We start from the raw sequence: 72,089 nt of genomic DNA on the forward strand, positions 1-72,089 counted from the left end.
GTCGTCCACTAATCCGAAGATCGGCGGTTCGATCCTTGGCGCCTCCAGGCCGCATGTCGAAGTATCCTTGGGCGAGACACTGAACCCCAAATGACTTCCGAAGGCTGTGCTATCGGTGTGTGAGCGATTAGATTGGGGTCTGATGAGCAGGTTTGTCAGAGTTAGGGTTAGATACAGTTTACTTCATGAATGAGTGTGTGAAAGGGGTGAATGTTGACGTGTAGCGTAAAGCGCTATATAACAGCAGCGTTTTCCATAAATGATATGGAAAACACTGCTGTCGTTCACATTCATTCGATAATAGCTACACTATTTAGATACTCGGAACTACTTAAGTGTTATTGTATTCAGTGATATGCAGGTGGCTATGGAGTTTTTCTTTCAGAGTACTCATGACAAACTGCTGGTAAGTCGTCCAAATATCATCTAAATTGATGGTGTTGACAGCTCTCTGTTTCCCCTTTGGAAGTCTTTTTGAAGCCTAAGTATAAAAACTTTACGGACTGGCATTTCTCTCTCCAATAAACCGTCTTTGGCAGAGTGTACAGACATCACAGGGTGATTCATGTTTGCTGCCAAAAGATTAATTTAGTATTTTGGCTAATGTTAACTCACAACAATAGCATCGATTGACTACAGCTGAAAAGTTGGGCTCAGGGAGTTTGTAGTGGCGTTTGATGACGGCTAAAACTGTCCTGTATATATATCCGCACAGATTGTGTTTTACCGAATTAGAAAATGACATTGTAGGGTAGCTATGCCAGACTTGGGGCACATACGTACCATTTACATAGAACTCTGTTTTTTTTGTGTGACGGTAGTGAAAGCAGTCAAGCCAGGATGTACTGAGGAAACGCTGCAGTCTGAGCTTTTCCTCCTCTGCGCCTCATTGACTTTGAGTGTGTAAACAAACTGCTCTTTGAACACATTTTCTCGTTCTTTGTACTGTGTTCACACCTGCTGCTGAGTTCCTGTAACAGATGCATCCATACTTTAGGGTCACCGTGCACAGCGCTGTTAGCATGCAGCCGCATATTCACAGGCATACTGTGCAGACGCACGAAGACACCGCTCACAATTAACAATGTATTCACACATGATTATTATGTACATGTACACAAAGGAAAAACACAGACGTACACAAATACACACTGGCAGAAACACACCCATGCGCCCACACACCTGCTGCTCGTCCTCCTCCACAGCCTCTTGTGTTAATGGATGGGAGTCTAATTACTACTCTCACACTGGGACTACTTTTTCCACACGTGTCTCCCAGGACATGTGTGCATGCTAGTGTGTGTGTGTGTGTGTGTGTGTGTGTCTGGGAGTGGTGGGGGTTAGCTACTGTCAGCACGGAGCTCACACACACTGCTCATTAGCAGACTTTCTCTCTTCCACTTCCTTTTAGCTTGCTGCTTGCTCGACGCGTTCGCACATGGAACACACTCGGCTTCGCATAAAGCCCTGTTAAACACGACGCGGTGTTCAGATGAACATCAAAACGGGTAGTAGCAGCTTAGCTTTGCGTATACAATTTTATTCTAAGATATAGTTTATTTCCTCTCTCTCTCTCTCTCTCTCTCTCTCTCTCTTTCTCTTTTTTTCTCTCACAGAGGTAGCTGGAGAAAAAGAGATGATTGGTGCGCCTAAAGCAAGACACAAAACCAGACAGACTCACTTCCCCATTCAACCACCACAGTTCTGGTTAAAAATAACGACAAGGAACTGTGAGCTACTGACTCCATCTCTCACAGCACCGAAGCACACATCTGCATGCACACACACACACACACACAGACACACACATTGTCACACAAACAGCGCTGGTGGTGGCTGAGGTATTCCGAGTGTGTTTTGACACAGCCTCGCCTGTGACGCAGTCTGTGTTGTACCATAACTGTCTCTGTACTAGAGTGACCTCCCCCACCACTTCCTCTGTTGTCTGCGTGTGTTTCATCTCCCCTGTGGCTTTCAGACTCGAGGTCTAAGTGGATCACAGAGGAGCAGACAGGTCTTCAGAGGAAAGATTGCTGTTGAGAAACGTCTGCAGCTCACAAACAAAGGCCACCTGGCTCCTAGCAGCGGGGATGGAAATGTGCTCTCCTCGGTGCTACAGTGACAAGTGTGCGCTAATAACGGCGTCCACACTCTTGAGGCCTAATTAGCCCTTCAACTAATGTGGTGCTAATCATTCATAAATGTTGAAAAAAAACAAAAAAAAACCTTGATGTTTTTGTTAATTGAGCCTGTTCTCATTTGTTCTGACCCGTGTTGTTTTTGATCCGGCATACATCAGGGTACAGGATGGAGTGGACATCTGTGTGTGTTAATTTAGTTTCTGCCCTGTTTAATGCTTTATTAATGTGGTATTGACTATGTTCTAATAGCGTGCTAATAACAAAGCTTGATTCTAAATGATCCAGTTAAATATGTTTGTTTGTATTCTTGCTGTACAGGAAAAACAACAGCAGCACTATATCTCACCTTTTTGAAGCTTGCTGACTCAGTGGCCATTTCACAGGATGATTGTCTGTCTTCACTGATCTGATGGTTTTCTGTGAAATCATCTTTTGCACTTTACTTCAAATGGACAATTTAGTTTAGCCTCCTCTGTCGTTACCTTTTCAGCCTGCAACTTTTTTTTGCTTTTGGCCCAATAATTATTATTTCTGTCCCTAAATTGTAGAAGAAAAATGGAAATCGATCAAGTTTCAATTGACAATTCTGAAAATGTGTAAAGCATTACTAATGTTCCTATCTATAAATTCAGCTTAAGTCCTGGTACTGAAAATCTATCAATTCATTCAATGATGCTAGTGTCATCAGTGGATGGAGGTTTGGTGGTGGCTCCACACTTTTGTTTGTGACTGTGCCTTTAAATGCTTCACATCCATGCCTTCTTTGTATCACTCTTTGCTTTCTATTCACTGCACTGTGGCTAGAGCTACAGCCTCAGCACGCAACCGTGTCCTCAGAAAGCCCCACGTCACCTCCTAAGTATCCATCAAGTGAACACCAGCAACATCGGCTGCCAAAGTCACAACCTCTCGACACGATTGTTGCACAAAGCAACAGTGTTTGCTCCGCGGATGAAGAATGGAAAAAACAGGAATTGGGTCTTACAGGCGGCCGTGCCAGCAGAGTATGGATTCATCTCCGTCTGGCTGACCTCATCGGCTGCTCGCTGTTGACCAGCGATGCAGAAGGAGGGGCAGACGGAGGGTGGGCAGAGACCAGCACCCGAGTGGACCTCCGGGCTGCTCGATTGCTCAGCCAAGTCGAAAATGTGTTCTCAGATCTTTGCCTGACATGACGTCCTGCGGGGTTAGGCCTCTGCGCGTGTGTTTGGTTGTGCGTGTGTGTCCGTCAGGGAGGAGAGGAAGCAGAGATCCACACTGATCAGCCTTGACTGGTGTGTGTGTGTGTGTGTGTGTGTGTGTGTGTGTGTGTGTGTGTGTGTGTGTGTGTGTGTGTGTGTGTGTGTGTGTGTGTGTGTGGGGGTTTTAAAGGGCACGGCGGAGGTGTGTTTAAAGAAGGCGATCTGATGTGTGACAGTTGTACACAGGTCTGCTACAAATATGAGATATCAGATCACAGGGCCATGTGTGAGCAACATTTGTCATCCGTTAGCAGGTGATGTGTGTTCGTTCGTGTTGTACGGACGTTATTGGTTACTGATGCGACGTGTGAAGAATTTAACGTGCGCTTGAACCCCTGTTTGCTTGTGAAAATTTGACCAAACCAAGAGCGCTTCAAATGTGAATTACAGAAAGAATAGTGTGTCTGAATTTGTGTATTCGAAAAATAGATTTCAGGTGTGTGTGTGTGTGTGTGTGTGTGTGTGTGTGTGTGTGTGTGTTTCATGTCGTAGCGGAGGCAGTGAAGCCGTGATTCCTCCCTGGGCCTGTTTCCAACTGGAACACTTTGTCAGATTGAGCGACCTTCGGCTGACAGGCCGAGGAGTTCACTGAACCGTGTGTGTGTGTGTGTGTGTGTGTGTGTGAGAGCATGCAGCACAGTCTGTGATTGTATGGTTAAATGCATTTGTGCGATTGTGTGTATGAATATGGGTGAATGCACGGATGTGTGAATGTGTCTGTTCGTTTATGTGTCACACATCCATTGTGTGTGTGTGTGTGTGTGTGTGTGTGTGTGTGTGTGTGTGTGTGTGTGTGTGTGTGTGTGTGTGTGTGTGTGTGTGTGTGTGTGTGTGTGTGTGTGTGTTTGCAAATCTCCCAGGGTAGCAATCCATCTTGACAGTCTGTGTAGCCCCCAAAACATCACTGTCACGCCACTCTCTCACTCGGACGAGTGATGGAAGGAGTCCAGAGGGAGGGAGGAAGAGAGAGGGAAGGAGAGAGAGAGAGAGAGAGAGTGAATGACAGAGAGAACGACAGATCACATCGGACTCATCGGGAAAAAGTGCTGTGGCACACACTCTTCTGCAAGGAGAGAGGAGGGCTGAGTGCTCCAGTCATTGCAAAACAAAACAAACCGAGTCTACTTCCCCCTGATCCGTGCATATTGGCTTAATTGGAGTTCTCCACTCGTTTGATTTCCTCCGAGGTAAACAGCTTGCGGCTTCAAATTCCACGCTTTTTCCAACGCTGTCACAAGATTAACTTGTGCAAGGAAGTGATGAGAACCACCCCTTTTTCTGCAGACACAAAACAAGTGTTAGAGACCACAGTCTTCTCAGCCTCAAAGGAAACGGTATATATACACAACGTTATCGCTCCTTCATGTTACATGTCATTCGGTATGGCGAGAAACTATCGATGCGACATTGCAATTAGGATTTTTACCGATAGCTCTGCTGACTGGAGAGTTAGCTTCATTTGAAATATTATGGATATGTATTGTAAGACACATAGAGTTTGGTGAAATGCTGTTCTGTCCATGGTGGAATATGTTTTGAAAACATATATACACCAACAATATGTCAATATCAGTCACTCAAAATGGGACTTGTAGTGTGTTAGAGCTATGCAGATATATCAATCTTTAGTGCAACTTCACCTTCATCTTGGACTAAACAAACATCTTGAATAGAACCCATATTGAAAGTCAGTTTAAAACAATTATTTTGTGATATGTAAGTAAGATTACCACGGTCTTCATTTAGTTATTTGGCTTGTTTGGGAATAGTAATATTTTGATACATGTTCTTAACGTGCTGTAGATGTATTGTCACTGATCAAATATGTTTTAGCAATGATAGTTCAAGAATTTTGACATCATTAGGTTTTTCCTGATGATCCGGTATATAAACGTATTCACTAGTGATGTCACGAGAAGCAATACTTCTGAAAACATGACGGTACTTGTTTTTCTACAGTATCGCAGGTACAATGGCTACAGCTCAGAATGGTTTCCACTGATTGTTGAATTGTAGTTTCGTTTGATATGTCCATCACTAGTATTAGGCAAAGATGAATTACAACGTTATCACCATGGGTTAGAATGTAGATAGATAGATAGATACTAACTTTATTGATCCCGCGAGGGGAAATTATTTTGTTACAAGCAGCAATAGGTTACAGAGCAGCAATAGGTCACAGGTAAAAAATCTTAATATTATATAAAAAGAAAAAGAAAAATACAAGAAAAATACACACGTCACAATATATACAGTTATAATATAGTAAAGATGTTATATAAAAAATGCACACTATATACACAGTGAATAGAACAGAATAATATTAAATCAACTCAATAAACAGTAGTGCAGAGGTTTAACGATTTGATTTGGCCCGAGGTGATTTATTGTACAGTCTTATAGCAGTAGGCAGGAATGTTCTCCTGTACCTGTCCTTATGACAGCGGAGCTGGATCATTCTGAGAAAGTGCTCCACTGTCCCTGCAGTAGGTGGTGGAGAGGGTGGTCCTGGTTATCCAATATGGATGATAGTTTCTTCAGTGTCCTCCTCTCCACCACCTGTTCCAGATGGCCTTTGCAGCCAATGATGGAGCCGGCCTTCTTAACCAGTTTAAGTCTGTCGGTGTCTCCGGCTCCAATGCTGCTCCCCCAGCAGACTACGGCGAAGTACAGTGCACTGGCCACAACAGACTGGTAGATCATCTCCAACATCTTGCTGCACACGTCGAAGGATCGAAGTTTCCTCAAGAAAAAGAGTCGACTCATCCCCTTCTTGTACACAGCGTTGATGTTGGCCTGATGTTGTAATCTTGCAGATATGCATCCAAACGGTAACAAAGGAGTGTAATTTGAAGTGCATGGGATTTATTGTTTTGTATCAAATTGGGTTTTGACAATCATGGAGTTTCACTTGTTTTGGTATCGACTACTACATTTCTGGTATTGTGACAGCCCTAGTGTTAGAATTTTGTCCTGTGTTTTTTAATTTTTTATTCTATCGTGTTTAATATATTAACACTTTACATTTGTCTCTGCTGTTAAATGTGGTCCTAATTCGAAGTAAAAAGTCAAAGCTGGAGACGGTAAAATGACAGACCATGAGAGATTTTATTAAAGTAAATATCAACAACTGACCTTGAGATTTAACGATAGGTTTATGCCCTGTACGCCAGAGGAATTTAAATCTAGTTGGCTCTTAAAGGATTCAGTCATGTGAAACACACAAAGAGCGCAGATTGGCATCGAGCTGAATACTCAATTTGTGGCAGCGATGAAGCTTATGGTTCTCAAATTGATGCCTTTTGCTCTCCTGCTGCATTTCATTTGTTATAGATAGGCTTCAGCTATTTACAAGGAGTGAATAGCTTGTCCTTTGAAATGGCATGAAATTGGTCTCAGACAATCGTCCTTGACGACTGTTCAAAAGTAATAGATACTTTCCTCTTAACGGGAGATTAATAAATATATAACTCCTGTGTCCAACAAAGCATCCCATCCCTTCTGTAAAGACTGCCTTTTGTTGTATATCTGCTTTATTGGATAGTTGACATTTTAAGATAGTTTAAGTTAGTAAAGATGAAGAGTGTTGGAATTTTCACATATTTCTCTCTTCTGTATTTTAATGCTTTTTAGCCACCTAGCAGCTGGGCTCTGGGGATGGAAATGTATGTTGGTTGGCTGGTCAAAACATCAATTACCGGATGGATTGCCATGACATTTTACACAGACATTCATGGTTCCCAACGGACGAAAGCCTAGTGATTTTGGTGAGCACCTAGCAACACCATGAGGTCGACTTTTCATCCTACACCATCATTAGGTCAAAACTTTATTTTGTGGCAAAATACCTGCAAAAATAATGACATCCCCATCAGCCCAGCTGTTGTTTGTGTTTACTGCTAATCATCCGATGTTAACATTACTACTAGTAAGACTTAAAACTGTCAGGAGAACCGATACTTCGATGCCAAAAAAATGTGAAAAAGTACCCTATAGGTAACCTGGGATCAAGGCTCCAAACTGGCATCCCTAGTCTATTGTGCGGTGAAACAATGTGCTGATATTATTTTCCACTTTTGTGCCTTGCCTTATGTACGAGCCTCCAGACAGCTGTGAAACTGTGGTGACACCTGTGCAGATCTCATTAAGATGTCCAGCGGGGAAGCTGCTCACTCAGCCTTGGCAACGGGGCTAAGTACTGCAGCGCTCAAAAGAAACCAAATTATAGTATTGGTGAGTTCATCTAAGGGGGAGTTAGCAACCTGCACTGCTTCAGCCCTCAGGAGCCTAGAGCCTAAGCATTTCTGCCATGCGGAGATTGTTTCTCATCATTGCTCGGGACCCTCTGTCTCATAGATTGTCCATAAACTGCACAATTATTTGACAAAATCCAGCCGCAGTCCCTAATATCAACTCCCTGTATTGTAGATTTAAGTTTATATTTCCCAAATGTGATGTTTGGCTTGGTCCACTCAGCGCGGAGCCAGCGAATGTGATCTTAGTCCTCGTTTCAGAGTAATGATTTACAAAATTGCACAGGCTAAACTTTCATGACTTCATTTCCTCTCCCGGTGCGTTGTCACTCGGCTGTAAATGTAATCAGTTGCTTGTCCAATTATTTTCAAACCCAGCCTGTCGGTGCTGTTTTGAAAAGCAGGACTGCGGTTAACTGAGACGGTGAAGACTCTTGGCTTGTTCGCCTTGTCAGCTGCTGCTTTTAATCAAACTATCTTCTGAATAATATGCACTTCTTCATCCAATCCTTTTATGTGTTGGCTGCTTGAGGCGCACTAGGAAAATCTCCTTGATACTCGTGGCTTTTTCAACCTTTGCTCGAAATGTGGAGCGCAGATGGTCAGCGTTGGCTGAGAACCAGGTTTGAAAGGTTCTTGTATTTATTTTATTTTTTTTATTTTTACAACACTGAGGATGGTCCAGACGTTTAATTGAAATGCAAGAAGTTGGGATGAATACAAGCGAACGTGTGGGAACACAGCGTGACATCTGCTGAGTGAATCTTCATATACAGCAAATTAATCTCATTAGTCAGAGGAATAAATCTGAGTTTTATTTCCAGCTTTCTTTTCATCGCATCCGCTGCTGTTTGTTTGGTGTGTGGCAGCGTCGTAGTGGGGTTGTTTTACAGAAATCTCGTGGCACGAGCACATAATTAAAGCATTGTAGGGAAAGCGTATTTGAGATCTTCATCAGCACAGACAAGCGAGAAAATTGCCATCACATGCAGTGATTTATTAGTTTCATTAATTTATGTTGATTTGCTTAATCACTCTCAGAGTGTCAGGCTCAGATCACATCAAGATGTTTACAGCCCTGGCACTCAGCAGAGAGAGGTGTTATAACACTGACGCCAGATAATTAAACTGGAGTGCTGGATGTGTAATGGGGTTAAATTGGAAGCAGAGACTGCAATCGATATTTTATCACTCAGGAATTGGTAGAGAATGTATCTCGCATTGATCCTAACGCCATGACATGCCGTCATTATCTTTTTGACTGGCTGATTATGTGGGTGTGAGCGAAGACTTGAGGAACGTTACCTCCTCCGCTGCTCTCCACAGAAACCCCACGTATTGATTAAAAGTAGTCGAAATGTATTTACTCGTTCTCTCCGCCCATCTGTTTACGCTTTCCACTCATAACTGTCAATGTAGCGGCTGAAAACGAGATGCCGCTCGTACAAGAAGCGAGGGTATTTTTAACAAGGCCCCCTGTGTCAGTTGCCAAGCATTGAAGGGCTCGTGTGAAGTCTTGTGCCCGGAGGGGCTCTCGGTTGTATCTCTGTGTGGCAATAACAAGAGGAGGAACAGTGGAGGAGCCAAAGGGGGGATGCATTTTTTTTATTTTATTTTTTTTATAGCAAGGTTGTGGAACTGACACTTAGAAATGTATCACAGGAGAGCCTCCAGAGACAGATAGCCTTTTGTTTTGTTTTTTGCACTATAGGCAGATGTGGACTGAATCGGCGTAGGAACACTGCTGCTGCTGTACCTTCACTCACAGGGGTGCCACCAGGAGTTTTGGGCCCCTTGACGACAGCTCAACAACAGCTCTGACATAATAAATAGCTGTGGTTCCTGGTATGTTCCAGCTCCAGGTTCCCTTCAACTTTTAAGGTTTTTTTCTGGCCGGCAGCACGCCTGAATTCGTATGAGACAATATAGCAAAGGATGGAAAGTCAGAAGGAGGTGATTTGTTTCAGATTTTCAATCTAAAGTCTGAAATCAATTTATTGGTTATTTGATGTCTGAAACTAGTGGACAAAGCATGTCACAATTTACCTGAGCCAAAGTGAATGCATTCAAACTTTCATTCAATTTCTTAATAACCAACAAAACCCCAAAAAGATTCAGTTTACTACCATAAAACAAAGAAAAAAAGTCCGAAAGAACATGATTTTCCTGACGATCAACTGTCATCTAAAGTAAAAATCCTTTCTAACTGACCTCCAAAACGACACACTATGATTACGTTTTGGTTATCTTTCAGTAAAACGATCGAGCACTTTGCCACAGGAGGCATTTGTGTCAAAGGATGGATTTTTAAAACCATGTCTTGTCTATAAAGCATTAAATGGTTTCAGGCCTGAATATGTTACGGAGCATCCAGACACCTCAGGTCATCTGGGACAGGTTTACTGAGACTTCACAGGGTCAAAATCAAACAAGGGGAAGCAGCTTTTAAGTTTCCATGCACCTGTTGAGCAGGCTTCCTGAATATCTGAGGTCTGCTGAAACTACTCAGCTCACTTAAATCACGGCTTAAAACATTCGGGTTTACTGTGGCTTTCCAATACATTTTTTATTTCTTCAATATATTTGCTTGTTCTTGCCTTTTGTTTTAGTTTTTATTGTCTTTTAAATGGAATTTGTATGTTTCCCCAAAGTCCCATGTTTGATATATTGATTATATTTCTATGTCTGAATTGTGTTCTATAGAAAGAATTGCCTCGCTTTGCCTTGAACATACCTTTTTTTTTTTGCGTTTGCATTTAGTGAAAAGACTGATTGGCCTGATTGGTTGTGTTTTCTTTGCAGGACAGTTAAACATTTTTGTCTGTGTTAAAGCGTTGTTTTACTTTGGGATCTCATCCCCTTTTTTTCTACCCTTTTTCTACCCTGATAAATATGAGCGTTCATGTCATCAAATCCATGTTTCCATGGACAGTAATATGTTTTTGAAAATATAAATCTAAACTGGATTCCATTTGAAAGACAACACAGCTATCCTCCTCATATATATGTACTTGATATCATAGATCCCCCCCCAATAAATGCATTGACAAATGTTTCATTATATCATATGACTAATTGTGACATTAGTCCTGGTTATCTCATTTGACAATAGCAGAGCGCTTACATTTGGAGGGATTGCCGGTATAGAAGCACCTCCCCTACGCTGCTGATTCTCTTCTCGGCCTGAGCCAGTGCAGCTCGTCTTCAGCTCGACCCGTTTACTTCAGCTATAGCTACTTACAGCTTGATCGCAGTTCTTTAATCTCATTAACTGCTATCTGTGTGAGCACATCTAAATGACTCTGAGGCAGCTGATGTGGTTTAGTGCAGATTTAATTGTTGACCCAGGCTATTGTAACTGCTATCTTGCTGTTTAAAACCGCTTGGCAGCGAAGCCAAATCTCCCCGCTCCAACTGCCACCTCTTAATTCAGTCTTAAACTGTGACCTTCGGTATGTGTCACTATATAAATATATATATATATGTGTTTTATGAGGGTCTTTATGAGTCACTTTTAGCCGCACCAGCTGCGTGGCTCTCTGGATGGCAATCTCAAGTCTGTCGGTCGGTCGGTCGACGCGCCGCTTTGGTCCAGATTGGAAAACCTCAACAACTGTTCAACGAATCTCTGTGAAATCGTGCGCAGACGTTCATGGTGCCCAGAGGATGAATCCGAAAGACTTTGACGATCTCCTGACTTCAAGCGCCATCAGCAGGTTGACATTTTTTTTTTTTTTTTTTAGCCTTGGTTAATAAATGTCCGGACAGCTATTGGATGTGTTGACATGAAGCATGTTACCGAGATTTATCTCCAGAACTTTTCATCCTGCGCTGCACCATCGACACAAATTTGTTCATTACTGAATGTTTATGACTACACCTTCAAGAAGATTAACATTGCTATCAGCCTCAGCTCTGCTTTGTGTTAGCCTGCCGCGCTAAACACACTAAACCGATGTGGTGAACATGATAGACTGCAAAACATCAGCATGCTAACACTGTCATCGTGAGCATGTTGCCAATGCTGCCGTTAACATTAAGCTCAAAGCCTTCTGCCCATAATACAGCCCCACAGAGCATGGCTCTTAGACTTGTTATTCAGTATTTATAAAGACACTTCTGCAGTACTTATCTTCTGCATATTATAAAGAAATCAGCTGCCAAAGCCACTTAGAAGCAGCCTGACCCTGCTGAGGTGTGTGAGGCTCTTTGAATGAGAAAAAAAAAAAAGTCTGTTGTTCGAGAGGCACTTCAGTCGGTTTCTAAAACACATTTGCGAGCGATGTTACAAAGAGCACGAAGTAAAGTACATACTCCTGTCGACGCCAAAGCTCTGCATCGTGACCCCTGAGAGGCTGTTGATCACGTTTCGTAACAATCTCATCTTCTCGGGGCCCCGAGGATGGAACTGGAGGAGTTGCTCTGTCGTTCACTAACAACCACTTGAACCTCGCTACCAAGGAGACCCAGGTACTCCCCAAATCCCAATTAATGAGAGAAAGGCTTAAAGAGGGTGTTCTTGACTCTGGCTGTGACAGCTTAATTGTAATTTTAGCGAGGCCCCTCTGGCAACAATGTTCTCTACTTGACAGCTCTGTGCTCCTGATTGAACTGAAAGCCCTCTTTTGCATATTCATGTAGCTTCAACTGAATACAGTGCAGTGGTGGAACATATGCCCGTCTGCAGTTGTGTGTTTGTAGGCAAGGAACCATTATGCATCTAATCAACATGCATCCACGGTGGATAATTAACATTAATGTGTTCATACAGACGACAGTGACATGAATGTGATGCTGCGTTTTAGTCAAATGTGATTAGTCCTCAGGAATACAACAATGCTTGATGTCTTGATGTCTTTTATTTGTCAGATAACGCGCTAATAATGCCACACTGAGACATAATCGCTTTAAAAAAAAAATAAGGGTCTATCATGTTAAAGTCACGGTGAAACGAAAATGGGTGTCTTTAGCGTCTGTAGTGTGATGTATTTCACAGTGAAGCGGAATATTTGAGCAGTTTACAGTTACAAGAGGGTTTTTAAATCAAATCCTTGGCATTCGATTGGATCTCTAAAAAGTGTGTGTGTGTGTGTGTGTGTGTGTGTGTGTGTGTGTGTGTGTGTGTGTGTGTGTGTGTGTGTGTGTGTGTGTGTGTGTGTGTGTGTTGGGGGGGGGGCTTAGAGTTTAGCTGCCTCTCCTCAAATGTAAAAACTATATACTGCGTGGAACTCGTTCTCTGCAGATAGCAGGAGTTAATCACTTGCACACAGATATGACCCATAGTTGTGGCTTGCACTTACTGCTAGCCAAATTATAACGACCACACTTGCCAACTAAACAGAGACAGCCTGCGTTCATCACAGCGACAGTTCTTTGTTCAGTTGGTGTTCAGTCCAATGCTTAGATTAATGACATACTACACCCAGCAACCTTATCATGCTCATAATTTATTAAATCCATTTAAATTCATGTCAGGTAAACATTGACTTCTTGTATGGAGCCTTGATTTAAAACCGGTTGAGCCTGTGCAGCCGTTGGCCACTATTAGAGTTTGCAAAACATCCCAACAGCCTCTGCTGCTGGGTATTGAAAGTGCATGAAAAGGTATAGTGTGTACATATATGTGGCATGAGTAGGAGCAGCTTATTCTACATCGTGGAAGACTGACTTTTACACTGTGTGATGAACGGTATTTATCTACAGGGAACTGACAGGACTACAATTTATTGAAAAAAAACCCACATTTCATTATTGGGTGCAGTCATGACATTGTCTTAAATCTTTTGTTAGACTGCAGACAGTACACTGTTTCGGTTTTATTGCATTAGCATAGCTGCTGTTGCTCAGACGAGCGTACCTCGGTGCAGCGTCCCTGACTTCAGATCAGCCTAGATGGACCATTGCCATCAAAAGATGCACACGGGAGCAAAAAGGCAGCGAGGTGCATTAACAGTAGTCTTTTTGATGTTTGTGGGCGCATAGTCGTCCTTTTATGAAGTGCACTATATATCTCGCATGATTCCTTCCCCTTATTAACATAATATTAGCTTTGAAAAGACCGGAGCTAAATGCATTTGTCTTCATGAATAATGCAAGTAAGAGACATGTCGTCTTCCGCGTTTTCTTTTCCACGCAGCGCGCATCGTCTCCTCTCTGAAGTAGAAGTCCCTAAAAGCCTTTCCTGGGAGAGTGCAGTGAGGTGGACAGCAAAGCAGAACAAAAGGTTATTTTGTTGAAAGAGGCAGAGTGGTGACAAATTATGAACAACTCATTACACTGAGGTGGCACTTTGCAGAGCAGCGAACACAATCAAACATTGAGGATGGATCTCTGGCGGAATGTTGGAAGGTGCTAATAGCTGTCTGACAGTGACAAAATGAATTACATTAAAATGTTCCCCAAGACCAAGAACTCATTTATACTTTAGTGCTTTTCATGTTTTAGGATAATTTTGTATGGCGTTTCTGCTCTGTTAGACACAGTACTTCAAAACTTTAATAAACTTCTTTTTAAAAATCAAGGAAACTGTTGTTTGTTTTTTAAAAATTGAACTAACCTTGTCACCTAAAATGTTACTTAATGGCTTTGTTTACTGGCCAAGTTTTTTCCAGTTCAGAAAGTATTACGTTCTTGTATGGAATCTCTTGGTATTTAAAAAAAACCACAATCTTTTTACAGTGGAGACCAGGGTTTGCGTCTTGTTGCCCCATGTTGAGGTTAAAATATTAAAAGTATGACCACGTCCTGTCTTGTGTCTGTCACCATTGACTTTGTTTTTAATCCAGGAGCCTTTAGTTCCTAAACATAACCACAAAGACTCTTTACCTTGAGTTGTGTTTTGTGGATATTGTAGGGAAAATAAAAATGAAGATCTCACTTCAATAAAAATGTTTCCGTATTAAGATAAAAGCTAAATTTGGGGAGGCGTTATGGTTCTTTAAAAAAACATTTACTGTTGCAAATTGGCCATAAATAAAAAAAGGATTTTAGTAGTTTTATTTTTGCATATCTTTGTTTTTTAATGCATTTATTGAATCTCAGAAGAAGCCAATGGATTTTAGTTGTATTGAAGGAATAGTTTGACATGTTGGCAATTGCTCTTATTTTCTTCCTCGGCGAGAGTTAAATGAGAAGTATGAAGGGTCGGAAAGGCTCAGTGGAAGTGTGTCAATTCACTGAGCGATTAGACACACAGTGTGATGCAAACAAATTAATTAGTGTGGTTTTAAGTGTTTCTTCCCTTGAACTTTGAAGAACTTGATTAGTTTTGGTTTGGCACTAGTCATGTGCTTGCATCCAAAGTGCCTCACTTTGCTGTGGTGGTTGTGGTGGTAGTAACACAGGAAAGATGGAAAAACAGCCAAGAAAACAATAAATAAAATTAAAAAAAAAAAATCATGGAAGAGCGTTATCAGTGTTGTCTGAGCTTCATCATTCAGTTTCCTCTTGCAGGGCGCTGGGGTGAAGCAGCGTAGCCCTGCTCCGGTCTCTCGTATAAAGTTATCAGCTGTTTGGATGCTATGGCGTTAAAGAGAGCTCCTGTGTGGGCCAGCGCATGTTTCCCCGGTGGCATCATCAAATCCCCCCGGCTAGACTCCCCACTTCGCTTAATATCCCTTGTCAACAACTGCTTTGGGTTCAGTTCTCGCCACTGGTATTTTAATCAGTCACTATTATGAGCTAAACGGCTGCAGCGGCCCTGAGGCCAGCTGTTGGGCATGTTTGGATGCGTTTGGATATCTGCCTGCATTGCGATGGCCTGCCAGCATGGAGGCAGCGCAATTTGATGAACCTGCGATGAACAAAACACTCACATTTACACAACACAGAGACATAATTCTTTCGAATCGCTTCATGCCTTTTTTATGTTAATGTTTTTCATTTTTTTTGTTGGCTTTGCTGAGGTTTGTTGCCGCATTTTGATCAGGCGACGGGTGCTGTGGTCGATCAGCCACAGGTCGTTATCAGCCGATAGTTTGAACAAAACTGTACTTTTTATTCGTTGACATCCCCAATTAATATTATTGGCTTTCGAGACATGACGAATGGTGACACCTTTGAGCTGCTGGCTTTACGAAGGTCCCCTCAAATATACACACAAACATTTATGCGTGCGAGCTCCTGCAAATCCGCACACTTTTGTTCCAGTTACAAGTTGCATTGCTTGACGACGTAGTAACAACCAATCACATCACAGGGATGAAGTTATTTCTGACCCAACAGACAGCCCCCTTCCCAAATTAGTCACAGCGAGGAGTCGAATAGATGAAAGAGACGAGTGCTCTCTCTAAATAAACCTTTGTATCGACGCACAAAGCTCAACATTCACAAAAAGGTTTAACTACACGTTGATGGAGCGGCAAGTCTGACACTGGACCAATAGCTGTTAACTAAACTGAAAAAAAAAAGCCTGATGGGAAAATGGAAACTATCACAAAGTGTTTCGCATGAAGCATCGGCATCGAATAAAAGAACGCAAAGTGCAAGAACACTCAAACACCACAAATTAGACCCATCCCCTGCAACAAGTAGCCCGCAGCAAACCACACCATCGCTGATCCCTGTTTATAGACATATTTAATGACAAACGACATGGTGCCAATAGGTCAAACATGCAGGTTTGAACTGATGAATGTCGCTGATCTGAGACGTGAGATGTCAACAATTAATGTTGTGTGATTCATAAGGATTTAGTCTGTCATTTCTATATATTACATTTATTTGATTGAGCTCTGTATGCAGCTCAAAAACGTTTTTCCGATTCTGAATCCACTAATGGGGAATGTTAAGCTTAAAGGAAAACGTATGTATATTGTGATATGAGAGAGCTGTTTTTTCCTCTGTCTGACAAGAGAGTGAAAGACAGAAAGTGATGGGTAGTGGGCAGAGTGCCCGCCTCAGTGATAAGTGGACCACTGCAGAGCTATGAGTGAGGAGAAACCTGATATCAGGATGGCAGCACTCAGCGTGTTGGAGGTGAGGGACGGACGGAGGGAGGGAGGGAGGGAGGGCAGAACACTCACAACAGCATTGCTTTTAAGTGGACAGCTTGAAGATATTAACACGAGATGCTGCTCGGCTGTGTGAGTGTGAGTTAATGACACGTCAAGCAGGAGTGGAACTGAGAGGAAATCTAACTAGACCCGCGAGCGAAGGTGTAACTCCCGTCACATATTTCTTTTTTGTGCCGTGTGAACCTAGTTCTTTGCAACTGACAGTCTGCATTTTTTTGTGAGCGGTGTGTTCATCTCACGGTTACTTTGTGTTCTAGGTCATAACCCACGCAACTTCTTCCAAACCACAATTTGTTTCGATTAACAAGAGTTTGGACACACCCTGCGGCGCGTCTTAAATAGGTGTGTTTAACTGTACGCTCCCATTCTCACGTTAGCAAAAACAGATTCTCAACCGTATTCCAGAGCTCTGAATCATCTCACACGTTTCATATGTTGACCATGGTGACTCAAAAGCCTGCTGTTCCCTTCATAATGCTAGAAGAAGCAAGTGAGCAGGATTGAAGTTGGCTGGCTGATACATGAGACGTGGACTCTTATTTTGCTTTGTGGTCATCGTTTAGTCATCCTTAACTATTATTTTCCTTTGTAAGGCGTCTATCTGCTTAAATAAGCAATGTCTATTTTCAGTATCAACTTTCATTTTTAAACTTGGGTTTTGCTGAAATGTTATGTTATGCTAACGGTACGCTAGCTGGTGCTATGTTGACTGCAATAGGAATCAGAAACCAGACTGGTTAAAGCAAAATCAACCTGACCAGAAACAGCTAACATTAAGCTAACATTAAGCTAACATTAAGCTAATGTTGATTGAATGATATGAAATGACCATTCTGTCTAAATATGATGCAAAATAATCTATACTCTAAAGGTCCCCTATTGTAAATAGGGAGATTTTCCCGTCTATTTTTATTATAAAGCAGGTTCAAGTGATAAATAAATACGGTGAAAGCATATCAAAGTCCATGGATAAATATATAACTATAAAATATATAGACTACTTCACAGGTTTGAATGTAAACACTGGAGTGTTTCTTCTTATTTCTGGAGTTACTCAAGTCATTTTTAAAGTAAATACTTTTTTACTTTCACTAAGGTAGTTGGTTTGATGACTACTTTTACTGTTTGTGTACTTTTTTTTTTTTTTTTTTACAAAGCAACAGTACTTTTACTTGAATACAAGTTTATTTCCCGTTGCAGTGTGTGTGTGTGTGTGTGTGTGTGACCTGACAGAAAGTAAGCATGGACCCAAACTGTTGCCTAGCAACTTAATTCCGTTGGAAAATGCTAAAACGAAGTGTTTCAGACAGAGGCTGAATACAGGTATGTGCAGCCAGACAGTATGAGAAATATGTAGCTTTTAGAACATGATTTAGTCAACAGCACTCTATCTTTGGTGCATCAGTAATACTGTACTTCCTCATTCCAGTTCCTTGAAGACAATCTGATTCTGAATGTATTGCAGTGGGAGGAGCGGGGTAATTAGAGCCATTGATCTGGCTAAATGATTGCCTTCGCGTCGTGCTGAAGGGCATGTGCTCAGCAAGCCCCGGTGTTATCTGATGACCCACAAAATCGATGGCCTGGCTGCAATCTCCCAGGTGATTTACCTCATTCCATTTATCTCGCAAGGCTGAGTGGGTCCACATGCACGGAAACAGCTCACAAGGCCACGCATACTCTCAATAAGCATACGTAAATGCTACACAATTCCCTCTGAAGTATTTATGAGTGCAAAAATCTCATCTTGCCCACAGTCCTGAGGCACTGCGTGTAGGGGGCTTGTTCCCTTGGAAACCATATTTTGCTCTGGTCCATAATGGATTCTGGTTGCCCCGCCGAGCGACTGATGAAAAAAAAGATCATTACATAGAGAAGACATTTGAAATGTCACCAAGATGTCAGGCTGCTCTCACATACTTGCAGACCCTTCTCCCCCTTGTTTCTAATAGAAATGTTACGCCGGGGACAAGTTGAGCGCAAACCCGCCAATAACGAACAAATTCAAAGCTTCCAAGAAAACTGATGATCAAACTGTGAAAGATTGTGGTCAAATTTACTCTGAACCACAATATCTCAATATAAGAACTTGGTCACAATATGATCAAACCTGTTTACATAATCTGTATGACTAATATGCAAATGTAAAGCCGGACGTATTACGTTTTCTATCAACATAGTGAGGAAATGTCCTTAATTAACATCCGGCAGTGATATTAACATATTTTTGCCAATATATCCAAACATGTGATATTATTCATAGTGACCAGTGCAACCGTAAGTCCTTTACCACAGAAAAAGTCCATATATATATATATATATATATATATATATATATATATATATATGTAACGTAATTTCTAGGAGACAGGGTTAGAGCAGGCACTTGTTTTTCACTGGTGGCATTATTAATAGTGGTGTTAGCATTTACTTGGTAAAGGCAAAGTGGGCGTCGCCGTCATCACCAGGCTCCCTGTCACTCTCCAGCTGAAGGACAGGATAAGGTCCCTTTGTTGACCTGCTTGCTTACAGCAGCCACTTGGACGGTAATCACAAAAAATAACACCGACCCACTAAAGAGCGTTACAGCAGGGCTGGCCCGTAGACCCGGTCACAATGAGTGCTGCCTAAATGAGCTCATTAATCACAGACAGCACCAGAGGCAGAGCCGTTCTTAATTCATTAATGCTCGGCAGAGCAGTCCGGGGGGGGGGGGGGGGACAATCGTCTTTTCGGTATCAACAACTGTGAACTCCAAAATGACGCTTTGTGTACAATGAATACTCAAAATGCATTAGTGCTTAATATTACGTTCCAGGGCGATAGGTCCATAGAATACAACAACAAGCTGGTTTTACAGCTACAAATCAAATGACTCAAATTGAAATGATATGATTGTTTTTAAAAAAACAAAACAACAACATTATTTTAAATAATTGAATTATCCTCTTTGTGTTAACCGCACCAGTTGTTGGTGGTCACTGAGGCATAGAGTGTGTGTAATAATACATCTGGACGTCTCTTACCTCTCGTGTACGAGCTGGGATAAGGCAGCCCTTCAGCTCCCAGTGTTTACATCTCCAAGCTTCGTAAAAAGACAGGAACAAAAGGGAAATTTGTCAAGGCACTTGGAGGAGCGTCCTGTCTTTTCTCACGTTTTCACTCTTGTTTACCTTTAGTACCTTAACCAATTGCCCTGATAGACAGCTGTGTGCTCAGAAAGCTTACTTGTCACAGGTTTTCTTTGCAGAGGATATAGGCCCTCTTTCAAGGAGGGATTACAGAAAACCACCAGAGAGGAATTGAAAACAAGAAATTCCTCGACATCCTCTCTGTCATTAATGAATAAAATGCAATTCGGAAGAAGTTTTGCACTCCTCGTTTTCTGCTGGTATACCTGTTAATCAGCCCCGCTGGCTGTGACAACACTACGTTCTGTGGGCGTGATGAAATGGATAACTTCAGAGAAAAGACTGCTTTGGTTCAGCTCCACTATTTCTTCTCCAAACATGCACGCGCATAGGCCTATGCACACACACACACACACACACACACACACACACACACACACACACACACACACACACACACACACACACACACACACACACATACTGTATGTGCACCAGCTGACAGGACAAACAAATGCATGGACTTTAGCCTTCACCTATTTTGTTCAGACACGGCTCATGTCTGCTTGTCTCTTTTGATGACGCCCTTTCATCTTGTTTGCATTGATTACAGGCTGACGAGTCACAGTGATACACTTCGGGGGCCCTATTCATGTCTGCAGCCCCCGCGACACACACTGGGTCCATTGTGGCGAGGAATGTCTCCTTTCATGGCCTGAACCCGCCCGTGAAAGCATGTCAATAATCCCCAGGCAGTGGGTGCTTCACAATGCCGCCGCGACCGTCCCACCAAACGGACCATGGTGGAAATAGGCCCCATTTTGCACAAAAAAAAAAAAAAAAAATGACTGGGATGGCTGAAAAGAGCGGACATTTGAATGGATGAAGTAATTAATCTGATGGATGCTGATAATCAAACAACTTCACAAAGGTGAGACTACTTACACAAGAAGAAAAGCGCTAATCAATGTTAAGCCTTGAAGCAGTATGCGATCCCCTCTTCATTTATAACCCTCTCTCACACACACACACACACACACACACACACACACACACACACACACACACACACACACACACACCACACCAAATATGTCGAGAACAGCTTTATTGCTCTGCACAGCCCCTCCTTGTTTTCACACTGCAGGCCTCCAAGAGGCGAGCGAACATGGTTTCTGTACTCAGGAAGTATCAAGATCCTTGTGTACAGCAGAAGCAGGAACAAGAATCAGTTCGCTACAGAAGCTGTGGTTTTGGTAGCGAGGAGCAGTTTTGAGCAGAGGATACGATACCATAAGCAGCATAAATGGGATTTGAGTCTTCAGTGGCCACTAAAGTCATTGAAAATATACATCAGGTGTATTTATTTTGGGGCTGGTGTGAGTTGGTGGTGTGGGGCTGAAAGAGGTTGAAAGAATCCATTGGCCAAGCCCTTGTAGAGATGGGAGTGAAAAGAGCCAATCATTGCTCTGTAAAGAATTAAAACCACCTCTGCAAATAGCTCCAATATTTGTGTAGTGCCTCAGAGTGGGAGATTCACAGCGTCTGGGTTTCCAGTGCAAATAAACAGTGCAGAGGTCTACTAGGGTGGACTGCCCCCCCCCTCCCCCCTTATCCCAGAGGTGAAGCCCCCTTCTTTGTTGCTGCCTAATCTGGGCCACTCTCTATTGAGTGGGATGAAAAGTGGATCTGTGTGTGTGTGTGTGTGTGTTTTGTGTGTTTTGTGTGTGTGTGTGAGAGAGAGAGAGAGAGAGAGAGAGAGAGAGAGAGACATAATCACAGTCCTCAATGTGTGAGATGAAGCTGTATGATAATGTGTGTTTGTATGTGGTTCTTGAATCAGAGTCTCGGGGCCTGTGGAGACCGCCGCTGTGTTTGCCAGTTCCCAGATAACCCACATCCTTACGCTGCACCTACACATACCAATCCCAGGATCCTCGGCGCAGAGCGAACTGACAAGTATCAGCGCAATTGACCAGCAATGCTGCATAAATCAACAGTACCCGCCCACTCGAGATACGATGAATAGAAGGTGATGTTGAAATGCCATGCGGTTCGATTTTGGACGGCATTGCTTGACGTACAAAGTAGAGGTCATCGCAGGTCTGACCCGCAGAGATCTGACCCAGGACCTGCGCTGAGAAGGGTCTAAATTGTATTCAGTGTGTATCAAAGTGAGCAAACTATCCGATCACGTGTTCTGTCGTTAACGTCGCTGGAGGACAATGTGTGTGGGTGAGCCTGTTGTTCTCCATGAGGGCCGCTTCCTGTCATTTTTGGGTCCCTTTCAGATCTGGTCTCTTTTTCTTATGCGACCCGGTTCGGGTACCTTTCCACAAGTTCATTTTTGGACTTTGGACATTTTCTGATTGGTGGATTGACTGAGCGGTTGTGTAAACAATGGCGGCTCGTTTGATGACATTAGAGGATATCCTACTATACTTTTTTTTTTTATATTGATTTATGTTAAAATGACAAGATAGACTTGCATGTTTTTTTTTTTTAGTGTTTCTATGCTAAATGTAATGAATCATTTTGCTTGTCGGAAAGCCAGATACCTGAAGAAAGCACAGAACAGTAAGAGCTACTGGGAGAAGTGCATCGTTTCTAAAACCATCTCAATGCCATTTCTGTGTACGGTGACATTATAATTAGTGGGTTGCCTTGGCAAGTGACTTACAAGTGATCGTAAAATACTTAGTAATTTACTCCCTCTTTAAACGTGGCAACGTCCCCATATTTGAGGTGGAGGAAGAGGTTTTTTAGCGTTGCCACTCTTCTCGTTGCACTTCAGTCTGGCAACAAAAAAAACCCAAAAAACTGTGATTCATTCTGTTTTTAAAACCCTAAAACTATTCATTACACGTAAGGTACACATAGGCATGTGATCACTTCGAGGGTCGCAGTCATACCAAGAAAGTAAGTGTGTAGAGAGCAGGTCGCCATATTCTGATAGAGACGCCGTAAACAATCATACCTTTGGGTGATTTCATCTCTAACAACACCTGGCTAGCATGTTGTGGGAGGAAACTGGAGCGAGCAGTGGAAATATTCTGTTCTTACAAACCACCGTCTCATACAAATTTTTTTTTTCCTATCAATGTTTTCTACGACTGTTTCTACGAGTGTGTGCTGTGAAGAACTTCTTAACGTCGCCCCAGTCTCCGGCTCTGAAGGTGACACTGAATACACGTTAACATAACTTTGCCCATTTAACTGTCTGCTAGTCGTGTAATTTATTAAAAAAAAAAAAAATACATCCATCACAAAACAAAAAAATGTCTTTCACCTGGGATGGTTTCCGAACGATAACAGAGCTCGCTGTGCTTTAGGATTCACGTCGCAAGGTGGATGTCAGCTCAGCAAAGTAAACTTTGATTTAGCTGCTGCTCGAGGAAAGGCGCTGCGCTTCAACTCATGTTAAAGACAGTGACGGTTCCTGTACTCGTCACCAATAAGCACGCCATCTATTGTGATTTGTGAATGTCATTCTGTCATCGTTTCTGCATTCGACTCGCTGTGTGTGTGTGTGTGTGTGTGTGTGTGTGTGTGTGTGTGTGACTAAACACGCTCGTATGAATAGAGAATATACAGAACTTTAAAAAAAGGAAAGTGACATTTCATCCAAGTGAGAAGAGGAAGAGGAAGAGGATGACGACGTAAACTGGCAGATCGATCGCGCAAATGAATTAGACATTGGTGTTCCTGATGAAAGTGTAGACCTAAAAATGAACATAAACTATAACAACTTTAATAGAACACGTCGTTTTTTGGTTCCTCCTATAAGTTGGCTGTTCTTAAGATGCCCTTAACCTCCTTCGAGCGGGTAGGAGGCACTCGTTAATCTACGACTGTTTCTAAGAGCCTATTCACTTACACTGCTTTGGAGAAACACCTCTTATGCTTAAGAGGGTTCGTCAGATGGATTTTATGACCATCTTAGCCTTAAGATGCTTTTTTTTTGTTTTTTTTTGGCGACGAGGCCCTGGTCTTTACAGCGGAGGCTGCACAAAGTCAGAAGCGAAATATGCTGGATTCGTACGTGTTCTGGTCCATTTTACTTCCACATGCAGCCGGACTCATGCATGTGTTCAACGTCAGAGGTCAGACAACGGAGCGACGGAGAGGAAATTATTTCCGGATATACAATTTCTTTAACAGAAAGATGAGCTGATAGTCAGAATGTTCTCCATAACTCAATAATGAAACCTTTCATACTTTTGTATTAAAATATATCAAGCATATTAAAGGTTGGAATATATCACCATATTATAGCTCGGATTAAATATTGAACTTTTGTGCAACCTTTCTTGTTTAATTCCTCATCTTTTTTGGCAAAGGCTGCGTCATAATAAAGCCTCATTTGTATATTTAATTCTTCCTGCACCGGCTTACACTTTACCTGTTAAAGCTAAAGTTGCTAACTTTAACATAAGATAACTTTGTGTCGTGTTTGCTTGAACTCGTCACTATATCCTGATAATAGTACATGAGACAGATGTTCTGTGATAAAACCAGGCTCCTCTGCCTCCTCTTAGTGCTTCTAATGTCAGTTGCAAGATTCCCCTGAACTCTCAGACAAACAACCAATCAGAGCAGAGGAGTGTCCAACGCAGTGACCATCGCCGCTCGAGGAACTCAAATTGTTAAACCGAGGCAGTGCTGATATCAATATGCATCTAGATTCGGTTACTGTATTGCCGATTTCTCCCGTCAAATGTTTTCAGAAACATATTTAAGTGTAATGTTTAGCTGTGGAGTGAGAATGTTTGTAACCCGGCCGCCATGTTGAAAACAATCGAGCCAAAACCGAGAGCCGGAGCAAACTTTCAAAAAAAAAAATGTCTATTTGTTGTCGCTTTACAAAGTCATGCATTTTACTATTTCACCCCAAGACATTTTGAAATGATGTGAACTTTTCAATGGACTACAGATACAACAGATACAAATGATCTTCAAGCTATTATCTGGTGCTGGGCATCAAATGTATGTGTTAAACGAAACACACTATGTCCCTTTTAAATAAAATAAATGAATATGAATATATAATGACAAATAAAGTTACCAACTGAGTATATGTTTTGAGAATCACTTTGTTGGAATCTAGAACATGTTGTTGTTGTTGTTGTTGTTGATCTTGTCACGTACAGCTAAGAGAACTAATAAAGTTCCCTCAGGAAGCTTTGATTTTGAGAAGTGTAAAAAGTTTGTCGCTCACACAGTTGTACGGTCTGTTCCTGCTACAAGGCGCGATGATTACAACCAGGAAGATGAATTATCATTAGGGAGGCTTTGTTTGAAAAAAAAAAGAAAAAAAAAAAAGATCTTCTTTAAAGTCTCCCTGTGAGTGTGTAGCTTACTGACATGCCCTCTGTTTATGAGTTATTATCACAACTCATGTCAGAGCATCTGCAGGAGGGAATGCATTTGTTGCTAAGCAACAGCTAAAGCTTGCAGTATGCTGCTATGTTCAAAATATGGTGGACTTCTAAGCTTTGGGCACTTTTTTTTTTTTTTATTCTACACATAATATTAAATTTAGTTGAGGTCTCATGTTTACAGCGAGTGCCCGAGTAGTTCTATTCAATCTGCATTTTAGAAATACCTTCATTAAAGTATTAACTGAGATACATTTCTCATTTTTATTATAGCGCAAGTTAGGTTCTGCAAACTCAAATTCACAAACATTTTCTAATTTCTTTTGGACTGTGTCACTGGGACATATTCATTCAACATTTTGCAACACATTCTTCCCCAGACTTTAGTAGAAGTTTCCCCGTTGACGTCAATACACGCGTATCAAAAGATTACACTTTTAAAAATAATTTTAGAAGACAATATGTGCAGAAACCGACGAGTGAAAACGAGCCCATGTTTGAGGTAAAAGCTTTGTTTTGCAGCAAATGTTTTCATGGAGGAGGGGTTGAAAAAGGGGGGGAATCAAACTGATATTTAGCCTCTACTGGCTTTTTTTTTTTGTCCTGCTTTTGTTTTATGCAAGGCTCTTTTTACCACATGGTAGTGACAGATTGTTTGAGCTGAAAGGAAAAGCCATTCAAAGCTAATTAAGCAGCCATTCCAGGCACTATTCGCAGGCAGGAGGGAGAGTAGCACAGGCATTTGTCAGCGCCGTACCCAACGTGGGTTTAATTGACAACCCGGCCTCCTGACTGACAGCTTTTCCACCCCTGAGCCAATCGTGAGCCGCGCAGGAAGACAGCTGCGACGCCATTGGCTTAGAAAGCAGTGAACGAGGTAGGAAGAGGGGCCCACGTGGGGGCAGGGCACCGTGAGCCTGTGCTTTGATAGGTTGATATCCTCACGCGCAGACGTGTTGTAGCCTCCCTAGTGCTGCTGATAGGGAAGCTTGTAGCTGCTTGAGGTCTCGTTAGAAATAGGTCGATCAATTGAAGTCACTCAAAGTACACTGCTGTAGATTAAGCGGTATCCACATCCTCTACACACTTTGGGTCATGAATTAAATTCTATGAGCTCGTATTTTTCCTGTGTTTTAAGAGGATACATTGTGTATTTGGTTAGTGGGGGTATTTCCTGTTTACGCCAGCACGTAGTCTGCGAATCAACATATTTTTTAACGATACAACTCGCAGGTAAACACTCACAATGTAAGAACGCGGAAAACACCGGTAAAAACGCGCTAACATATAAATTATTGCCTTTTGTTTTGAACAAGTTGTTGAAAGCACCGAATGTCACTACGAATTCAAAATGGCGAACATGTGAGGTCACACATCGCAGCCCTATCAAAACGCCCCGTGCGCTGAACACCCCCACGTGGGGGACACCGGGCTGTGATTGGTCACCGCAACTAAACTCCTTCGGAGAACCCCCATTGGTCAGCGCAGGGCCCTCTCTCGGCAGTCGGTTCCTCGTGTCAGTGCACAGTCTGTGTGTGGTAGGAATTGGGTATACCCACCAGTGAGCTCGTGGTATATTTCACAACGGCCGACATTTTTCACAAGAAGTAAACCCGTTTATTCGCCACACAAACAACACAAAAAATATCTTTGGACTTACTGGAAGACTCGTGTCCTCTCGCTAACTGGATTGTAATATTCTTTGAGTTTGCATGCCGTCAAAAACTAGTCCCGATCGAGGGGTTTCCGACGTCCGACCGGACGGAGAGACGCTCTCCGCGTCGGGATCACCGGGGTTTTAAAGGACTCTCAAGGGGCAAAGGAGAAGAAATACGCACATTTTCTGCACGTATCATCCTGTGGTGACGGCTACAAGTGAAGGATATTAAGCTTTTTGTGTCTGGATACAATTTTTTTTTGTTACCTGTGAAGAAGAGAGAGAGAGGAGGAATCCGCCCAGACAAAGGTAAAAAAAAAAAAAAAGGGCGACATGAAGAGAGCCGCTAACAAGACGGGTGGTGCTGCTGCTGCTGGTGGTGCTTCATGGCAGCCGACTTTCAGAGCAGCAGCTCCTTGTTTTCTCATTTTTTTTCTTCCCCGGACCACCAAAACAACCCCGTTGTGTGTGTGTGTGCGTGTGCGTGTGTGTGTGTGTGTTTGTGTGTTCGTGTTCTTGTTCCCTTTGTGGAAGTCAACTCGTCACATTTACAAAGCATCACGATGTTGAGATCAAAAGTATCAACTTTGGGGTTTATTTTGATACATCGGATCAAACACATTTTTTGCTGGTGACCATGTTTTTCCTCCACTGTGTAACGCAAATCAAAGCGACACATTTATATTTTTTTTTGGTCAAAAAATGGGGAATATATAAAATTTAAAAAAATACCTTAATGAGTTTAAAAAAAAAAAAGCATTTTATTCTCATTTTGTCAAGGAGTAGATCACAATCAGCCCGGTTAAGTTGATAATAAAGCTTCAACTCTCTATACGGTCGCTTGCTGCGAAAGTGATTCAGCTCCTCAGCTGTACCTCGTTGTCTGTTTGTCTGTAGGTACAAAGGAGAGGTCCAGTGGTCGGGCTCTTGAGTGTGCGCCTCGCAGCCGAGAACAGGGCTTTGTCCGCCGCCATCCTGCGTATACAGGGGAGGGGGTGGCGGTGATCTCTACCGCACCTTCACTGGGATTAAGGAAGGAGGAAACAAGGAGAGGAAGAAGAAAAAAAAAACGGCGAATTCACTCGTGTAAAGGACGCGACATGTATCCACAAGGCCGGCATCCGGTAAGTAGCTCTCTTTTGTCACTGTTTTGTAAATTGATGCAAATTGCACGCGCCCTTCAAAGTACAGCCTAATTAGCTCGTCAGAGTGGAGCTGCTGATCCACACCTTACTATTTATGGTCTGCATCGGTGCCGCTGAGCCGCTTCACTCTGGCAGGAGAGAAACTGGGAGCTCGTGCTCATTGGCGAGCCGATCAGAGCTTTTTAGGCTGAACTCGGGGAAGTAGATCATCACCCCTCCTGCTGTGGTGTGACTTCATTTCTCACTAGTTTGTTGGTTCCATTTTTACACTGAATTTGAATGTGGATTTAGCTTTCTGAGCAGCACACACTGGAAACCCCCCCCACATCTTTATTGTTTTCTTCATCCCTTCTCTCTCATCATCCTCTGCCTACCATGTAACATTACTTTAAGGACAAATGAAGCGACCCGCTTCTGTCTGAGCAGATGTTGTTGTTGTGTGAAAGCCGCTCTTTCCTTCGCCAGTCAGGGGGAATGTGATAACAAACCATCAAAAGAGAGAGAAAAAAAAAGAGAAAAAACCCCAGTTCACCAAGAACTAGGAGGGGGTGGCTATAGAGAGGGATGAGCCTGTTTACCTTGACTGTGGTGGCGTTGTTTACACCTGTGGTATCTCCTACCTTGCACTTTTTTCAGGCACCTCACCAGCCAGGGCAGCCTGGCTTCAAGTTCACCGTGGCCGAGTCCTGTGATAGGATCAAAGACGAGTTTCAGTTCCTGCAGGCTCAGTACCACAGGTAATGACCGGCCTACTGTAAACAGCGTGCGCTTCCTGGAAATAAAAGGGAAGAGGAAGCTTCTCTCTTGTTCCGATGTTGTTGCTTCATAAATGTATCTGTCCTGAATTCACTTTGTTTAATATTCTCCAAATCAAGAATGTGCTTTTAAATGAATGTCAAACGCGCTAAAAAGAATACTTCTGTTTCTCTCTTCTCTTCCCGAAGTCTTAAAGTGGAGTACGATAAGCTGGCCAATGAAAAGACGGAGATGCAGCGTCACTACGTCATGGTAAGAGCAGCAGCAGGCGTCGTCGTCGTACAGCCGTGCGTCTGATTTAATGGCGTGTCCTCCCTTTAGCCTCAGGTGAACAGTCACAGGTGGAGCAGCCCTGGTGCTTTTGCAAAGGCCATGTTAGCATGTGCTCTGGCTCGGTGTTATTGACTCACGCCCCGAGTTTTCTGTTTCCATTGGATAAGACGGTGCAGGTGGGATATGTGTGTGTGTGTGGAGGGGGTTGTTGGAGCTCTAGCAGGGGTCAAATGTCCAACTATTGATTGTGAGGTGTGACGACCCTCCTCTATGGCCCCGGGGGGGGGGGGGGGGTCCTCTTTATGACCCTCCACCACCCCTCTCTAACACACCCACCATGACCCACATGGGGGTTAATGACTGGTCTGCTGGCTTTGTGCATAAATCAGAGGGTTTCCTGTATTATTATTTAACTTCACACAGCCAGGGGTTTCTCATCTCTCAACAGCTGGAACGATGATAGACTTCTTGTGGAAACGAGGGGTTTTCATTGAGATCAACGTCACAAAATATATATAGAGTGTTTGTTTTTTTTCACTACTGATATCACAATATGGGAAATAGATGCAAAATCTCACACAGGATAATCAAATTGTTGTTCAGTGCAATGAACTACACATGTTCCACTGTTTTGCATATTACCACACACAACTCTGTGCTTGCGTAACTCTAATTTTTAAGATGACGATGTGACGTCTTCATCTAGTCTTCTTTGATTAATCAACCACAAGCTAATCAGCCATTATTTTAAGACTTTTAGGTCGGCTTAGGTCATTTTTTTTTTGAAATCGGTAGTGTCAAACATTTACTGGTTCCAGCTTCTCAAATGTGGGAAGTTGCAGCTTTTCTTAGTTCTTTATGAAAGTAAACAGAGTGTTTTGGGGGTTTTGGACTGTTGGTCAAACAAAACAAGACATTCGAAGACGTCGTATTTCGTTTTGAGAAAATGTGATGCGCATTTTTTTTCTCTATTTTTGACCTAACGAGTCATCGGTTAAGTGAAAGAAAGGGGTCAGCGGGTGATTCGGCGATTACAGTAATAGCTGCAGCTCTTAATATCATAACAGTCCAGTTAACAGTCAGAAACCAGTCATCTCACGCCTCTGCTTTTGCTGTTGTGTGTCGACACTTAAACCCATTTCTGTAAACCTTACTTGAAAGCTAACATAGCCGCTTGATTCCTATCAAAGAGCTGTGAAGACGGGACATTTTAAAAAAACCTGTTCTAATGCTGCAGCTAACGCGTGTTACAGTTCGGAGCTCCCTGGTGATCAAATGATACAAAAAGAAAGAGGAAAAAATACGACCCAACTCAAAGGTTCTTTCAACCGCCGCGTGGAAAAAGAACAGTCTTTATCTGAGCCGTGTTGTAACTTAAACCTCACTCTTAGTTTGTGTGTATGCCAGCGCTTATCTCGTCTGTACATGAAAGGAGCGACTTTTAACTAAACGCAGCCGTACGATCGTTAAATATTATTCTCCCTGTGAGGAACCAGAAGGTGGTGGGAGTCGCTTTTAATAAATGGAAGCCGTTTGATAAACGAGACGGACAGACTACTCGGCTGTATCTGTCGGTGGGCTAACAATCTTTTGGCAGTCGTCGGCGGACGATGCCGTTTTCACCGGTGGTGTTGGCGTTCTCCTGTGTGTCTGAAGCCACAGACTGGCTTTGCCCGTAGAAGTAAATGATTAAGAGCGGCCGCTCGTCTGTCGGCTGTGGTTGCCCGTAGAACATGAAGTTGTCCACCTCCTTTTGCTTTATGTTCAGAGTGTTTTAAAAATAGCTCGCCCCTCGTGCTGCAACAAGTATTCAGCCTGTCTATTTTATTGTTTGGGTACTTTTAGAGGAAGGATACAAATGTCATACCGCTGCCTTGTTGCACTAACAAACTGCCTGTTCCTCATTAGAGAGACGTCACAAGTAACTGTTTAGTTTGTCCATTGAAAAAAAAAAATGTTTGAAACAAAGTTTTTAGGCCGGCTTCATTGTGTATTCATGTTTTCTCTTCTCTCTCTATTCTACAGTACTATGAGATGTCCTATGGGCTCAACATTGAGATGCACAAACAGGTATGTAGCCATATCAGGGATGCTCTGTGTACAGCCAAAACATTGCTGTTTTTTTTTTTTACCCCCTAGTGATTATGGAACACAAACACACACACACACACACACACACACACACACACACCTGCCCGTACTCTCTACCCTCATCCTTAAATGACTTTTAAGAGGCATGCACATGCTGGCTTCCTGTAGTGAAAATGCTGACAGGCTAAACAACACGAAGGGCACGCTGCCTGATGGGGATGGTTTGATAAGATTAAAGTGAAGTATTTGGCAGACCGTCTGAGAGGATGTGTTTTTGTGTGGTTTGTCCTTCTGTGTGTGTGTGTGTGTGTGTGTGTGTGTGTGTGTATATGTGTGTATACATATGCCTGCATTATTCTGTGTCTGCCTCCCCAGTGCCAGCCGGGCTAAAAGCTCATTAGTTCAGCTGCCACCCGGTGCTGGGCATCATGCTGCAGTGGAACGACTGTTACAGATGAGTGGGGCAAAAAAAATAAATATCTGCACCACCCAAGAAGCCATTTCTGTAGGCATGAAGGGAACAGGGAGGGGGGGGGGGGGGGGGGGGGGGGCAGATATGTTGAAATCATCTCAGCCTTAGGAATAAGGTTCCGCGGTTCATATCGGGCTCTGTCGGGATGTTCTGTTGGGCTCTGGGACTTTTGGTGACATTTGTGGACGAAACAAACAATCGAGAAATCGAGAAATGACTCAATAGTAGTTAGTTGCAGTTTGCTTTGAACCACAGAGCAGGTGTAGTTTCTTTCTTAAAGTCTCGAGGTGTGAATTTGAGCACTTGGTGTGAAGTGCTTCGGCGTTGTCCACTCGATGAGGAGTGTGCTCGGCGTCTGGCCGGCTAACCTCTGCTGCGGTTAGGATAAGACACCCGCTACGGCCGACGCCGCGTAGTCCCCGATCCTCCTCGTCAGATTACACCTGTAAACAACGCTGCAAAACAACTCCGTTCAGCTGAAGAGCTGACCCGAGGCCTTTTAGTCAGCCGTGTGAAACCCACGTTTTCTTTTCTATTAATGGACATTAGCATAATCTTTTATTCAGTTCACTTGAAAAGAGGACTGAAGATTACCGTGATCTCGAGATGCCCCTCTTTTTTTATCCGTCTACGCTTACATTTCCATTTTCTCTGCTTCCGTCTTGCCTTCCGCTTCCCCTCAGTCACCTTTTTTGCCTCCTCCATTCTCCTTTTCAACCTCCTCCTCGTGCCCTTATGCCTTTCCTTTTGCTCCGTCTGTACCCTACCCCAGCGATGTGATGTTGAATGATGGCCTTGTGTCATTAGCTGTGTGATATGATGTATGAGAGTGGGAGTCTGTGGAGAGAGAGAGAGAGAGAGAGAGGAGAGAGAGAGAGAGAGAGAGAGAGAGAGAGAGAGAGAGAGAGGAGAGAGAGAGAGAGTGGGGCGGAGGCTTCATGGCCCTCAGATCCAGAAGGTTAATGGCATCAGTGGAGGGGAGCCCAGTTGGAGCAGCGGCACACTGCACAATTCATCAGGTGTAGACGTTTTTTGTAGGTGTGTGTGTGTGTGTGTGTGTGTGTGTGTGTGTGTGTGTGTGTGGGTGTGTGTGTGTGTGTGTGGTGTGTGTGTGTGTGTGCGCGCGCGCTAACTAGCTGTTAGAGCCACCCCCACCCCCTGTTCTGCGCGTTGTCAGTCATGCACTTATCACCAACAAGGAGGTTGCAGGGTGGGGGGTGGAGCTGGTTGTTGTGGGTGGATGCCGGTGGCAGTGGACAAAACAAAGGGAGATGGAGACGAGGAAAGGAAGTGAGCGGCTTCAGGGTAAATGGGTTAATCGACTGGTCCTCTCCTGTGCATCTCCTTTTGTTTATCAATAAGCCCGGTGGAGTCGACGGAGGCACTCTGATTAATGCATGATTCCTGCCACCTCTTCCCCCCCCCCCTCTCCTCCCCTTCTCCCCTCCCCCGTGAATGAGGGTTTGTGATGACATCAGCGGGAGCTAAACAGGCAGCTCTTAGCGGCCCCTGTTACTGGGAGGGAGTGAGGCTGGATTATTGGATGCAGGCAGGCACATTACTTCGCTTGTGTAGGAGATTTATTGCAGTGTGGAAAAAAAAAAAAAAAAAAAAAAAAAGACATGATAAACTCACGTTGTGTTGTTATCGCTGCAAAGCCGGATTGAAAAGAAGCAGTGGAACGGCACAACCCTCACACACACACACACACACACACACACGTATGCGCATATAAATAAATACTCATATCCTTACATGGTAACAGTCGCCGTGTCTTTACACTCACGCACAGACACACTGTAATTGAAGTTCCAGCAGACGCACGGCTTCCCGTTCGCTGATGCTGAGCTGGATGGTTGCTAGCGGAGGGATCTGTGCGGTGCTGTGGGGGTAATTTGTTTTGACAGTGTCTCTTATGATGGCAAAGAGTGCAGGGTGGAGGTAATCACCCTCGCTTGCTGTCAATAAGTGATTTAATTAGCGCAGCTCATTAGGCTGCCTCAGCAACATGCCCTGCTGACTTTGTGGTGCGGGTTTGCTGTTGTTTTTTGTTTTTTTCCCCCCGTACGTCTGTTCTCTAGCTGCGGGTCCATGTTTTTATCTCGTCGTACGCTCACCTACATTTTTGATTTCAGTTCTCTCTTTCGGTAAATTGAAAGCAAAAGGAATCAGCGGTTTCTATTCCATACCATTGTATTCGGCGGTGGACTTTTGTTGCGCCGTAGGGTAGCCATTTTGTGCAGGCACGCGTGTCTTTTTTTTTTTTTCCCTCACTTGTTGATGTGAACGGGGGAAGCGGGTGAAAGTGCTTTATCGAGGAGTCGCGTTCAGTTTCCTGATGGAGGAAGAGCATGAAAGGAGGAGCGGAGGGAGGAGGGAGAGAGAGAGAGAGAGAGAGAGAGAGGAGAGAGAGAGGAGAGAGAAGAGAGAGAGAGAGAGGAGAGAGAGAGAGAGAGAGAGAGAGAGGGGATCTTGTGCAAATGAATAATTTATAGAGGATTCCTGAATTGTTTGCCAAGGTGATGATGGCCCGACCTGTCTCTAAGCCAAAACAAACTGACGAGCAAACACACACGCTCTCCCCAGGGAGCTCGCCGAGGTTATTGGAGGCTGCGAGACATGCTTCATTTTGATAGCCAGGCTAGAGCGGCTGTAGAAACAGTGTTACACAATTAGTGTTTGTTGTGTGTGCCTGTGTGTGTGCTCAACCAGTTGTGAGTTTTGATGTGGTTAAATGGAAGAAAAGACGCTGTGTGTGTGTGTGTGTGTGTGTGTGTGTACATATATGAAGTGAATAATTCAGAATAAAATCTATAAAAGATATTGTTCACATGCTGGTTTGAAATCCGGTGTAATCTGTTGGAAAACGACTCATTTCCACATGCCTCCCTGCAGAGAAGGCCGTCAGTCACTTCAGTTTTGTGTGAACGAGCTCAAAATAGAATGACATGCACATGCAAAATATTCTTCATGCATTTGTAATGAACAAGATACCTCTAAGTGCCTCTTTCTTCCTCTGCTCTGGCTGAGAAGATAATTCCCAAACCCCCCCCCCCCCCAAACATCATATGCCACTTGGTTACTTCGCCAATTGAATCCTCGTCAGAGACTCTGCTCTCCACTTGGGGGGCTAATGCCTGAAGCGACAAACACCCAAATGGCTTTCAATGCACCATTGACGGAGGGATGCATTGGAGAGAGAGAGAGAGAAAGAGCCTCTCCAAGCTCTGGGTGCTACTAGACAACCCTGAGTACCTGTAATTGTGGCGCTGCAGCGGAAAGCTTCGGCTGGCTCAAAGGCTTCTGTTTTCAGTGGCTTTAAGTGATAATAAACTCTTTCCAGTGCCGGTCTCTGCCGCTAAAAGCACCGTGGCACATAGCGCCTCCGAAAGTGAAGCGCGAGTAATGGAAGAGTGCCGCGTGTCATTGGATTTGATGTGTTGCGAGTATTATTATTATTTTTTTTTTCTGCCAAATGGGCTGTGAAAAAGTCGTGTAAATAAGCCATGTGCCCGTTTGCCCTCCCTAACATGTGTGAACTCTGTCTGAACGGAGTGGAGTGACTCAATCCGAGAGGAAGGAAGGACAAGATGGAGCCGATAAAGGGCAGCGATTCGGTTGACCGCTTTCACAGTTGATGCGCGACTCATGCCCCCTCGCTCTCTCTTGAAGTGTAGCTGTAAAATGCACAAAAAGAAAAACAAGAATGGATGCAAAGGAAGTCTGTTCCATTGTTTTATTTCCTGGCTCCAAAGTAATATTTTGACTCTGGGGGTAAATTTCAGAGAAGTCGAAAGGTTTCGGGAACATTTAACCCTTAAAAAAAAAAAAAAAAGAAGGTGAACACAGCTCAGCATGATCTCAGCTCTCACAGTCTCTGTGCCCCAGCTGGCATTTCAGAATGAACCTTGCACACAGAAACCTGCGTCGTCGTTGTTGTTGTTGTTTTTAGCACATCACACCAAACGATGCAACAAACAAAGCAGAGTGCGCCTCAATTCCACGAATGTTTTTCGGCTTCCAGTGGAGGCTCTGGAGTGGTGATTTCCTATGAACAAATGGATGCCTTTCTTTGGGAACCCGTTTGTGGTGAGGGTTTGTAATGTTGCTGCTCTAATAGCCGAGTGTATCAGCATACCGCTGTTTTCTACAAGCCCCATGTTGCTCCCCTTGCAGCCATTTCCAGAGAAGTGGTGTGATACTGAAACACTCTAATCCTACTGTGTGTCATTGTATCAGCGCCCCGCTAATGATGATGGTTTATGAGTCTCCGTAGAGCTTCCTTTTTCTCTTGTCAGGCCCACCCCCCCCCCCCCCCCCCTCCCCCAGTACAGTCCCCTCCCCACTCCCCAGTTATCCCTCATTAATTTCCCGTGCCGATCAGATCGACAGGCCGAAAATTCAATTTAATGACCTGCCTCTTTGCTGTGCCTAATATGATTTTACAGGCTGTTCTGGTCAGGGCCCCGGCCCAATTTACATAACGATCAGCCGTGCCAGATAGCGTTGCCCCGGCAACAGAAGAGAGGGGGGGGGGGGTGAGAGAGGAGGAAGGAGGGAGGACACAGAGGAGAGGAGTGAGGATTAGTAGGGAGGGGTGTGAAGGAGGAGGGGGGGGGGGGGTCTGGAGGGAGGGAGGGAGGAGAAAGCACAGTGCGTCTAAGGTCACGCAGGAGGTTGTGAGATAATTCCTGACGGGGCCACAGCAAAGGTCCGTCCTCCTCTTCCTGTCTGCCCTCCTCCAAAATGAAAAGGGTGACACTGAGAGCTGGCTGTGCAAAAAAAAGGCCACCGGCACCTCCTGTCCCCCTTTTCCACTTTCTTCCCTTCTCCTCCCCTCTCCTCCCTCACCCTTTTCACAGTCAACGAGGTTAACGGAGGAAATGAGTGGATTGCAGCAGCGTATAAAACGGCGGGAAGGACCTCTTCACCCCCTCCACACACACACACACACACACACACACACACACACACACACACACACACACACACACACACACACACACCTGCTGGGCCTCCACCCATAATCTCTCAGAATCAATTAGTTCACCTCCCCCGGGTTCAGTCAAACTACATTACTTTAGTGTCAAATCAGACTTCCCTTCACTATTCACCCCCCCCCCCCCCCCCATCCTTCTCTTTTTATTCTCTCTACTTTTGTGTTCCTCTCCTTCCCCTCCTCTTTGTGTGGAAAGTACAGATTTTAAAAAAAGGAAATGGGGTTTGGGCAAACTGTCTTGGGACATTGGAGTGCGGTAGGTGGGCAGCGCAGCGTATCCATTTGTCCAAATGTAGCGCTGTAAAGTGCTCTGTGTGCGTCGAGTCCCGCAGTATCATCTTACTCTCCCGGCTAATATTCTGCGGTCGATACCGAAGATGCCTCTGATAGATAGGACCAGAGAGTTAACCAGTCTGCCTCGGTCTGCCCCACCCTTCTCCATGGGCCGTAATTATGAAGTATGGACCTCATTACGGTCTCTCCAGCCAGATGTTATTAGCATATTTCAGCCTCATAATGAAATAAGGCCTGAGTCTAATGGAGGCAGGAGAGAGGGGGAAGTAAATTTTGCTCGAAGGCGGTCCCAATTTAGTTAAGAAATACAGGGTCTGTCCGGATGGATGCTGCAAACGTGTGTGTGTGTGTGTGTGTGTGTGTGTGTGTGCGTGCGTGCACAAATGGACACACGTTCTGTTTTATAGGTAGTTTTAAGTGCTTGATCATAGTGTTGCCTGTAGCATGCGGTATACAGAAAGACGCTCACTCTATCATTTTCTCTCTCTTCCCCCGACAGACTGAGATTGCCAAACGTCTCAATGCAATTCTGGCTCAGATCATGCCGTTCTTATCACAAGAGGTGAGTGTCGCTCCAGCTTGCAGCGTGTTTTTTTTTTTTTTCCAACGGTAACTGTACAGGAAATTGCGAGCCTGGCTATTGTGCAGAGAGCCTTTTTTTTTTTTTTTTTTTAAGCACTTTAAGAAAAGCTAATTGAATTAGCGATTTTAGCAGCACGACCCCACGACATAAAATAAAGACCAGTAAACTTATTTGAGTCGCGTCGTCGCTCAAGAGTGCTGATCTGTGAAGCCAAACATGCAAGGACCTTTTTAAAGGAGCCTGCAAATACCCGCATCAAGTAGGCGACTAAAACCTCCCGATCTCCTGGCAAAAGATGTCACTTCAACTGTTTTTCAAATTAATTTCTCACGGTACGGCATACTTATCCTAACTGTCACTCTAAGAAATTAGTCCAGCTGCTGAAAACACCCACATGGATGGAAATCCTGCCTCAGGGATACACAAACATTGTTGCGCCAACTCTGCGCTTTATTGGTTGATATATTCTTTAATTAAATTCTTATCAGTGATTGATGGAGCATTGGTTGCATCATTAACGTCCCTTTTACATCCTATTAAACCCACTACGCGTCTTTTTATGGGTCTGCTTTGACTTTGAGCCGGATTAAATGACTTTTGTGCATTATCGAGCATATTTCTCCCCCCCTCGGCTAAAGAGCCCATTAAGCAGACTTTTTTTTTTTGTGGGTAAACCCATCAGTACAGGCCTGGATATGTGCTAATGCATTCTTCATTAGGAATCTAATCTGTGTGTGTTATGTGTCTTGCAGCATCAACAGCAGGTGGCTCAGGCTGTTGAACGGGCCAAGCAGGTCACGATGACTGAGCTGAATGCGATCATCGGGGTACGTGGACTTCCCAATCTGCCTCTCACTGTGTGTATACCCCCTTTTCTTACTTCATTTGACCCGAGGCCAGGGGGCAAAACTGCACGTATAGAGGAGGGCCGGCACTCCGGTGCAGACGCGTCTACTATTTAAGCGTGCCGCATTAAGCTTACGGGGTTTTATTTCACCTTTCTCGCGCCTCAGCTGAAGTGTTGCATGTCAAGGATAACCTGGGGAAAGGGTAATAGATTCAGCAGAGAAATAGGGGTGAAAAGGGGGGGAAAAAGGGAGTAGCTTAGTGTATTAATCTGCAACCATTTTCCTCCCTCCTGTCTGTGGCATTTGAACACTCAGACTGAATACAAACTAGCATGTCCTCCTCTCTTGTGCAGACTTGCCTCCTGTTCCCAGCGGTTTAACTATGTTTTTATTTAAGTTTGCAATGATGCTGTCAATATGGTGTTCACTGGTGTAATGTCTCTTGATTTGTTGGTTAACCATGACCTTGTCGGCACGCTGCGTTCAGTTCATAACAGCAGCTGTGCTCTGATTCCCTTCTCCTCAGAGTCAAAGACCATCTGATATACAGTAACACGGTCCCAGGCTGAGATCAGATAATGGTGTTTCTCTGATTTCACTTTGGCTGCACTTAAAAAGGTTCCAGCTATCGGGCTTACCTTTTTACCTCTGACCCAGCAGCAGCAGCAGCAGGAGGAGTTAGAGTGGTCAGGTTGGGACGAGCGATTGTGATTTGTAACCGAGCTTCCAGCAGCGTGGACGTAGCCGGTACTGAGCCTTTTGTAAGGGTTAGAGGGTGATAGATTTAGGCTGTATCCAAACAATGTCTGCAGAAAAGGAATAGCTCCTGTTCTTCTTACTCAGGGGAATTCACACACTGCTAGCTTTTGAAGTCACACCATATAAACAGCCTAAAATAGCTGCTTTTGGTTGTTGTTGTTAGGGCTGTAACCAACAATTATTTTCATTAATTAATCTGCCAATTCTTTTTTTTTTTGATTAATAATTGAATCATTTAGTCTATCAAATGTCAGAAAATAACCCAAAAATGCCCATCACAGTTTCAGTAAGACCCGGGTGCCATCTTTAAATTGGTTATTTTGTCCGTCCAACAGTCCAATGGTTAAGTTTACCATCACATAAGACGAATACATTCGCCAAATAGATTCCGGTTAGTGTGATTATATCATTTTTTTTATTTCTGTGTAACTTCCAGTGATTTTGTATTTTGTAGCCAAGTGAGAGATGTGGTATCTGTTAAAAGTCCTGGATGTCTCTGCTTGGTTGTTGTTGTTTTTTTTTACCCTATAGCTGTCTTTAAAGTACATTTTCTTATGTTTGATTCAATTGAGAGCATCTGCAGCGCTCTAAACGTTCACGGAGGAAAAGGAGTGCACTTCAAAAAATCGGTAATTGATCATTTAAGTGTGGCCACAACCCTAAAACACACACCAAATCCACTCTTGCCAAATACACACTTAAGTGATTTAGTCCTCCATCTGCTTTTATTTAAAACCTATCAGCCTAGCTGCTTTACGATAGCCAGCTTGGACGCAGATGGATAGCTGACCCTTTTGATTAGCCCTCTGTAGTTATAGGTTAGTCAGCGGTTAGCTAGTCTCACCGGTCAGAGGGGTCGAGTCTAATGAGAGGCAGATATCGAAATTCGATTAAGGTAAATGAGCCAGGAGCACAACCTCCAGTTTTCAAGGTAATTACTTCCCGTTTCCTTTTTCTTTTTTTTCCCTTTTCCAACCAGCTCAGTGAAACAACAGGAGTGACCCTGCCATCATTAAGGGTGGGCAGGGCCACACACACACACCACACACACACACACACACACACACACACACGCACACAGGAAAACACACTTTAATTATAGGGGCAAAGACACATGGCAGGTGATCAATCTCCATGTCCCCGCAGTGTGAGAGGGGCGGTGCTGCTGTAGTGTTCTTGTCATTAAAGTGATGTTCAGAGAGCACCAGACTCTGGCAGCTTCCTGCTGCAGCTAGATCAGAAAATAGCTTTGAGTCCACGCTTACAAACACTGACACGTGATAAGCGTTTGCCTATGTGATGCAATATATATATATATATATATATATATATACACATATTATATTAAAGTCCCCCGAACACCCAGCAGTGTCCTAACCCAGCTGGAGTTAACTGATGTCAGAAGACCTTTGGGACATAAGATGGACATTCTTAATGAGTTTCTGATTTTTGATAGACTGGAAAGATGTATTGATTGAAAATGATTATATTATTATTTGTTACAGCCCTAATCCTTTATTTTTATTTTATAAAAAATATGTTTTATTAGTATAAAATGTAGCATATTTTCTATAAAATCCACCTGTATTTCACCAAAGTGAAAGTCGACTCACCCGATCATGTGATAGCTGTCTGACTGCTGGGCGTATATAAAGACCTGTGAACTCTGCCCGGAGTAAACCCGTAGTTCATATACAGTATGATGATAATGATGCTTTTTGTAAAATGTGAATTGCTTCCATCATCTTAAACTACAAAAAAAAAAAAAAGCATAAGTCACCTACAACTTGAGTGGGCTGAACTGCGTCGAGACAAAGATGCAAACTAGTTTTGTCCGTGCTCCGACATGTTTTGCGTAGGTTTGGCCCGAGGCGACGCATGATTTGAGTGTGATTTGACAGAGGGAGCTTTCTATCGCGCTCCTCTCCATGATGTCGACCGTGCCAAAAGATTGTACTTTGATAATGTTTAACGAGTCAGTTACAGGTGGTGTGCTGCTTATCGCCTTATTCAAATGCTGTGGAACACCCAATGTAAAGTTACACTGCCTGGTTTTTTTTTTTTTTTTGCCAACAGTGATCTCCTCTGTCACAAGTTTGCATGTTTCATTTGCATGTGTATATTTACTTTATTAAAAACGGTCATATTTTCATCCAGTTTGAGTGTGTAGGCTTTTTATAAAGTAAGAGTCTGCACACGCACACACGGTGTGACTTATCAGCATCCACACACTGAGGTCTGTTACACGGAGCTAGCATATTGTGTCTCATAGCTGGTCCTTTTTTGTTTTTATTTGATGCTATTCATCAATAAGACATTAGCCTGGAATCACCAGCTTTATTATGAGACGCATTAGATAATAAATCAAGCTCACTGTTGTATTAAAGTATTGTTTTCAATTAGAGGAAACGATTAGTTCATTAATCAATTAGTTGATCAACAGTAGAGATGCACTGATTGTAGTTTTCTTGGTTTATTCCAATTTCCTAAAAAAAATAATAAATTTAAAACTATAATTGACAGCAAGGCTCCAGACTAACTTTATTCACCACCATGCCGAAAAATAACTTCAACCGCCCCGAATTCAGAGAAAACCATTCATAAAACAAAATGTTATTCTTTTATTTTGCTTCTGTCATCTACATGACTAACATTATGTGATTATTTCCATAAAACATGTCATAAATTTCCTCTCATATCCGTTTCATATTGCTGTAAAAACATCTTCAAACAACTCTTTTTTCTTTTTTTTTCTTTTTTTCTCAAAGTTCCTCGCCAAAACCTAAATATTACATTTGATCATATCGTGATAGAGTTATAATTTACCTTCGGCCAATACTCGCACACCTCAATGCCAGTCAATGCAACCTCTGTTAACGCTAGCTGTTGAGCTCCGCTCTGTCTGAGGACGAGCCGGTCACTGTGATTATTCTGAGCAGCATGATGGGAATGAATTACAATATCATAACTGTCTAAATGAGTTAGCTGTTCCAAATGTTTGAATCTTATTTTGGACTTTGGCGTTTGTATTTTCCTCTGCATCTTTTAATCAACAGAAAGTATATTCACTCTTTTGATAATTGAATGATTCCATTTAAAGCTAAAATGTCATAAAATGTCATAAATGTGAATAATTGATGGTTTTCGTTACTACTTTTGGTATTTTGGCATTTTGGACTGTTGATTGCACAAAACCAGCAATTTTGAAGACATCACCTTGCACTGTGGAACATTGTTACTTTTTATTGTCGTCTTCAGTTTTGTTGCTTGTATCATTTCTGGCTGAATCTCTCCTCTTCCTCTCTCCTTTGACTCAGCAGCAGCAGCCGCCTCATAGTGTCTACCCAGCCTTCATGGTCAGTGTTCAGGTTAACAAACATAGAGAAACAATCTGTTTTTACCAAGTGTTTTCAATTGCTTGCTGGCAGTCTAACATGTGTCTTTGTGAAGGTGGGGCTGGTGTCTTTCTGGAGACGAAGCATGTCTTTGGGTGTCTTTTTGTCCTGCCTCTCTCAGGTGTCTCAGATTTGACGTTATTTTTCTAGCCTCAAAAAAAACATTTTCCCCCGGAATCTCAATCCTTTAGCGAAGGATGTAGTCTAATCTTTGTCGCGACATCTGAAGAAAATATGACGATCCACAGAAGCTGTCGTAAAGCACGGGATAAGTAGGTAGCGTGGCGCTCATTGCCAGACTTATTAAGCCCAGACTGCCAGCTGGTTTGTGCTGGTGCTGTTGACGCTTGTTCCACCTGACAGTACTGTTCTGCTGGGAGCCAGCTTCGCCTAGTTAACTTTAATTGCCTGTTTCCTGTGGAAGTTGCCTGAGCTGTGGCGGCATTTACACATAATGAAAAAAGATAAGTGTGAAAGGAAGCCAGCTCTTTATCCATGAATATTGAATTGGAAGCAATTTATTTTCTGAATTTTTTTGCCCTCTTTCTCTCTCTTCCTCTCTCTCTTCCCCCCCCCCCCCCCCTCTCTCGCTCTCCCTCACCACAACCCTCCCTCGTCTCTCCTCGCTCCTCTCCTCAGCCATAGCTCGTTAATGAGGCTTCTTGATAATGATCCCTGCACGCTTTTCCTCATTAGGCACACTCAATAGGGACGTCCCTGACTCTCTCTCTCTGTCTCTCTCTCTCGCTCTCGCTCTCTCTCTCGCTCCCTTTCATTCTCTTGTTATTTTCTGATTCTGCCTCTCCCTCCTTTTCTTGTACTCTCTCTCTCTCGCTCTCTTTTTTATATATATATATATTTTTTTTACCCGCTTTTCCTCAACAAATGGGCTGCTCGGCACACCAGTACAATATCGATTAACAATGCCGCCCTTCAGTTGCTTCTATCCATTGTACGGTTTCAGGTCCAGCTCGACATAATGAGCTGACTGAATAATGGCCGGCCGCTAAATAAAGCTTTAAACGTGGTAAGCTACTAGATATAGCCTCGTCTAGTTTCTCCATTTTATTTAATGAATGTATGGATGAGGCTATTGAAGTTCTATCCAGCAAGCAGAATAGCAATCATGTTTTTTTTTTTTCTTCTTCTTCTTTGGAGAGGCAGTTGATGGATGTGCTAAGTGTTATTTAACCTTGTTTTAAAGCACTTGCTTCCCTCTTGCCTGAGTGGCTATTTAACTCCTGTCTATCTACTCGCTCCTCTCTGGCTGCCTCTCTCACACAGACATCCACGGCCTCTTGGGAAGTGTGTGTGTGTTTGTGTGTTTGTGTGTGTGTGTGTGTGTGTGTGTTCTCCACCGTGTCTGTGTTTAACAGCATTTTGCTGGAGGAGCAGGCATGTTTGCTTCGTTTCCCAGAGTGTTGAAAGGTTTTCAGGTTTTCAAGTGTAGACCTATTGATTTTTTTTTTTTTTTTTAAGCGACCCAACTGTGATTGAGGCACGCTGGTTTGGGAGAGAGCAAGAAAACGCTCCGTATCATCGCTGACGACCAGAGGTGACACGTCGAACATAGGTGTCACATAAAGGTCTCGTACCGTGATAAGACATTAGAAGCACTTTTTTAAAAACGGTGCAGCAGGATTGTTCATGGTGAGAAAAGAGCACCAGGTCTGTAAGATGCACCTGGAGGCCCTCATGAACAGCTCAGTCGTGTGCAGACCTCAGCACAGAGCTGGTTCAAACGGCAAATTCTGATTTTGATTTGTCAAGCTATAACGCCGAGTGTTCTCTGGTTCCCAGCTCCTCGTGATTTGCCGCTTTTTCTTTTTTTTTTTTTTACATCTTTTTGTAAATGGAATATATTTGTGTGTTAGACTGTTGGGGTAAAACAAAACCAATAATTTGCGGACATCACAGCCCTACTTTGCACTGCTGTCTTGGCACACGTTGATTCTTTTGAGTGTAATGTGATAAATCAGCTAGATTGTGTTTTTAGAAATGTGACATATAGCTGCCTCATTATGGAAGCGGCGGTCTGTCTTGGGACACAACTGCACGGCCAAAGATAAAGTAGCGATGTATTCCGTTTCAGTTACCTAACACTTTCAGCACAGACTGTGCATCTACAGCTATGAACAGAGTCCGTTTTCCCCTCAGACAGTGAATGAGCTGGATCAGCATGTTGGCAGTCACCGTCAGTCTGCTATTATGCATAAATGGTTTGGCCTTGAACTAAATGTTGTCAAAGCCAGCTCTAATGCATGAGTAGAGTGCGGTCATTCATGGATACACTTCCCAGCCGACCCACTTGTCCTCTGTCTTGTCTCCCTGCGTTTGTTTACAGCAGCAGCAGCTTCAGGCTCAGCACCTCTCTCACGCGGCTCACGGCCCCCCGGTCCAGCTGCCCCCTCACCCCTCAGGCCTGCAGCCGCCCGGCATGCCCCCGGTGACGGGCGCTGGCTCCGGCCTGCTGGCTCTGGGCGCTCTCGGCAGCCAGGCCCACCTGCCTGTAAAGGATGAGAAGAACCACCACGACCTGGAGCACCGAGGTGAGGATCACACACACACACACACACACACACACACACACACACACACACACACACACACCTGCAGCATTTTAGAAATGTTAATATTCATACAGGTTTTAGTACATTTCCTGGCTTATAATAATAATAACTTATAATTGATTCATAAAGCATCAATAAAGAATTGAAGCATTCAAAAAAAAAAAGCTATTAGTTCCAACTTATGAACCCTTTTATTAAAAATAACTCATTAGAAAGTGTTGCAATTAAAAAAAAATGGCAGCATCGCAGACACGAGAGTAATCTTTTAGCTGAATAATAATTGAATAACTGTTATCTGATACGAGTGCTGAGTCGTGGTGACACCCATACTAATTTGTGTTTTTGCTTGTCTCTCTCCTGGCCCCTCATCTTTTCACTTGCCTCTGGCCAATCCTCTGAAAGAGCGCGAGTCGAGCACGGTACGTTGACTCTCCTTCTCCTTCCCGTCTTGACTTTGCCCGTCTCTGGCTCACCGTGTTTGGTGATTAGGTGTGCTTTACGTGGACTTAAGCCCCACTTGTTCAATAGAAATTCGTGCTCTCTGTGTAGGCAGACGCACCTTTTTTTTTTTTTTTTGTACTCGGTGCAGGGTGGGAGGTTATAATGAAGTCTGGCCAAATAAGCCAGTGCCATCTAATCCAGGTGGAAAATGACTCCAATCACTGGGCGAGGATTAGTAGTCAGCTACCTCCTTTAATTTCAGCACAATTAAAAGCGACTTTGACTCTCCTTCTCTTCTTCGCTCACCACTTTAGAGGGTTCACTGTTGCATGTGTCCAGACTCCTTTTATCTACCTTCCTCTTTTCCTTTCCACATATTCTTTATTTTTCTGCTCTCTCTTCTTCTTATCTCACTCATTTACTCCATTCCACCACTCCCCCCCCCACACACACTCTGTCTCTCACTATCTCTCTCTCCTCCTTCTCATGTTAAAGTCCTTGTTTATTGGACTGGCTTAAAGCTCTCTGTTAGCTGGAGCGTAACGCTCTGTTGGATCTGCTCGGCCAGATTGAGTTCCCATTGACTGGCCATCCTGAATGGGACCACTCATGTCTGAAGGGAACCCAAACTCGTCCCCCATCTCATATGGTGACGAGCGGCTGCCAATACTGCCTTACCTGATCTCCTCACCGCCCTCCCCCATCTCTTCTTTCCACACACACACACACACACACACACACACACAGCGTCTTCCTGTAATGTTGTCTCAGGTCATCTGATACCAGAGTTGGAGGCAACTGCAGGGTTATTGAGTCTAAGCAATCCTTTAAAGGTCACAGGCTCAGACGCACAGACGGGCTGTAATACTGTAGGAGGTTTTTTTTTTTCGTTTTTTTTTTGGTCCGTCAGGAAGCATCTTCACACCAAACTCTCTGTGTGGCTTTTCTTTTCCACAGCAGTAGTTGAACACATTTCCATATTCTGACCTGACAAGAAGGGATGTGGATTTGGCAGAAAGTGTGCCATTAACTGTCCAAACCTTTTTTTTAACGTCACACTCTAACTCCGTCGTCCTTTCACTCAAGCTGTTACCTTCCTCCGCTGCTCGTCTTTCTCTCCCCGTTGATTTGCAGTCAAGAAGTCGGACATCTTCCTTCTCCCTCTTTCACCACATCTGTCTGTTTCTGATGAAGGCAGGGATTTGTTGAGCTGTCTGCCAGCGTCGGCCGGCCTCGGGGATTGCTCGGCTTCACCCCTCCTCTTCCTCCCTCCCTCCCTCCCTGCCTGTCGGCCTGTTTGGCAGTGCTACACCCCCCTCCACCCCCCCCCCACCCCCTCCCCTCCACCCCCACCAGTGCCCAGACTACAAAAACCCCGTTTGCAGCTTCTGAGAGAGTGCCAGCCTGTCAAGGCATTTCCACTAGTGGGGAGAACTCATTGCCACACTGCTACGCTCTCATTGCTTGCCAAGTTCCTTTCCTGTTTTGCTCTCTTGTCTTTCTTCCTCTTATTTTTTTTCTTCTTTTTCTTCTTATTTTCTCACTCTGCCTCTTTCATGGGTCTTTTCTCTGCTGGCAACACCCTCTTTGTGTCTTCACATTGCACTCATGTCCAGGTTCCCTCAATGGCCTCTTTCTTTTCTTCCTCTTTTGATTTTCATGAACTTTGCTGTCATTTTCTGCCGTTTAGTCACCGACCTGCAATAGCGCACACACACGCACACACACGCACACGGCCACACTCATGGACTCCAGCCCACACTCATGGACTCTCCAGCAGTCATGACCGTTGGTTTTGCAGTTACATCGTGAGATATTTTGGTCACTTTTGTTTTTATTTGCATGTCACAGGCGAGCATAAAGTCAGGAATGTAAGCTGTGTTTGGTTTGAATTGTTAATGTAGCTTCAAGCGTGTCCCTGACCAGGTCACTATGAGGGTCTTCAAGAGGATTAGATGTCAGGGTGTGTGTGTGTGTGTGTGTGTGTGTGTGTGTGTGTGTGTGTGTGTGTGTGTGTGTGTGTATATGTATGTATCAAATATCCCATGCTGCACTCTGCTCCCACCTCACATTTTCTCTCCACCTCTCCTCAATCTGTCCTACGTATCCCCTCGCTTGCGAGTTCATGCCTTTTGTCTTCCAGAGGCGTTTTGTGGGTTTGCTCAGCTGCCTTGTCTGTTTCCTCCTTGCTCCGCTGCCTTGGCAGCAGCAGCAACAGCAGGACTAAGCTGTCCCAGAATCCTCTTCTGCACCTTCTGTCCCAAATCAGTCCAGCTCAGTCCAGGAGCATTGTGTGTTTTAGCTTTACAGTCAATATTGTCACTGCTCCGACAAAGGAAAAGGCTCCAGAGCCATGCCTGGACTTAAACGCACCATTTGGTTTTCTGGCTCTTCTTGTTCTCTTCTTGCTGCATTTGAGCTCCCACATATTCACTCGAATGAGGGGCATATGCTAGCAGGGCAGTGCTCACTCTTTTTTTCAGTCTCTTGCACTAAATGTTATTTATTTACAAGAGTCACACTGTTTGTTACTCCAGAAGGGTTCAAATGGAGCAAGATGACATTTCCTATGTTGGCAGTATGTTGAGGACGCTAAGACGCAAAGGTGTAACGCACTGCGAGGGAACTGACGTGGTCTGGCTGCATCTTGTTGTTGTTGTTGGCAGAATAACTCGGTGTCGCCGTCAGACAGCCTGCGGGCGGCGAGTGAGAAGCACCGAGGCTCTTCAGATTACAGCCTCGACTCCAAGAAACGTAAAGTGGACGACAAAGACAGCATGAGCCGATATGTGAGTGTTTATTGGTTTTATTGTTCGAGCTAATCAGTTTGAAGCGCTCCCACTCGAGCTGTGGGCGGGATCCCGAGCGTGTGTCTGATTGTGTTTTAACTTGGTGTGTTAGGCTACTCTTGAAACATGTTACACTTCAGGACACAAGTCAAGTGTGAGCAAACCAAAACATCAAAACAACCGGTTTATTTCCCTTTATTCTATTATTTAACCACCACAGTTTTGGCTGTGGGTCTTTGAATTCCTAATAAAAGAAAGTGTCCTGGAAAGGAGCATCTACAGTAATGTGGCTCAAATTTAAAAGTAACAGACCGTGTTTAATTGGCACACTTCTAATTGATCAATGTAATGCTAAGCTGGTGCCTCCTTGAGTCTTTTAGTCAAGACTTTTCGTCAAGAGGCGAGTATACAATTCATCCGTCATGAAGAATGTCTACTATAATTAATGAATATGAATGTGCTTTGGTAGAAATGGACCAGTTCTTTCAGATAAATTCTTCTGGATATCAACTGACTCACATAAACCAACCTACACACTTCTTTCCAGGAAACATTCATGGCATTGTAATTATTAGGAAATAATAAAAACTGTAAAATAAAGTGTTACATAGTCTCATTTGATTTGTGTAGACAGTATCTTAAATAATAATAAACTAATGCCAACAAAAGGTTCCAAATCCATAAATCTGGTCTTTGATGTTGATCTAGTGTTCAGAGAACTCGCTGTGCTGTTTGTGATCTCCCAGCAATGTTAAGCATGTCCCTCCCTTTGTTTTCCAGGACAGTGACGGAGACAAAAGTGACGACTTGGTGGTGGATGTTTCCAATGAAGTAAGACTTCGTTTGAACCGAGCTGCTCGGCCGCATTCCTGTGTGAACGCTGCACAGAAACTAAACACAGCGCTCTTTTGTCTTTGGTCTGTGGACGCCTCAACACCTTTCACAGCGTTGCCAAAAAGTCTGTCATAATATTGGTTGTGTGTGAGTGTGTGTGTGTGCTTACTTGCTGTATTTCTTTTGCTATTCATGCAGAAAGTAATACAAAGAGAAAAGGGAGTGACAGGTGAATGAAAAGTGTGTGTGTGTGTGTGTGTGTGTGTGTGTGTGTGTGTGTGTGTGTGTGTGTGTGTGTGTGTGTGTGTGTGTGTGTGTGTGAGGGAGAGTATGAGCACGCACAAGTATATTTATCTGTGTTTGCACATGAGGCCCCAGTTTGTTTGACCTACATGTACATGCCAGTGGCTTTCCTCCGCTCTGTTTGCTCAGTCTCGCTCTCCGTCTGTCTCATTTAACTCTGCAGGATCCGGCCACCCCTCGAGTCAGCCCCGCTCACTCTCCTCCGGAAAACGGCCTGGATAAATCACGAGTCCTGAAGAAGGACGCCGCCCCCAACAGCCCCGCCTCCGTCGCCTCCTCGGGCAGCACGCCGTCTTCCAAAGCAAAGGACCACGCCCATGTGAGTGACACGCCGAAAAGACTAGACGGAAGATGAAATAGGGCAGTTACAGTGGAGGGTGAAGTGACAGACTAAAGGGCATTTGTCAAGTGAAGTGGGTGTCTGTGTGCAGGACTAATGCGTAGGAGGCTTAGCGGTTGGCTGCTATGAGGGGCTTGAAGGGGCAGAGATGCACTCTCAGGAAATCAAACCCTGTGGCTCACTCCTCTCAATCTCCTTTATGGCTTACCCAATAAATGGTCATTTCTTCCCTGGCCTGAGGCTGTAAATAACCCAGAGACACAGCAGCGAGGGAACTGCTGTCTCCCTCTTTTCTTGCTTCGCCCCCCCCCCCCCCCCCCTTTTCTCTTAAGCTCTCGCTAACCAGGCTAAAACAATCCTCAATCATCGGTTTTACATAAACCATTTCTCTGAGGATTAAAGAGAGACTTACAGTCCACATCACTACCCTCCACATCTGTGTCACCCAGCCTCTCTCTCCATCGCTCATTAGTGTGTGTCACCAAACTAAACCCTCCAGTCCTCTTGCTCCATCTGCAAAGAAAGAAAGAAAGATGGATTCCTTATGAGCGAAGTGCTTGGGCCACCATGTTGTTTGTTTAGTCGCTTTTAACAAGCCTGACTGCTACCACACACACACACACACACACACACACACACACACACACACACACACACACACACACACACACACACGCGCGCATGTGGCTGTAATGGAAGTGTCAGTGTTGGATTGGATTACCTTGAGCCGTCCACTCAGATTGTCACTCTGGATTTCTCTAAAAATGAGGGTATTTTTGACTCCCTTGGGGATTTTTTGATTTTTTTTTTACACTGGTGTGTTTCATTTTGTGTGTGGCTGAGAGTAAGTGAACTCACAACTTTCAGTTAAGTGGATACTAAATAAGGTTTCACCCGAAGATTAAAGACTATTTGTGTTTTTTTAGAATGACAAGTCGTCCACACCCAGCCTGAAGTCCAACACACCTACTCCGAGGAATGAGGCTCCAACGGCAGGAACCAGCACTACTCCGGGACTACGGCCTCTCACAATGGGCAAACCACCCGGCATGGAGGCGTTGGGTATGTAAACAACTTCACTGATTTTGCTTAGAAACAAGTTCAAATGAGATTATACTTCTCCAAAGATGCATGCAATGTGCTTTTCTTCCTATTATGTGATAATAAACGGAATACTTTTAGGTTTTGGAACGCTGGTCGGACATAATAAGCATTTAAATGACATCAAATCGGGCTTCAGTGACTTGTGATGGCCATTTTTCACTATCTTGTGACATTTTATAGACCAGACAATCAATGAGGAAAGTACTCTGCAGATGAGTTGATGAATAATGATTAGATTGAGCATTGATTCATGACCTTGGAAATAAAAAATCCATTAGCAGCAGTTCTGGAGCTTTTGATCGTATCACACGATCTGTAATGAACCACAGTTCTGTGTTTTATAATGGTTTTTTTTTTTTTATTATCGTCTCTCCCGTCTGCAGAGTTTCTATTAAAATGCTCTCCTCTCTCCTCTAGCTGCCCCGGCGCTGCGGACACCTCTGTCCATCGCGGGTTCCTACGCCTCCCCGTTTGCGATGATGGGTCATCATGAGATGAACGGATCCCTGACCAGCCCGGGCGTCTATCCGGGTCTCATTTCACCGCAGATGAGCGTCGCAGCCGCTGCCGCCGCCTATGGACGCTCACCAATTGTAACTATTTCAGCTTCTACATAGAATGCTTGAATCCAATGAAAAAACGACTTTGAGAAATTTAAGCATTATTTCCACAACTCATTGTGAATATTTATGCTTGGCTGGCTGCAGCCTGGTGTGTGTGTGTGTGTGTGTGTGTGTGTGTGTGTGTGTGTGTGTGTGTGTGTGTGTGTGTGTGTGTGTGTGTGTGTGTGTGTGTGTGTGTGTGTGTGTGTGTGTGTGTGTGTGTGTAATGAGATGGTACAAAGATGGCGTAGCTCCTTTACTTTGATGTTCGTTAGTTAGCATTCTAAAGGCTTTTAAAATAAAATGCCTCTCCGTGTTTGAAAATCTCCCAGGCTTTCATTAGCATTAGCAAGTGGGATGTTGTAGCCTTGTGTAAAGCTTCTCTGTATGCAACGAAGCTGAGTCTGCGCCTTTTTCAAGGGATTTGCCTGGAAAAGATGGAACGAGAGTTCCTCAGGGCCTTGGCGGTTAAAGCGAGGCGTACATTTTAATTAGAATATTAGCTTTGTCTAATTAGTCTTTGCAGGTTATTGGTTGTTTGTTAACTCCTGGCTGTTCTTGGTCATGCAGGCAGGGTTTGACCCCCATCCTCACATGAGAGCTCCAGGCCTGCCAGCCAGCCTCACGTCCATTTCTGGAGGAAAACCGTGAGTATTTGGCCTTTTGGATTAATTAGCGATATAACAAGAGAGCATATACATCCAGGCTCAAACTGACTCATATTTCCCTTCCTTTGTCCCCCCCCCCCCCCGCAGAGCTTATTCTTTTCACGTTAGTGCAGATGGTCAGATGCAGCCCGTGCCCTTCCCTCCAGATGCACTGATTGGCCCGGGCATCCCGCGCCACGCCCGCCAGATCAACACATTGAGCCACGGGGAAGTGGTGTGTGCCGTCACCATCAGCAACCCCACACGTCACGTCTACACCGGCGGCAAGGGTTGTGTCAAGATCTGGGACATCAGCCAACCAGGCAGCAAGAGCCCAGTGTCCCAACTCGACTGCCTGGTAATTTGCATCTTGTTTTGTTTTTGTTTTTTTTTTACAAGGAAATGTTTGTTAAAGAGTTTTAGATTTGTATTATTAATGTGGAGGTTTCAAAGTCATCCGAACAGAAACCTAATGTACTCATTTCATGAGGTCTATGCAATCGACCTCCTTCATTAAGATTTTTTTTTTTTTTGAGCATCAAATGTAGCCTGACTCCAGATCCCAACAGACAGAGATGTGAATAATTCAGCAAAGTGTCTCACTGCTGTGCTGAAATAATCCTTGGTGGGGGAAAAAAAACAAAAAAAGAAGCCTGCTGAGTAATGATGTTCTGATTGGCTGACCCTGTCTGCCATTACCCAGCTCATTACTTCCTCCCAACTGCCTCCCATTTCTCATTTTGATACTGTGGCTTCATGCCATTCAACTCGCATGGCCCCCAACACCCTTAAGGTGCGTCCAGAGTGCAATTGGGTCTTATAAAGCCATCGGGGTGCCGATTTTAATCCGACCAAGAGCTTCCACACTCTTATTGATCTGTCTTCCTGCTCTCTTGGAGCCTGGCCAACAGCTGCAGCCTCACTCTCTCCCTGCATCTCTTGTTAAAGCTGACATCCACATCTTCACTCTAACACACAAAAAAAAAAAAAACAGACGGCAGCAGCCTGAGAACTTCACTTGTCAAAGAAAATCTCCTCTGAAGTTAAAGTGGAGATGGTCTCGACGTGGACATGCTGCTAATCTTTTTTTTTTTTTTTTTTTTTTTTTTTTTTTTTTTCTTTCCTCAACAGAATTGTAATCGTCCTATTCAAGTAGCTGTTTCACATTTTGAAATGACATCAAGATCGTGATGACACTTGTTTCTCTTCCAGAACAGGGACAATTATATCCGCTCCTGTAAGCTCTTGCCCGACGGCCGCACCCTGATAGTGGGTGGCGAGGCCAGCACCTTGACCATCTGGGACCTGGCCTCACAGACGCCCCGCATCAAGGCCGAGCTCACTTCCTCTGCTCCGGCCTGCTATGCGCTGGCCATCAGCCCCGACGCCAAGGTGTGCTTCTCCTGCTGCTCGGATGGAAACATTGCCGTGTGGGATCTCCATAACCAGACCCTCGTTAGGTCAGTAGTTAGTATTTTTACTTTTGTTTCAAGCGCTGACTGAAATACTTTATTAACTCAGGGTGGATGTGTGCTTCTTGCATTCTTTAATACGCCGCTCATTGTGTTTTGAAGAATAGAATAGTTGGCCATCAACACAAGGTGGAAGGCTTAGTCCTCTTGTTTCTGACTTGATGTTTGGTGTCTTGGGGGTGTTCCAGGCAGTTCCAGGGCCACACAGATGGAGCCAGCTGCATCGACATCTCCCACGACGGGACCAAACTGTGGACCGGAGGGCTCGACAACACCGTCCGCTCCTGGGATCTGAGGGAGGGCCGACAGCTCCAGCAGCACGACTTTACCTCACAGGTAGAGAGAAGCCTGTAAAAAAAGGAATAAACTACATCTCAAGTGTTGGGGAAGACACACAGATGAGTGATTCTTGGTCAACATTGCTGTTTCCTTGTTGCAGATCTTCTCGTTGGGCTACTGTCCCACTGGAGAATGGCTGGCTGTGGGCATGGAGAGCAGTAACGTGGAGGTGCTTCACCACACCAAGCCTGACAAGTACCAGCTGCACCTGCACGAAAGCTGCGTCCTCTCACTCAAGTTCGCCTACTGTGGTAAGTAACGGGCTCCCTACCGCACACACACACCACAGGAGTAATGAAAGAATATGTAGGCATTCCATTGCAAGGAGATCTAAAGGTTTCATTGTAAGTGTGAAAGAGTGGTGAGTGGAGTTTTGCTGGGGGAATATTTGACTCCAGACCTTAAATCCTAAATACTGCCCTGCTGTGAAATTTGGGGAACATGGATTTCTTGCAAAAAAATAATCTTGGTATCTAGGCAGAAACCAGTTCCTAGAGCCGTGTCTGATTCTCACAGTCCAGAGGAGTATTATCTGTAGTATCAGCATTCAGACTTACTGGTTGGTTGTGTTGGAGACAACTTGTCTGCGCAAAAAAAAAAAAAAAATGAGGAAGCAACGATTTTTTTTCTAGATGTTAAAATGATTGAAACCTTCAGTAAATGTGATTCAGTCACTTGCCGGTTGAATGTACGATTAAAATGCTGTTTATTGGTGAGAATTTGTTTTAAAAAACACAGACAGGCGTCATTCTGTACAGTCTGAATTGCACATAACAACATGCTCATTACATTTGTCGCTGCTTTTTTTTTCGGTTTAGATCGTTGTGCCTGCTGGGCAGACCAGCTGGTGTCAAGTTTAAAGCTCAGACAAATGAGGTTTCACTTTCGCCTCACTCAGTATTCATTCCTCCTCACGAGACCCTCACAGCAGAACTGGTTAATTCAAATGACACTCACTGCTTCAGAGCTCTTGCTGCCACTAATTCAATTATTACCCAACTAGTCAGTTGGGTAATTAATCAGAGGGTGATTTAAATAATTATCAGAGTGGAAATGGTGTGTCGTCGTCTTCATTATGTGCGTTTTATGATCGTTAATGTGATGGTATTTCCCCCAATAAGGTTTTTCACAGAGTCACTCGTTAGCTGATGTTGTGGGTTGGAGGAAGAGTGTGAATCTATTCTAAGACTAGAGACACGCTGTGTGTGCAGAATCTTCCATGGAAGTAGCCAGTCAGGAGAGAGAAAATCCCAAATGTGGTGGCACATTCTAATGCCACTCTTCCATCATATATACACTGATCTTAATTGATGTCATCCCAATTGTTTACATGCAGTTAATAATTTGAATTTGGCTTTAGTAGTCAGCTGTTTGGAAAACTGTGTGTGTGAATCGGCACCCCGTACCGTCAGATTATATTCTCAAGACATCTGTTTTATGTTTGCAGGTAAATGGTTTGTGAGCACAGGGAAGGACAATCTGCTGAATGCATGGAGGACTCCTTATGGCGCCAGCATATTCCAGGTAACTACAACAACCACACGCACACACATTACAAAAAAAGGTGCCTTCACAACCAATTTAAAGGTATGTTAAATCATACAAAATAGAAGCAAAATAGCGGTTATTCCCAAGAGTCTGCGGTCTTATTATAAAAACGCTGTCTTACTAATCGTGTAGATAATTCAGACAGATAAATCTTGTGTCGAGCTAAAAACGTATTGCAGTCATTGGCGGTTTATGAGTAGCGTTACTTTGTGGGTCTTTCACCGCCTATTTATCGTTCAATAAAAACCATAAACAAACCGCAATGCTTTCAGAAAGTACTCCGAGGCTCTCATAACAACGGCATTATTCATGCTAATTCAACTGTAATTAAAGAAAGCTGCGTACCGAACTGTTCTAGACAAATACACACACCTGTTCAGCCCTGTTCAGTCGGCTGATTAAGCATCTTTCATAAAACTAATGACGGGATTAAGAAAACCAAACAAAACAACCACATATGAATGAAGGCTTGTCCTCCTCTAACTTGAGCTTCTTCCTTACTCCCACAGTCGAAGGAGTCGTCCTCCGTCCTGAGCTGTGACATCTCCGCCGATGACAAATACATCGTGACGGGATCCGGCGACAAGAAGGCCACCGTCTACGAGGTCATCTACTAGAGAGAAAGGAGGCTCCTGCTTCAGCACTGATGAAGAAGACTTTTACTTTTCCCTCCCGACCATCCGTCTGTGGACTACAACACGCTAAAATGAACTACAGATTTGGCGGCGATCGATGGAGCCGTTTGGCCGAAGGATGCTTGTGCTGGAAAGAAGCTTTTCTGTACTTGTTTTGGAAGGTTTATTTTTTTGGTTACACATTTTTTGTGTGACTCCCCCCCTTTAGAATATTTGGGTGTAACCCGATGAAGCGGCGCTTCATTTCTGAGAACCTCGTTCCCCCAGACGTCTTGTGAAAAGTGTACATATCGGATTAAATAAAAGACACTTTATATATATTATAAAATATATATATTTTCATGTCCTGGGTGTACTTGTGATCAATTTTTTTTTTTTTTTTTGCCCACTCTGTCTTATGCCATGATATTTGAGTGGGAAAGCAGAACATAGATTAGAACTTTTTAACAATTTTACTCTTGATTTTCTTAAAGCACATTCTCCGGGCTGACCTTTTCAGAAATCAAACCGAGGAGCATGAATCTTGTAAGTAGGACGTTTTGTGGAGATTTTTAAAAGGCCTTTTTGTCACAGTGCTCTTACCGGACAATGGATACGTGGAGTCCTCTGACTCCGGCAGAGACTCGGCTGGTTTGGACCACTGTGGGATGGAGCGGGACACTGATTCAGGAAAAGAAATGGATGTAAATTTAATTCATATATATATATATCTATATATATATATATAAAACAAAAGACCTTTTTAAAGTGTACTGCTCTGTCTGTGCTATCGTTCTCCCTGTTTGTTTTACCTTGTTGGATTATGGGAGATGGGAAACGTTTAATGTTTAGCCTAACCCTTGGACCTCAGTTGGCAGCAGAAGCATTGCAGCAGGCACAAACTGGACGAAAATGTACCATTGATTTCATGGTTACAGACTAAACTCAAACAGTTCAATCTGCGCTATTGGAATCCTTCTGCCCTTTGTATCTTATCAATATTCCTGGAATATGTTTGGCTGGCGGAGACATGTAAAATGCTCACGGGGACGGAGGGAACAGCACTTAAATGTGAACACAAATGAAAAAGTCGGGGTCTCCCACGTCGACGGTAAGAAACGGTGAATCGTTCTGGTTGTACACTGTGCTCCTGATCCTGTCAGCATTTCCCACAAAAAAAAAAAAAAAAAAAAATCTAAAGGAGCGATAAGCGCTGGCCCTCTGAATCACACCAAAGTATGTAGCAAATGCTGTCAGCACTGAAAAGAAATGTACAGTTGTTAATAAATCAATAAAACAGTTTTTGTAGAATGGCCCATTTCCTTGTGATTGACCTACCGAGTCTGACTGTTTCATCACCGTTTAGGACACTGAGATCATGTCTGTAGGATGTTGTTGTGGTGTAATGGTTCTGAAACAGAGGTCTGGTTTTTCTTATCCACCCGCCACCCCAAACAAAAGAAAATACAAGGTATGAACCCAACTGGAAAATCGTAGCACATTTTGGGGGCTTTGGCAACTAATAGTTCCGTGTTAAGAGGAAAATGGTATGAAAAATATAAAACTTGAGTTTAGACTCAAAAAAATAAACAGTTGATAAAATATGATGTACTTTTTGAAGTTCATGTGATACACTTAATGCAAAAAGCTAATCGGCTAGCATCTTCACTGCCAACCAGCGGTGGAAGAAGTATTCAGATGCTTTACTTTATGTGGACGTCAGATCAGTGTTTATGGTAAATGTAGTCGAATGAAACGATGCATTCTTCAGTACTGTATCCGACCCATTAACACTCTGGTGTTCAGCCTGTAAATTCACATGTTAAAATGAGGGACCAACTGCCACCGCTGAGAGAAATCAAGTATTTATTGTAGGTGTCGTTTTTGGTAATGGGAACCGTTAACTGTCGTGGTTCTAACACAAAGACTAACATATTTGTCACCGCACACACGGGTATGAAAGGGGAGATCTTCAAACTGAAGTGAGTGAAAAGGTGCGAGTTAATGGCTTTGTCTCCAGACGGGATGGTTTGTGGTTTCAGGCCTGCTGACAAGAGCAATGGTGGGAGGGATGAGACACAGCTAAGGATCTCAGTGGCTTGCCAAACCACACACACACACACACACACACACACACACACACACACACACACACACACTCTGCTGCCACACTTGAATCACAGAACCAGTAGAGACACATTCAGTAGCACTCCCATTCCACACACTCCCACACTCCCACACACACACACACACACACACACACCTCAGAAAATGACAAACTACTTTGGGAATTTGTGGCTTTGTGCTGATATCAGTGATGATTGTGAAACAGGATTTGGGGATAAAATTAAAAGCATGCTCAATAACGACCAGCAGGTGATATTTAAACTGCAGCTTTTGTCTTTTTTTGTTGTGTATTCTGCCATGCACAGGCTTCCATAGATTACTCACGCTATATTAATGTGAGTGTCTGTGTTACAGACTCACCGCCCCGAACAGTTGCCATGTCTTCTGCGTCTTCCTTTCCCACCACAGGTGGGGAGTGCACTTGTTTTCACTCTTGTGGGGGTGCTGGCTGTAAGGCTGTGATTTCTGACTGCGGATGTGAGAGAGAGGTGGGGAGACGGGGTAGTTAGAGATGCAATACGGGGCGATTTCTTTGCAATGCATTTCACCTAACTGTGTGGGCCTGAGTGCTCCGGATATACGGCCGAGCTAAGCATGCATACAACTCAAAACAAGGTGAATCAAGCTTTGTGTTCTCTGTATCACATGTGGTTCAATTTAGGAAACTAAAACAGGGAAGTTAAAGTTAAGGAAAGACAGTGGCTTTGGTTAAATATGAACAAATACTGAGATATGTGGAAAAGTGATCACGTCCCGTCCGTGTCACCGTTGACTTTTCATTATTTAACCAAGACGAAAGTCATTTCAAAATGTTATTTTATTTATGCGTTGACCTTACCACACCATGAAATGAATTTGGGCAGTAAAGTAGTTGCTGTTGTAAATCAGTAATTTTAAAAAATTGAAGAAATGGCTTTTGTCCATCCCATCATTTTTGAAGCATATTAATGGCAATACAATTACTTTTTAGACATTTTTATGGCCTACTGAACTATGACTTTTTATGACATGTTATGGCATGAGTTTTTTATGACCTTTTATGATATGGAATACTATACTATGACTTTGTTATGACATACTATCTATACTATACCTTTGTATGACATACTATACTATTTATTTTGTATGCTATATTATGACTTTTTATAACATACTATACTATGACTATTTTATGACATTCTATACTATGACTTTTTATGACATACTATACTATGACTTTTTTACGACATACTACATTATGACTTTTTATGACATACTATACTATGACTTTTTATGACATACTATATTATGACTTTTTATAACATACTAAACTATGACTTTTTATGACATACTATACTATGACTTTTTATAACATACTAAACTATGACTTTTTATGACATACTACACTATGACTTTTTATGACATACTATACTATGACTTTTTATAACATACTAAACTATGACTTTTTATGACATACTACACTATGACTTTTTATGACATACTACACTATGACTTTTTATGACATACTATACTATGACTTTTTATAACATACTATACTATGACTTCATGACATACTATACTATGATTGTTTTACGACATACTATATTATGACTTTTTATGACATACTATACTATGACTTTTTATAACATATTATATTATAACTTTTTATGACATACTATACTATGACTTTTTATGACATACTACATTATGACTTTTTATGACATACTATATTATGACTTTTTATAACATACTATACTATGACTTTTTTACGACATACTACATTATGACTTTTTATGACATACTACATTATGACTTTTTATGACATACTATACTATGACTTTTTTATGACATACTATATTATGACTTTTTATGACATACTATACTATGACTTTTTATGACATACTATACTATGACTTTTTATGACATACTATACTATGACTTTTTATAACATACTATACTATGGCTTTTTATAACATACTATACTATGACTTTTTATGACATACTATAACTTTTTATAACATACTATACTATGACTTTTTATAACATACTATACTATGACTTTTTATGACATACTATAACTTTTTATAACATACTATACTATGACTTTTTATGACATACTATAACTTTTTATAACATACTATACTATGACTTTTTATGACATACTATAACTTTTTATAACATACTATACTATGACTTTTCATGACATACTATACTATGACTTTTCATGACATACTATACTATGACTTTTTATGACATACTATACTATGACTTTTTATAACACACTATACTATGACTTTTTATAACATATTATACTATGACTTTTTATAACACACTATATTATGACTTTTTATAACATATTATACTATGACTTTTTATAACATATTATACTATGACTTTTCATGACATACTATACTATGACTTTTTATGACATACTATACTATGACTTTTTATGACATACTATACTATGACTTTTTATGACATACTATACTATGACTTTTTATAACACACTATACTATGACTTTTCATGACATACTATACTATGACTTTTTATAACATATTATACTATGACTTTTTATAACACACTATATTATGACTTTTTATAACATATTATACTATGACTTTTTATGACATGCTACATTATGACTTTTTATGACATACTATATTATGACTTTTTATGACATACTATACTATGACTTTTTATAACATACTATACTATGACTTTTTATGACATACTATATTATGACTTTTTATGACATACTATACTATGACTTTTTATAACATACTATACTATGACTTTTTATAACATACTATATTATGACTTTTTATGACATACTATACTATGACTTTTTATGACATACTATACTATGACGTTTTATGACATACTATACTATGATTATTTTATGACATACTATACTATGACTATTTTATAATATACTATACTATGACTATTTTATAACATACTATACTATGACTATTTTATGACATACTTCACTATGACGTTTTATGACATACTATACTATGATTATTTGATGACATACTATACTATGATTATTTTATGACATACTTCACTATGACGTTTTATGACACTATATAGACTTTTTTATAACATATTATAATATCACTTTTTTAGGACTTTTTATGAAATACCATACTATGAATTCTGACTTTTTCATGACATACTATACTATGAATGTTTTATGACTTTTTATGAAATACTGTATTATGGATATGATTTTTTTATGCCATACTATACCATGACATTTCTATGGAATAACATACTTTTGATGACATACTTTCATCTGTGATGAATTTGTTAGGCCATTTTGTTGATACATTTTATGGAATACTCTTCAATGACATATTTACGGAAGACTATAGTATGACATTTGTTATGGAATATTAATACCCCTGACATGGATTTGGTAATTTTAGTGCAGAATACGGTTTCCACAATGTCTTCACTTAATGTGAATAATTACAACTGCTGAAGCCTCAAATTACTTTCTAGTAAAATTTTGGGATGTAGAAAGAGGAGATTGGATTTTGAAATAGCCTTGGAAGGGATCTCCTCACAGTCGGTATGAACAGGATGTTTCAGTGTACATATGGGCATGTGAACATTGTTTTAATACACACTTCAACACCTTAATCCAATCTTGACATGAAAAAAAGAGACACTGATTATCAAGATATATGTCTTTTAATATTTGCCTAAATTTGAGATATTACCAAAAAATATAAATGTGACATGTTTCATTGTCAATCAAAGACAAATTACACCCAATATAAATATATATTAAAAAAACGTTTTCTCTTCTCATCTGCTAAAAGCTGACTGTGCTGCAGTAAAAAGCTTCCAGCCACAGACTCGGCCTGTAAAAATCCTGATGGAAGATGTTGTTTGTTCTCTTGACAGTCGAGAGCTTTTGCTGTGAAGGAGAAGTAATATAAGGCTCTCTACCATACTCCTCTCCATTTTCTCTGCTCGGTCCATTTCAGCAGGGAGGCAAATGTTTTAGTCTTCTTTTACCTGACAGCCGTCTGATTTCATCTCTCTTTCATAGCACCGCGAGAAGAAAAGGAGGGCAAAATGATGAGCCTTTTTTTCCCATCGAGACAGACCTTTTATGTTTCCATCTTCTACTGACTCCTTTCCTCCATCCTCCATTTTCAGCAGTTATACCCCTCCACATCTGTCTTCTTTGTGTTTCCACAACGATTGGGCAGAACCAAGTAGCCTGAAGAAAACGGAGAGGAGTGTATGAGGGTGCAATATTTTTTCTTTTAAAGAGATAAAAAATGAGAAGCTCTTTTTCTTTCTCTTTCACTCACTGGATAACCAAGTGCTTGTGGAGAGCAGTGTGAGATTAAAGGGAGCTTGTAAAGAGGCAGAGAGCACTGGTGCTTCAGCTCCCAGAGGTCATTTTGGTCCCTTTGATAGCATTCAGGCCTCGCTCCATCTTCTGACCTGCCCTTAAGATGAGAAGCTTTCATCAGTCTCTGACGGACACAAGAGCCCACTCAGAATCAGGGACTCAAATTCGAGAAGGGCTTTGTGTGAGTGTGTGTTGAGTTTTCATAGTTATGTATAATTCAAGGCTTTTACAGTTATAAAAGCCTTCCCCTTGTTCTTTGATCACACAGATTGGTAAGAACAATGCCTAAACTCAAAATTATTTGTCCGGGAGGTACTGAAGAGGGGTTTGAAAGGATTCAGGTAAAACAACGGTGGAGGAGGTTGTAGCAAGTTAACAGCACCCTAGAAGAACATGACTGTAAAAGCTCCACAAAAGCAGCATTTACATAAATGTCATGCTATTGTGTCTATATATGTGCATTTGATCTACTAATGAATAACATGGGGAACATTTGACATTGAATATTTCCTGCAAGTATATGTTCTCCAAAGTATATCAGGTCTGTGATGGACCACGACGGAATTATTGAACATGAAACCTTTGGACTTCACAAAAAACAGCATCAGAATTCCTCTTATTCCTAATTAATTTTGTATGCCCCTTCCTAAATTATAAACAGTCCAACTGATTGCTTTCACATTGAAATTTTGTGTCCAGATAAAAAAAGAATAATTCAACATGTTGTTAAATACGCTTATTTTCTCTGTTGCAAATAATAATTGTTGTAATTGTAATAAGAGTTGGCTGAAAAGATTGATATCACAAAAAATATCTACAAAAGCAAGCACAAACATAGAGATGATGCATACTAGGTGTTGGACAAAAGAACATGTAACTAGACTAAGGCTGAGTCTGAAGAAAAACTTTGTTAGAAACGTCATTGGTGATACAAAATATATGTTCATGGGAACATTATCTAGAGTGGGATTCTATTTTTTCAGTTTTCAAAACTTTTTTTTTTTAATCTGTCTCTTTTTCATAAATGTTGAACTACTCCACAATGTAACTATTGAGATGAACAGGAGCTCAGAAGTTCTATCTATCGACTCCTCTGTCACCTGTTCATACTGAAGAGGAATAAACGTAGAGGAGGAACATGGTTTATTTTGTTTGCCTTTAGCAACAGAGACAAACAAACATGATGCGTCATGATGCGTCATGAAGAAGATTTGGGAACTTTATATCAAAGCAAACAGGTGATGAGGGAATAACCTGCATCGGCCCAATCTGAGCTCAAGCTGGTGTCTCAACGCACAGGATGTTGAGTAATGAGGTCTGGAGTAGTTAAAGAGTTTAAAATGCATCTTGTGATATACAGACACTAATAAGTGACAGACACTAGATCAATGGCCCACAGACACAAAGTAACAACAAAAAGATTGACTTGTGCATTTGGTGGGACCTGTTAAAAGAGAAACTGTGAAACACTCCTCACAGCAATCGCTTTGACTGCCAAGGTGAACACAGGGGTTAACAAGCTTAGCAAAGCAAATAATTGGTACAAATAAGTCATTAGCATAGTAGAAAGGCTCAGATAAAATGTGAAGGAGCACTAATTGAACATAATTATAAACTTCCTTCCCTTCCTTCTCCATCAACTGGAGCTGTAACGAGCAGGTCCTCAGAGATAATTAGGATCACAGATCAAAAGTGCCACTTAAGAGAAACTCAGATGTTCAGTAGAGTCAAACACAAAATACTGTCGACTTCACACATCCGTGTGATGGTTTCCATATCTTCCCCATGCAACGTAGACTGAGTTCCATGACAGAATAGGTTTCATAATAACACTAAATAAATTGACTCTGTATACTGTGAAGATTATATACATAATATGATTTTCGGTTGGTTTTCCAGCTACTCTGACTGTATTCATGAGACTCTCCACTGTCATCAATCTCACCATTTATACCACAGCAGATAACAACCCAGATATAGGCGAGTGCGAGACTTTACATTCATCATGTGTCCTAAAACACAACGTCAATGAGATATTGTCTCGTTTGTTTCACTGTGTAATTGTTTGCTGACACATATTTTTGGTCAGAACATTTAAAAAATATCAAAATTTCTCATTGTAAATGTAATAAAGTATAAAAAGAAACATGTTCAGGATAAAGATACAATACATCCTCAGATGTTTGGCCTACATTAGGATTGCAATCGTTTGGGGTATAAAAGGTAAGAAACTGATTTTAAAAATTGCAATGGGGAAGCAGCAGAAAATGAAAACATTTATATATTTGTCTGTCCATAGACTGTTGTTCTCCTCTGTTTCCCTCCACGGCGCTCTGCTGTAGCAGCATGGATTCTGCTCGGCACGTTTACACTTTGAAATACAATTTGTGCGGCCGGACTGAAACACATTTGAAGAAATCCGATTGGAATTGCATTTCAAACCCCTTCCAAGTGGTTATATACGATTTGCAAAAATTCATAGTATAGTACGTCATAAAAAAATTACAAAAAGTCATAATGTCACAGAAAAAATCAGAGTATAGTACATCATAAAGTCTATGTTGTCATTAAAAAAAATCATACTATAGTTGACATTAAATAGTCCTAATATACTGTATGACATAAAATGTCATAGTATAGCATGCCATAAAGACATTCAAAGTTATAGTATAGTATTTCATACAAACGTAAAAGTCATAGTATAGTTCTATTTGTCATAAAACATCATTGTTTAATGTACCATTAAAATGTCAAAAAACTAACTCAAACAGTTTGTTGTAAAATGTCCTAAAATAGTATCGTGTGTCATAAACACGTCAAAGACATAGCATAGTATGTCATAAGAAGTCATAACATAGTATGCCATTAAAATATCAAATATTATATTATTACATAATATTATGTCAGGAAAAAGTACTAATAATATCATTGCATAACAGGAATCATTAGCGGTGCCTGAAAGGTTATCCCAGTAATTTACCGCAAACTATTTGTGAAAGAGGCTCCAGAATATTCAGACCACTTTTAAAAACTCATACACTAGCTCTAGTAAACATCACTTATTATTGTAGCAGTGTTTGTAAAAAGTGAGACAGAAGATTTAACAAATAAAAAATGAATGAGATATTTTTAGTGTTTTTAAACTAAAGACACAGGCCTTGAATTTGAAGAAAGTTCCTTTTATCAAAACGTTTAAGTTTTAAGTAAAGTACTGAAGTAAAGTACCTTCTAAAAGAAAACAACAGGGGGGGAGAAGAGGAAGGAAAGGTTAGAAGAGGTCATTGAGGAGAGGGAGAGGTGAAATGAAGCCGGAAGCCTGACAGGGCTTTGTGCTGTATGAACAGGTCATTTGTTTGGGTGGGTCACAGTGGTTAAAAGAGCCAGAGGAAAGTAAGGTGCCAAGTTAATGTGACAGGCAAATGAGTGTGAGCCTGTTCCTGGGATTTCTATGGGCTTTATGCAAAGCGAGAGGCGAAAGGGGAAACTGCCCATTCAGTGTGGCAGCAGAGAGGAGGAGGGAGGCTCCAACCAACACACATTTAAAGCAGTGGTAAAAAAAAAAAAACACACACACAGTCAGTGAGGCTAATCAAACAATCATCCAACTCTGTCACTGGTGATTAATACTGGTATGTTTTGTAAATGTCTGGATGGAGTATCTATATTTATTTTTCAATTAGTCATAATAATAAAAAAAACCTATCTATCCACACGATCTACAAATACAGGATGGTGTGAATCAGTAGAAATGTACTCAGACTATTGTAGCTACTCACTACTGATGAGCTATAAAGAACACAGAAATAGAGTTTTCGTCAGATGAAAGACTAATTCTCCGTTGAGGTTTTATATTTTGAACTTCCAAGTTAGCATTCGCTTGGAGATCTCCCTTGACTGAAAGGTGCGTTTGTGTACACATACACACAAAAACACATGTAAGCCCAGACACAGACATGTGGGACGTGCCCTGAATGCCTCCACAGGGAGACAACCAAGAGACGTCCCGATCGGATGCTTGAGCAACCACAGCTGGAGGCTTTTGACACAAAGGAGAAGCAGTGCGCTGTTCCTTGGAGTGTCTGACCTTCATCCAATATTTCTGTAGAACCACCGACGCTCATGCTGCAATTACGGTCCGATTAGCCAGCAGATACACTGTCAAAAAAAGGGGAGATGCAGTCCTGAACACAGACTGGACACTACTCAAGCTATGCCTCAAGTTACTGCCTGTGACAATCAGAATCAGTGACAAGGCACAGCCTAAGCAGAGATCAGCACAAACCAGGAGAGAGCTCGAGTGATGCTGCATTCACGTTGTATTAATACTGTAATTACGACATAGCTCAGATTAATTGCTGTTGATGCAAAAGCAAAAAATATGGATGCCTTCAGTCCGTGTTCAAGGTAAATGTGTTGTGTTGACCGGTACGTTTAACCCTTATAATATCAACTCCGCAATCAAAAAAACATCATGAGTAGTTCGACAACGTGACTAGCTAGCGACTGTTATTTCACTGTAATCTTTTTAAAAGACGTGAGGGGAAATAAGCCTGAAAAGAGTCACGCATACAGACATAATTCTTCTCAGAGAAATCTGTGCATTAGCACATTTGTAATCACTAAAAACAGACGCTAGTTGTGGGAAAAGCTGCCGTAGCAAACAGGAAGCGAAAAGCTCTTCTTCTCTCTCTATCTACCCTTTTCCTCAGTGCGAGTTTCTCTCTCTGTCACACAGACACAGCATTTTCCCTCTCCCTCTCTCGACCTGTCTCACACACCATTACCCCTGTGAGGCCAGGAGACAACCCTAGCCAGGGGAGAGGGGGAGGTGGGGCGGCATCATGGGTAATGTCAGTAGACACATGTCAAAAGTACAGCCTGTGTCCTGAAAAAGCTGTGTGTGGTGTGACAGCAGTCCGCCCGCCGCTAACCCGGCAAACCCTCATCCATCCCCCCTCTCCCCCCTCTCCCTCCCTCCCCCCTCCACCTCGGATCCGTCCAGCTGACACAAAAGCTTCCTGTGTTATCCCTGAGGGAGAAAGAGAGCCAGCAGGGAGGGTCATCAGCACTACTCCGCTAGGATAAATGCTTTTCCTCTTGCAGTCTCACCTCACTGCACGGCTTTTGTCCTCAGGAAGAGTGAAAAATAGGTTTTGTGTGTGTGTGTGTGTGTGTGTGTGTGTGTGTGTGTGTGTGTGTGTGTGTGTGTGTGTGTGTCAAAAGACAGCAATCGTGTATGTGTGTTTGGGTTCAAATACTCAACACACACACACACACACACACACACACACACACACACACACACACACACACACACACAAATCACTTGACAAACCTCTCAACCTTCCTCTATGAATTCCACAGCTATGAATCAAATAATTGGCTTTCTAATAAGTCAACCTTTCTGTTGTCAAGACACTTCCCAGTCCAGCCTTGACGATAATTCACACATCACTAGATGGCCAAAAAGCATATTCATCACATGGGTACAGTAAGTAGACCGTATTCATGGCAGACATTTCTTAATGAACCTGGCTTTGTAAATGTAAATGTAATGCTGTGAACGAGGGCATTCACATGGTGAGAGAGCAGGTGGTCTTCTCTTAACTGTACACCCCAGTCTAAAATATTATGCTGTGGCATTAACATTTCCTTCATTAGAGCTGACGGGCCTCGTTAAAAAACAGTACAGAGCACGTAGTGTACCAGATAAAACGGATTCACGTTAATGACTTATTCAAAAAGAGACTGCTAAGCATATAGATGCGCATTCATTATAGCTGACGTGCTTGGATGAGAGATTGGATTTGCTCATAGGACACTACAGTTTAATTAATGAGATAAACTACAGTACAACTCCCTTAAAACTCATAAATGTATACATACTAATGAGCCATACTGCATACATAGCGTTCCCTTCATTTGAACTATCCGTCCGACCACGTGGTAAATATATGGTTTGTTTGTGCTCTTTGTGAAGCAGGTCGTCACTGTTGACATAGTCATTGAAATAATGTTATAGCGATGGGTGTATAACAGGTTGTGTGTAACTCTGACACTGATTATCCTTTGTAATATAGATTACTTAGTATTTATAGTGTGCATGTAATGCGCGTCTGCAGTTCAATCACAGAACAAATTGAATTCCATTCTACGGTAAATTGCTGTTTAAAAGAGAGTCTGCTGTCATCTTACGTTAAACACACATTTATCTCTGAGCCCTTCTTTCCTCCACTCAAAATGCAAATAAATTCAAATCTGCCACTCAGCTCCAATGAAGAAGATGCATCAGAAATAGCAACAATCCGAGATGTTTTATATACAAATGTTACGTGCTGGTATTCCAATAATGATTCACAATCTGAGAGCGTGATGATCACACATTCACACACACACACAACTGTTAAGACATCTATGCAACGGACATTTATTCTAGTTATTAAGAATAATTATGCCACTAGAATCGAGTGAGACTTGGTAATTTCTACTGGAGTTATTGTGCTGCACAAGAAAAAAAATATCATCTTATTAGAAGGTATTTTTTTACGATCACAATATCTTTGAAGAGACGGTTTGTTCGTTGGTAGGTAAGCGGCCTCGCAAGATGCTTTTGAGGAGCAGAGCTGTGGCTCAATACGATATCATAAATAACTCTTTGATTATTACAGTCATCGATGCACATGGAATGACATTAGCTACCTGATTAATATCCAATTATAAAACTAACTTCATCTTGTTACAGACCAAACTGTCCAGCTGCTAGACGGCGATGAACGAGGCCTTCGTCGTGTGATGCCAGTGCTTCCTGTTCTGTTTCTCGAAATTCAAACGTTGTATAACTTCTTAAAAACTACTGAAGTTGCTCCTTTTTTTTTTTTTAAACCGAATCCTCCGCAGCCGAGCGAGCAGGAACATTAATATCGCTTGTCATGTGTGTTGCTGCTGTACATAGTTATCATGTAAATACATAAATACATGTGTTGCAATATCATCAATGGTATAAATGGACTGTACTTGTATCGCACTTTTCTAGTCTTCCGACCGCTCAAAGCGCTTCAACACCACACGTCATTACTACCATGCAAGGTGCCGCCTGCCCATCAGGACTCTGAATAACCATTCATAGCCATTCACACACCGCAGGCACAGCCTACAGGAGCAATTTGGGGAGTCTCGCCCCAAGAACCGCCTGAATCCTCTAAATGAGGGAGGACCCTGCTCTTCCACTGAGCCACAGTATTGTATCAATATCGTGATTTTACATTATTAACACAATAATAATAGCAATTTGATGGCACACCTTTGAGGGCACATTAAACTAATAGAATTGTTCAAATGACTGTGTCCATTTATCAATACATGCTGCAGATGTTCTACATACACAGAGGAAAAGGTTGAGAAACAGTTCCAGTTTCAATCGATGTAAAAAAAATCTAAAAAAACGTTCTGTTGCAGCCTCGTCCGTTACAGTTAGACAAGGCGAGATTATGGAAAAGCTTCCATACAAAGCCTCGGAAAGTACATTACAGAGAGATGAGCGTCTATGTTTCTCAGGTGAGGAACACCAGATGACTCCTGTTATTCTACCTTGACCAAACAAAAAAAAAAACCCCTCTGCTTGATATCTTGACGGAGCGCAGATGTACTTAAGTAACCCCTCAGTATTTTCCTTTCAGCTTCTCCACAACGAGATCACAGACGGCAGTGAGCGTCATAAGAGGCACAAGTAATTGCCCTCATTTCTGCCCCAGACAAAAGCTAATGTTCTGGCTGCTCTTAAGTAAACTGTTGAGTGTCAGTCAAGGATTCTTCAAGGCTGCAGAACATTTTAAGGGGCTTCTTTTCCCCATGACTACAACCAATCTGAAGATATTATATGCCTCCCCATTTACAAAAAACCTTGCGGTGGCAGATTGCTGCAATTTTAATACAGTGTATGAAAAAAAAAATGTTTTTGTCTTCTCTTCTTTCTGAGACAGCTGAATTGATGATCTTTGGCTTGACGTTGGACACGATTTTGAATCCATTTCTTTCCGTTTTATTCATTATTCTTTGCGTGACGGATGAGTTGCTTTTATAACATTTGCAGCTGCGGCTCAAGAGATGTTAGTTCACACTGCTGACAGTTCTTTATTACACGATAATGACTTTTGCGTGGGAAGAATTATCTTTCATCATACACCACGAACTAAAGTAAGACATTAGTGGACAGTTTGCAGTGTGTGTCTAAGTAGTGGATGAAGTCAATTAAGTCAGACAACTCAAGTAGAATAGATTATTATGTAAATGTAGAATATGTCCAGCAGTGATATTTGGCGGCACACATTTACATAAGACTTTAACCTAAAGTTAAACGCATGTACGCACTAATGTCTTTTCAAATAAAGAGCGTATTCATAAATATGCAATTCATATTTGTATTTGTATGGAGGATGATAGGCGCAGGTAAAGCCCTGAACACAAACAAAACCTTCTATGGTACTGAGTCACATGCTGCTTCCTACGCTTTGACTTCTTCACTCCCCACAAAGCAGCGCCATGTTCAGCCCATCATGGAGGGTGGAGAGATCATAATATTTTCCCTGTAGGTAAATGCTGGGGTGGAGGTGGGGCGTTTGAACCGTTATATAAGCAGCAGCAAGTGTCAGCATAGCTTTCAGGTAAGCAGTGTAGCAGCACAGCGAGCAGAGCAGCTTAAGTACAGTGGCATATTCAAAATGTGTGTTACATACGTGTTGCACTGAATGTAGGGGTCGGATTTGAGTTGACTGCCTAAAGTTTTGGTATTGTTTGCTACTTTTTATGCTTTTTGAAGAGTTTTTAATCACACTCAAAAATTGTGGTTTTCTTTAATTTTTCAGAGCAGATGAATCTGAAATCGCTAGTGTTGGGTTGCAGTGTGGAAAGAAAAAAGAGAATTTCCCCTAAATGGTGACACAGGTTTTAACAGATATACTGTAGTTGTGTTGTGTGAAGAAACAAACTTTCTGACATGTTGATCTCTCTTTGATGGCTCATTTTGTAAGCCAGGTTCACGTTGCCAGACAACGTCAAACGAATAAAACAGTGATTGATTGACACACAGATTAGTGTTTACCTAGGCAAACAGGTGGCATTTATTTTTTTGAGTTGATCACCAACCCTTAGTCATTTTCTCCTGAATGCTTTATGAAAAACACCTGAAAATGCTGGCTTTGGATGGGAGTCACCTCGGAGTGAAAATGGCCTCAGAAGAAGGTGGTACAGTAGGTGTAAATCCGGCTATTGAGAGGGTGTATTTAAGCGAATGTGTGTGTTCAGTGTAAAGGACTGCTGGCTTTTAACAATGTCAAGACCGAAGTCACCACAGATTGTGCGCTTGTGCAGTGAGGACCAAACCCATTTAGGGAATTCAGAGGGTATTAGTTGGTGATTTAGGTCCTAATGAATGGGTTGCCAAGCCACACACACACACATAGATGTGTCCTCACCAAACACACACACACACACACACACACACACACACACACTAATCCTTCAATGAATTGTAACTAAACATTGCTCTCACCCCAAACCTCTCTTTGAGCCATGCTAA

The 72,089-nt window shown here is 42.4% G+C and overlaps 1 protein-coding gene across 10 annotated transcripts; it reads left to right on the forward strand.

Moving 5' to 3' along the window:
• Nucleotides 1–26,691: 26,691 nt before the first annotated feature.
• Nucleotides 26,692–57,335, forward strand: LOC137882227 (transducin-like enhancer protein 3-B). 10 transcript variants are annotated; one of them, XM_068724422.1, is made up of 22 exons: nt 26,692–27,124; nt 27,713–27,939; nt 28,597–28,697; nt 28,905–28,968; nt 31,015–31,059; nt 37,345–37,407; nt 38,181–38,285; nt 42,353–42,391; nt 44,775–44,979; nt 45,403–45,419; nt 48,108–48,230; nt 49,011–49,061; nt 49,531–49,686; nt 50,634–50,769; nt 51,229–51,404; nt 51,984–52,060; nt 52,169–52,418; nt 53,273–53,520; nt 53,721–53,868; nt 53,972–54,122; nt 55,319–55,395; nt 55,929–57,335. In XM_068724422.1, exons 2-22 carry the CDS (start codon nt 27,916–27,918, stop codon nt 56,034–56,036), a joined length of 2,364 nt encoding a protein of 787 aa, XP_068580523.1. In that variant the 5' UTR covers nt 26,692–27,124; nt 27,713–27,915; the 3' UTR covers nt 56,037–57,335. The 10 variants fall into 10 exon arrangements, with proteins under 10 accessions (XP_068580523.1, XP_068580518.1, XP_068580520.1 ...); XM_068724417.1 differs by having other exon boundaries at nt 44,775–44,978; nt 45,360–45,419; XM_068724419.1 differs by having other exon boundaries at nt 44,778–44,978; nt 45,360–45,419.
• The last annotated feature ends 14,754 nt before the right edge of the window (nt 57,336–72,089 follow it).

Source organism: Cebidichthys violaceus, unplaced genomic scaffold, assembly GCF_023349555.1.
Source record: "Cebidichthys violaceus isolate CVI_PGR_0920_01 unplaced genomic scaffold, fCebVio1.0.p SCAF_30, whole genome shotgun sequence".
In the NCBI taxonomy this organism is placed as follows: domain Eukaryota; kingdom Metazoa; phylum Chordata; class Actinopteri; order Perciformes; family Stichaeidae; genus Cebidichthys; species Cebidichthys violaceus.

Bases quoted from the DNA above. Each gene is read 5' to 3' on its own strand.
- LOC137882227 (XM_068724417.1), top strand. From the start codon at position 27,916: ATGTATCCACAAGGCCGGCATCCG. The intron at 27,940-28,596 runs GTAAGTAGCTCT...CACTTTTTTCAG, and splicing joins ATCCACAAGGCCGGCATCCG to GCACCTCACCAGCCAGGGCA. The intron at 52,419-53,272 runs GTAATTTGCATC...TTTCTCTTCCAG, and splicing joins TGTCCCAACTCGACTGCCTG to AACAGGGACAATTATATCCG.